Source organism: Mustela nigripes, chromosome 7, assembly GCF_022355385.1.
Source record: "Mustela nigripes isolate SB6536 chromosome 7, MUSNIG.SB6536, whole genome shotgun sequence".
Lineage (NCBI taxonomy): Eukaryota > Metazoa > Chordata > Mammalia > Carnivora > Mustelidae > Mustela > Mustela nigripes.
In genome coordinates, this window is record NC_081563.1 from 46248963 (window position 1) to 46321051 (window position 72089).

General features: G+C 34.4%; 1 pseudogene; it reads right to left on the minus strand.

Moving 5' to 3' along the window:
* Positions 1–39043: 39043 nt before the first annotated feature.
* LOC132022953 (U2 spliceosomal RNA) lies at positions 39044–39171 on the minus strand (annotated as a pseudogene).
* Positions 39172–72089: the final 32918 nt, after the last annotated feature.

A 72089-nucleotide genomic window follows, 5' to 3' on the forward strand; every position in this document is an offset into this window, starting at 1 on the left:
ATTCCAAAACTGCTAGAACTTGTACAGGAATTCAGTAAAGTGTCAGGATATAAAATCAATGCACAGAAATCATTTGCATTTCTATAAACCAACAGCAAGACAGAAGAAAGAGAAATTAAGGAGTCAATTCCATTTACAATTGCACCCAAGACCATAAGATACCTAGGAATAAACCTAACCAAAGAGGTAAAGAATCTGTACTCTGAAAACTATAAAGTGCACATGAAAGAAATTGAGGAAGACACAAAGAAATGGAAAAAAGTTCCATGCTCATGCACTGGAAGAAAAAAATACTGTGAAAATGTCTATTCTACCTAAAGCAATCCACACATTTAATGCAATCCTTATCAAAATATCATCCATTTTTTTCAAAGAAATGGAACAAATAATCCTAAAATTTATATGGAACTAGAAAAGGCCCTGAATAGCCAGAGGAATGTTGAAAAACAGAGCCAAAGTTGGTGGTATCAAAATTCCAGACTTCAAGCTCTATTACAAAGCTGTCATCGTTAAGACAGCATGGTACTGGCACAAAAACAGACACATAGATCAATGGAACAGAATAGAGAGCCCAGAAATGGACCCCCAACTCTATGGTCAACTAATCTTCGACAAAGCAGGAAAGACTGTCCAGTGGAAAAAAGTCAGTCTGTTCAACAAATGGTGTTGGGAAAATTGGACAGCCACATCCAGAAAAATGAAACTTGACCAATTCCTTATGCCACACACAAAAACAGACTCAAAATGGATGAAAGACCTCAATGGGAGACAGAAATCCATCAAAATCCTTGAGGAGAACACAGGCAGCAACCTCTTCGACCTCAGCCGCAGCAACATCTTCCTAGGAACAACGCCAAAGGCAAGGGAAGCAAGGGCAAATGAACTATTGGGATTTCCTCAAGATCAAAAGCTTTTGCACAGCAAGGGAAACAGTCAAAAGACAACTGACAGAATGGGAGAAGATATCTGCAAATGACATATCAGATAAAGGGCTAGCATCCAAAATCTATAAAGCACTTAGCAAACTCAACACCCAAAGAACAAATAATCCAATCAAGAAATGGATAGTGGACATGAACAGACATTTCTACAAAGAAGACATCCAGATGGCCAACAGACACATGAAAAAATGCTCCACATCACTCGCCATCAGGGAAATACAAATCAAAACCACAATGAGATACCACTTCACACCAGTCAGAACAGCTAAAATTAACAAGGCAGGAAACAAGGGATGTTAGCAAGGATGCAAAAAAAGGGGAACCCTCCTATACTGTTGGTGGGAATGCAAGCTGGTGCACTCTGGAAAACAGCATGGAGTTTCCTCAAAACGTTGAAAATAGAGCTACCCTACAACCCAGTGATCACACTACTGGGTATTTACCCTAAAGATACAAATGTAGTGATCCAAAGGGGCACGTGCACCTGAATATTTATAGGGGCAATGTTCACAATAGCCAAACTATGGAAAGAACCTCAATGTGCATCAACAGATGAATGGATAAAGAAAAAAAGGGTGTACACACACACACACACACACACACACACACACACACACAGGAATACTACACAGCCATCCAAAACCCCGAAATCTTGCCTATTAGCAATGACGTAGGTGGAACTATAGGGTATTATGCTGAGTGAAATAAGCCAATCAGAGAAAGATAATTATCATATGATCTCCCTGATGTGAGGAAATTGAGAGGCAGTATGGGGGGTTTGGGTGGGTAGGGAAGGAAAAAATGATACAAGATGGGATTGGGATGGGGACAAACCACAAGAGACTCTTAATCTCATGGAACAAACTGAGGGTTGCCCTGGGGGAGGAGGGATGGAGAGGTTGGTTGGGTTATGGACATTGGGGAGGGTATGTGACATGGTGAGTGCTGTGAAATCTGTAAGCCTGACAATTCACAGACCTGTATCCCTGGGGCTAATAATACATTATATGTTAAAAAAAAAAAAAAAAAAAAAAAGACGGGGCATCTGGGTGGCTCAGTGGGTTAAGCCTCTGCCTTCAGCTCAGGTCATGATCCCAGGGTCCTGGGATCGAGTCCTGCATCGGGCTCCCTGCTCAGCAGTGAGCCTGCTTCCCCCTCTCTCTCTGCTTGCCTCTCTGCCTACTTGTGATCTATCAAATAAATAAATAAAACCAGAAAGAAAGAAAGAAAGAAAGAAAGAAAGAAAGAAAGAAAGAAAGAAAGAAAGAAAGAAACATACATAAGGGTGACCAGTTCTTGCCGAACTACTCAGAAAGCAGATCTAGTTTACAGAGCTTCTGGACTGAAGAAAGAGACATGCAAACTGCTATTTCATTTTGCATAAAAATTGAAGACAGGAGTTCTACTACAACGATCATATCTGCTAATGTATCAGTATCCTACAGTTCTCATGAGTCACCCTTCTGTTTCCATGTGTACATCTGACAGAACAGACTTATGAATAAAATGTGAAGTCCTAAAAAAATGTGTATTTAATGTTTCTAGATGCTTGAAGTATCTGATGTATGTTAAAAGATGTAGCAAAATACACATTTTGTAAATATCCTTTTTAAAAAATTCAAATGAAATACAATTGACCCATGGGATGCCTGGGTGGCTCAGTCAGTTAAGTGTCTGACTTCAGCTCAGGTCATGATCTCACAATCCTGAGATCAAGCCCTGTGTGGGGTTCCAGCTCAGAGGAGAGTCTGCTTGTCCTTTCCCTTTTCCTCTGCACCTCCCCCTGTGTGTACTCTCTCTGTCTCTCTAAAAAAAAACAAACAAACAAAACAACAACAACAAAAAAAAAACCTTAAAAAATAAGAAATACAATTTACCTTTGAACAATACCAGTATTGGGGCACCAACCTCTCCTTCAGTCAGAAATCCACGTATAACTTTTGACCCTCCCAAAAAATTAATTATTAATAGCCTATTGTTGATAAGAAGTTTAATGATTAAAAGTTAACACATATTTTGTGTTATATGTATTATATACTGTATCCCAATAATAATGTAAGCTTTAAAAGAAATGTTATTATGCAAATCATAATAAGGAAGAAGAAAAAATTTACAGTACTGTACTATATTTATTTAAAAAATTGTATGTAAGCAGACCTGTGCAGTGCAAAACCATGTTGTTCAAGAGCCAACTGTATTATCTTTTGGATATGGGTTTACTCCATAAAGACATAATATGAATGGATGTGATAGATTATTAACCTCAGCTTCTGCATTCTATTGGGCTGGCCAAGCCTCTTGGAATGTTCTCTTTCCAGCTACTGCTGTAGCAGTCAACCTCTGAAGCCTTGCCAGGGGAGGGGAGAGAAGCTGGCATTAACCCGCAAGCTCGTGGCTTATGAATCTTTGCCCTGGCCCTAGTGAGTCCAGGGGTTTAATTTTATTCCTCACTTTTCCTTTTTGTAGAAATTAGTTTCCTCCCTGCATTTGCTGTGTGAATGCTATGGTCATTTCTCCAATTGTCAGAAACAAAATTGAGCCCTGGCTCACATTAGCCATCCTGGGAAATATAGAATTTGTTACCCTTTCAACAGCAGCAACTCTAAAATGTCTAAATAGTAAAGGCTGAGGAACACCAATGAGAATTGATATTGGTGGATAGATAGATAATCTCCTTTGCTGCTGCAATTCCAGAGTTAGACAAAACAAAACAAAGAAAAATTTTACATTTTTTTGTGGTAGGTTTGGTAGGGTTGAGAAAGTTTAAAGAGGCAAAAGCCATGCCTCAACATTGTAGAGCTTCCCAGACAGCCTTCAAGAAGATATAGAAAGTAGGAAATTTACATGTATCATCCAAAGAAGAACTTTTCCAGAAATATATTATCTAATAATTTCTAGAATTAGGGAGAGGGCATTTCCTCAGGTTACAGTTCAACTTATTAGGGCAGCACAGGGTAGATTTGTTATAATAGATACTTCACGAAGAATTTTTATGAGGGTCAGGGATAATGGAGGGAGGGATTCCTACTAGAAACAAAGCTCTTAGATCTCATCAGTTACAGAGTAGAGGTCTGAGAAGTAAGCCTTGAAAAATATCTCTTGAAAATTTGGAGGGGAGGATATAAAAGTAATGTGCTATTTCCTTGTATACCTTGTACATGTGAATAATAATAACATGGTTGGATGGAGTGTTTTAGTTCACAGTCTTTTTTTTTCCCCTCTTGGAATCTCAGAGCTGTGCCCCAGACTGATGCTTTTGCCTTGCTTTTGCCATTAACCATTTTGCTCAGTTGTTCCATTGTTTTCCTTTTTAAATTTATTCTTGGAACTTGCATGATTTATTTCCCTAATCTTGAAATTAAAATAATTCAGTAAGAAATGTTTCATCGAACATCTATTACTAAGTTTGGCTTGGAAAATTTTTCTTTATTTTCTTTATTTATTTTCTTTAGATAAGGAACTATTTCCCCAATTATTGCTTTAAATATGATGTCTCCTTATCTGTTTGTTTCTGTCTTTGAAATTTGTAATATTCATATATTGAATTTCTTGGCTCTTTCATACTTCAGATTCAACTCTTTACCCCCCGAGTTTAATTTTGTTTTCTGTAATAAACTATATGTCATTCATTATCTCAATTTTATTTTTGAATGTTGTGTTTATGTTTTCACATCAGAGAAATCTCCCTGATTTCTGAGTCATCACATTTCATTGCTATAATGACCTTCAGACCTTGTTGAAAAACATCCTTTAAAATAAACAGATGGTTTCCATGTTCTTGTTCCTTTTTTTAAAGTTTCTTTCATAGCTCTGGTACCTTTTAACCCACTGAGCCACCCAGGCACCCCAACTCTGGTATCTTTTGGAATAAATTTGCTTGTAGACCTAAAAGGACATGGGGGGGTCACTGGCTTTTTCCCCCCATTTTCCTATTTGTTTTAAATTAAGTGCTCATTTTATTGTTTCAATATATACAAGCAGAAATTTGAGACAAGGAGGAATTTGCTGTATATTATTTTACCTACAAGATAGAAGACTCTAAAACAATTAGAATTTTATTTGAAGAAAGTATTCTGGTTATTTTATACTTGGTTTTGATAGTTCTTTAGAGAGTACGGTTTATTATGTTTTAAAAAGGGTAGGAATTGAGGAGGCTTTAGAATTATGTCCCTATTTTAAGAAGGATTTCGGAGGTCCCTATTTTAAGGATATTGACTGGAAGGGAGGGAGCATCAAAAAGGATAAAATTATACTGAATTATATCTAGGTACCCTACAGAAAGTAAGGCAGGGGAATAATAGAGAAGTTGTCATCAACTATTTGAAAAGAATAATATATTTATTCGACTGTGCTCCGAATGGCAGAAAGTACAGTGAGAATATCTTACTTAATAAAAGAAAGACATTTACAATACTTAGAACCCTTTGTTACCGGAGTTGTTAAAGCAAGGGTTGTCTTGAATATGGGAGAGGTTGTTTGGTGCTGAGTGGGAGAGTTTTTTGCAAGATCTCATAACAGTCCCTTTCCTTCCAAGCTCCTGTGGTGATTCCACTAAATATCATGTTTAATTCCACCAGACTTTTAAGGTTAGAGAGCATTTGTTCTATTCCATTCAAGTAAACCTTTATAATTAAAGGAGTGTTTGAATTGTGAAATCTGCAAAGTTAAATTTCATTGCATTTAATTCAGTAAAATTAAAATGCCTGGTGACATCCTGGTTAGAACATTAGCCATATTTAGACTGGTAATTAATGTCTAATTGGACACTAGTACTCAATTTAGTAGTAATGAAATAATGGCTAAAAATACCAACTGGTATTTAAAAAGATATGTGATATATATCCTGAAGCAATTTTCTTAAATGCCAATTATAATTTGACATTTAGAGACTGAGCGATGTGATTGCTGATGAAAGTTGTACTGTGATCCTATGGCATATGGCTATGCATTCTTATTTGAGGGATATAAAAATACTTTGCATAATATATAGGTATTCAAAAAACAAATATTTTACTACTGGGAAGAAGGAATTTTAAAACCAAATAAACTGTATAACATAGAAAGAGAGAAATAAATGACTTTTTAAAAATATTGATATCATATGAAGAACTTGAAGATAAATTTACCTTTTCTTGAGGTTGAGCATGTTTAGAAGGCCTTTGTCATACAATGAAAGCAACACATCTGTATAATTTTCTATCTTATTTATACAAAGAATTTGAGTTGTAATTTGATTTCTGGTACTGATTATGAAATAATTATATATTGTCAGTTAAACACACACATATACTTTAGTTGACAATTGAGAAAAATATTTTTGCATAATATTTGATGAAACTAGTCAGAATGTGTTTTAGAAAGATACTTACCATAATATTTCTCAAAGTTGAGTGAAGGCATAATTTATTCATTAGAATTTTCCTGAAAAACAGAACCAATAAAACATATATATTGTTCAAAAGAAAACCACAGGCCCAAAGGGCATCACTTGGACCAGACCAAGTCATCAAAACTGGATTTAATACCTTAACCTAACACAGTTTCAACATCCCTCAGAAATGTAAATCTTAACCAGTCAGTCAGGAATTTTCCCATCAGGACCAATGAGGTAATATGTGGCATACTCCTTGTCCATACCTCAAAGGAAGATGAGGTAATTTGCATAATAAGGACCCCTTTCCTTTCCCCTAAGGAAAGGTGTTCTTGCTTGGAAAAATGCTTTCTTTTCTTTTTCAAAAAAACCTTTTTTTGCCACATCTTCCTTTCTATAAAAACCTTACGTTTTGAATAACACCTCAGAATGCCCCTCCATCTGTAAGACAGGAATGCTGCCTGATTCATGAATTGTTTCATAGAGCCATTTAGGTCTTCAAATTCACTTGGTTGAGTTTTGCTTCTTAACTACATATATGTACACATATGTATATACATATACATATATGCAGAGAGAAAGAGATCAGTTTGTTTTGAAGAATTTCCTCATATAATTGTGGAGGTTGACAAGTCCTCATATCTGTAGGTAAGTCAGCAAGCTGGCATCTCAGGAAAATGGTGGTATTATATCAGTCTGAAGGCCATAGTTTCAAGGCCTAAGAAAAGCCAGCGTTTTAATTTGAGTCACAGACAGGAAAAACCCCATGTACCAGTTTAAAGGCAGTTGAGGAGGAATGCTCTCCTACCCAGAGGAGGGTCAGTCTTTTGCTCAATTCAAACCTTCAAATGACTGACTGGGGAGCATATACTTTGGGGAAGGTATCTGTTTTATTCAGTCCACTGATTTAAATTCATCTAAAGACACCCTCACAGAAACACCAAGACTAATGTTTGACAAAACATGGCCCAATCAAATAAACACATGTAACACACTGTGTTACACAGTAGTATTTTCAGTTAAGGCCAGACATATTCTTGGACAATATTTGAAATAAATTCAATAGGATTCTTTATGTTATTGTTATAAGCACATTGGAAACTTTTGGTAAATTACTACTCTAAGCTATCACAGTCATTTAAAAATCAAAATGAATCAACTAACCAAACAAAAAAAACTATAAAGTCCATGAAGGTGAGCTAACTTCAAATAATGCCCTAGGTAATTTTTTTTTAAGTACAAAATAAATTTGTTAGCCCCCTGTCATCATCATCATTATTTTGAAACAGTTCATTGTATTTAGAAACAAAGTATGGCATTGCTTCTGAGCTAAAAATCTATATTCATATTAAAGCACTTTGGGTCCAGAATATTTCCTGGATTTTAATTAAGAATTATGTTATGTGACCTATCAAGAACTGGGGGCATAAGTTTCTAAAGAGTACTGCATTAGACAAAGATTTTGTGTAACTAGTTCAATAGTAATAAATGATTATTCAGCATACACTTTCAAAAATATTAATTTCAGAAGATGAAACCTTGTGTCTCAAAAGGTAAACACTGTACTTCAAGGTTAATATGACTTTCCTGTTGAATTCATTTCCAGTGGGTGTATCAGGCAATTGCAGAGGAACATGACAGTTGGTATTCAATATAGAGGTAAAAAATAATTCTGTTACCACAACATTTAGCGTTTAAACACATGCTATTTATGTTTTCTATTGTTTCACATGTATTATTTTGAAAATTCAGGCTTCAAAGTGTGGCTTGTACCAAGTACTATGCTCACCATATAATAGGAAATCAATTAATATTGGCCAGTTGATAAGGCTACAGACATGGATCTGTGACATTTCTGTATGCAAGTGAATTTTTTTAATTCCAAAACAGTTATTACAGCAATAAATCACTGGACCAACAGATAGTAACATAAAGTGCTGTGATTTAACCCAAGAGGAAGTAAACTTTGAAGATATCTCTTGTTCCCTAAAGCTGGATATATGTAAAATAAAATCATGGGTGTTCTACCAGAGGAATACTCTTGAAACATTGGATGCTAGAACAGACAACACATTTGAGTCAGAACTGAGCACAAGGAATATAAGCAGATGACATTCAACAGTAAATATTAGAGTGGATTTAGAGTAATTATTAATCAGATTGTTAGTGAAAATCAAAGTTAGGGCTAAAAAAATGTGAATTGGACTATAGGATGTTCTGTCAAGGAACGTGTATTATCTAATTCAGTTAATTCTGGAATCTTGGTGATATGAGACTCCCTTTAAAAGCTGCATTGCAGGGTGCATTTCTACCAATCCTGGAGAAGCTTCCTGATCTTGTCAGGAATTATCCTTGGGTGGGGTGTAGGAGAAGCAGGAGTCTTGCTTCTCTTCTGGAGGTACTGTCTCCCTCTGATTTCAATCTTCCTTTTCATTATGTCAGGAAAGAACACTGCATTACACCATCAATAAGAGAGGAGGATGTGCATGGACATTTTATTCCCCTCTCAGCTGACAGAATGGGAAAAAGTGGTACCTACATGTGAAGTAAAATGGAGTTTTGATAGCTCCAGTAAATTTGATTAAGGTTACATGATAAATTGGACTGTTAAGGCTCACAAGTTGATGATTTGGGTTTTTACTTAAAGTGTATTTTTCTCATTTATATTTAAAGGTTGTATAATGTAAAGGAAAGTGCCTCAAAGTAGAAATTCAGGGACTTAAGCTCTACAACTTGATCTTCTACTACTTGCAATTTAGACTCATTCTACATACATTTCTGCCATAGACTGAATGTTTGAGTCCCTTCTCTCCCTAAATTCATATGTTGAAATAATTATTCCCAATATTAGGGTATTAGGAGGTGGGGCCTTTGAGAAGTGATTAGGTCATAGGGAACCCTCATGAATGGGATTAGCAGGTTTTTAAAATATATATATATATATATATATTTTTTTTTTTTTTTTTTTAAGATTTTATTTATATATGTGACAGACAGAGATCGCAAGTAGGCAGAGAAGCAGGCTCCTTGCTGAGCAGAGAGCCCGATGCGGAGCTCGATCCCAGGACCCTGGGATCATGACCTGAGCCGAAGGCAGAGGCTTTAACCCACTGAGCCACCCTGGTGCCCCAGAGATAAGCAGTTTTATAAGAGACACCAGAAAAGTCTCTTACCTCTTGTGCCACATAAAGATTCAGTAAGAAGATACTGCCATCTATGAACCAGGAAGTGGGGTTTCATTAGCTACTGACTCTGCCAGTGTCTTGATCCTGGACTTCCCAGCCTCCATAACTGTGAGAAATGAATGTTTGCTATTCAAGCTACCTAGTCTATAGTATTTTTTATTACTGCAGTCTAAACAGATACTCAGTTTCCTTATTTATAAATAAAGACAATAACATCTCTAGAAGCTATGTTCCAAAACTTAAAGACGATAATAATTTCTTAGGAGTTACAATCTCTGGAGTAAAACCGATGGGGAAAGGGAAGTGAGGCAGGTTAGCAGGGAAAGTAAATGCAGTGTGATGCATTCCTGAGCTAGCCACAACTTCATGAGAAGACATGGACATTTGTGAGATCAAGCGGGTCATCTTCAAACATGTCTTGTATTACCTGGATCACTGTGGAGAAGGAAAAGGGAAATACACTTATCTGGTAGGCCTCCTTACGTCTTGTCTCTGATTAGTCAAAAATTGCCTTAAAGCCATTGATTCCACTATGCACTCAAGCGGAGTTACTGACTTTCCTCATGTACCTGCTTGCAAAACTAGATCGTATGAGTCACAGTGCAATCTTTTATATGAGACTTTCAGTGAAGGGAGAAGCTACATCCACCATTCCAGATGGCCAGCACCTGCATCCTTGTATAAATGTGTCTCTTGTAGCAGTGAGCACTATGAATACTGTCAGAGCCCAACCCTCTGCTGAAGAAAGCTACAAGAGCAGGGGATATTAAGCAAAAGGGCTTGTCATAGTGGCAGCCAGCACTCTCTGTTGAGCAAGAGGCCAAGGTCCCAAGAGATAAGTTAAGTCCAAGTAAATTGGGCTTGTATTTAGAACTGTAACATAAACTTTAAGAAAAAAATGGCCTAAACTCTCTAAAAATTGTCAATATTTATTCTTTTGAGTAAAGTCTAGGAGATTACACTCTTTCTATGGCACCAGCTGGCATTATGAAATCTGTAGTTCTTGGGAAACAAAGTGTTCCTTACCTCTTTTATATTACTCTGGAAGTTTAAGAAGTCTACATGGTTCTGGTAGAACTTATACATTAGCAAATTTGTTTAAAATTGTCCTAATTTTCTCAGTCACGAAAAAGAAAGTAATGAGGATTCTGGCAGCATCATGTGACATCCATTGACAATGTTTCAAACCATTTAATTTGCCATTTGTGGACTGCACAAGATGCATTTGCTTCATTTATTAAAGATCAGGTCTTGTCCTGAATTGAGAGTTCTTTAACATTTCCAAGATAGGCTGGAAAAATTGTTCAGAATACCTATAGGGCATTAAGTAAGATAGACTCTCATGATACATACTATCTTTTCATCTGGGTTAGAGAATTGAAGTTCCCAAAACTGACCTGAGACTTATCAATTATCTAAATGATTTACTCACCTGACAAAAATACATAAATCTGCAACTTTTGGGGTAATAGAAAAAGTGGATTTTTCTTCGAATAATTTTTAACTGATAATAGGGATGCTACTGAGAAAATAGGACTAAGGAAGCATTCTCAGGGAAGAAGGGGCAGAGAAAAGAGGATCACACCCTGATCATATTTGTTAGTAAAGTGAGAATTCATATTTCTCTCCCTCTCTCCTTGCCTCCGCTTCCTTCTCTTCATCAACTATAGTTCATATCCTGTGAATGCAGAACATCTACGTTGAAGGATAAGGGACTGTGGAAATCAGGGAGGCTAGAAAACTCAGCTTCAAATCAAAGATATCTCTGAGTGATGCCATCTAGTCATAATGGAATGAGACTAATACATATTTCTGGGGGTAAAATGATAGAAAGTAAATTGTACATTTTTCTTTGAATAGTTTTTCATTTCCTTTTTATTCCATTAGTTAACAATGCTAGTTAAAAACCCTTTGAAAAGAGCATCTTCCCCAGGGTAAAAGTAACAAAAGGACGTTTGTGGCATTATGAGCCTGGGAGCTGAAAACACTCCAGGAATAGGACTCAAAACTGGAAATAAATTAGAGTGAACTCCTCAAAATTTTTCAACTGCAATCAAATGACTGAGAATTTTTCCCTTTGTAAGTACAGGTCAAAGCTTATCAGATAAAGAGTATACTTCCTGAGAACCGGGAATGCTGCTGTGCATACCCTAATGTTTGTGAATCAGTACTTACACAGTTTATTTGAGAAACTAGTGTCTTTCTTTTATAAGTAAACTGTTTACTTGGGACAATACCTTAAATTTGTTTGAAGAGTTATTTGTGAGTCAAATATGTTTGAATATATGTGTATTGTTAAAACTGATCATATAGTAGGTAGTGTAATGGAGACATTTAAAATACTGATGATAATTTTCCTTAGTATACTGTAATTATTTAAAGCTAATTTGAAATTGTTAAACTATTTGAGGACTTTTTTTGTTTGTTTTCTCTTGGTTTATTTATTTGTTTAAATAGTAGAGGATGATGATTTTGCGCATTAGAGCACCAAAGAAAAGAACTATGGGCATTATATTAACACCAGTTTTATAAATTGAGTTTTATGTTATAGTACCAGTTTTGCACTTTAACTACGCATTTCGCCATTTTATTTACTTTCATATAAGTAGGAAATTCTCTCACAATACCAGCAAGAGGTATGTTATGGACTTAGTTTATCTCTTCAAAAGAGATATGTTGGAATCTTTACTCCCCATACCTCAGTGTGACCTTACTTAAAGATAGACTCTGTACAGAATTAATTAAGTTAAAATGAGGCTATTAGCATGGGTCTTAATCCATTATGACTCGTTTCCTTATAAAAAGGGCTGTTTTGGATACAGATGCACATAGAAGGAAAATGATGTTGTATACAGGGAGGATACCATCTACAAGTCAGAAATTGCCTGAGGCTTCCAGAAAGTAAATGAGAAGCATGGAACAGTTTTACTCTCACAGTCCTCAGAAGGAACCAACCCTGCTGACATTTTGATTCTGAACTCAGCCTTGCAGAACTGTGTGGTAATAAATTTCTATTATTTAAGTCATCTAGTTTGTGGTATTTCTAGTATCTCCAGGAAACTAATACAAGATATTTGTCCAAAGTCATTCTCAAGGTGATATATTCATGGTTCTGGGTACTTCATAGTTCATCTTGTGAAATGACCTACCCAATGTCATTGTTACTGAGCTTAGGGAAATATGATTACTTTGAGAGTTTATTATCACATATGAATGCTCTGCCTTGGGGTAAATATAAACAAAAATATTTACTAACTCTGTGTACAGTTTTCTAGTAGAAAAAGAAATCCAACATATAAGAAATTAGCAAAAGTGATGGGAAGAGAGAAAGGGGAGTACATAAGTGTAAAATTTTCTACAGAAGAATTCTAAGATGACCCACAGTTTTCTGTTCCCTTGTGTACAAATCCTATGTAATCCTCACACCTTGAATATGAAGAAGATTTGTTAACAAAATGTAGTTTACTCCCATGATTACATTGTATTATACAGCAGAAGGAATTTTGCAAATATAATTAAGTTTCTTAATCATTTGAGTGAAAATCCTTAGGGCCAATACCACTTGTAAGCAAGTACCTTTGATCTGGAATTCATAGCAATAACAGGCTCTTTCTTGCACTCTCCTAAAAGTATGTTCTTTGATAGCTATACATTTATATTCAATGATGATGAGTGATACCTGAAGAGGGTCTAGAAAATGATATGTTGTGAATAAGTAGATGCTGTATATGTGTACTGTTTTCAAATTTTACATACTTATTGGAACTTGAGTCATTATTTTACATGCTCTTGTATTGCTGGCAGGCATCACAAGCTCAAAAAAGTTTCTAAGATTTTGTAAGCAAATTATTTTTCATCTTCCTTGGCCTAATCTAGCATTCCTATGAAGACATGGCTAGTAAAGAGTCAGTGGTAGTGGTTACACAGTCTGTATTAGATTTTCAGATAATCCTTGACTCTTCTGAATAATAACTGATGCCTGTCTAGTTTCCTAAAATTAGCTTCCACAGAAATGCCCTTCTTCCCATTTCTGATTCATAATGTCAGCTACTTTTATAAGAGCTGCATTTGGAATATATTCGTCTTGTCATAAAAAGCAAATCTACCATCCATTGCTGAATGTAAGACAGCAAGGAGGTTTGATGGTATTCATAGACCATATCATGCTTCTTTTGAGATGCCTTTGCCATCAGAAAATAATGTGAATAGTTTGAAAAGGTTCACTGGCAAAACTCTAGCCTGTTACTGCAATGTAGTTTATCTCTGCATTCATACTGATTTTCACAAAGAGAGCTGAAGTTTGAAATTTACTTAATACTTAGATTTTGTACTTCCTTAAGAATTATAAATATGTTATTCTTAGAAACACTTCAAATATTAAATGACACATTTTGAAAATGTAAAACTATTATGAATTTCAAGTATGGTTTTTGAAAATAATTCAGAAGAATTATATCTTAAATTTGATTTTTCAGTGTATTGCCTTTTTATAGTGAAAAGAATGGCTACAAAATGATATGAAATAAAATTTCAATCTTTGACTTACCTAAAAGGCAGCTTTCAGTCCATCAAAATAACAGATGGGGGGGAAAAGATCTAGAGATGATGTTTTAAATGTATTTTCAGAAGTACTATAATTATATAAAATCTAATATTTTCTTTATCTTGCTTCTTTTATTTAGCAGATTAATGAATGAAAGAAGCTAATATATAAAGCTTTTAAGTGAAAATAAGATACTGGCCAACTTAAGGGTATGAATATAAAACTTTTTCAGAAAAACATGTAGCTTTTGTGCCCAGTGGGTTATTTTTCCCCAATGAGCACTCTAAGGAATACAAAATTTATATATTATAGAATTGTTTTTGCCCATGATACAGGACTGTGTTACAAAAAACTAACAGTTTGGTTTTATAATAACAGTTTGGTTTTATAATAAAGCTCTAACCTCTCCCATTCTGGGTTTTAATAGCCTACTGTGCAACCATGTGGATACTAGAGAGTACTGTGCTGAGGGAAATAAGTCAATCAGAGAAAGACGAATACCATATGATTTCATTCATGTGTGGAATTTAGGAAAACACAGATGAACAAAGGGAAAGGGAAGGAAAAAGAAAAGAAGATTAAAAAAAGAAAGGAGGCATATTATAAGAGACTCTTAACTCCAGGAAACAAACTGAGGGTTGCTGGAGGAAAGTGGAGATGGGGGGATGTGGTAATTGGGTGATGGGCATTAAGGAGTGTACTTGATGTATTGAGCACTGGGTGTTAATTGCGACTGATGATTCACTAAATTTATACCCCTGAACTAAGAATACACTATACGTTAATTAAATTAAATTAAAAAACACAATATGTCATAAATCAACATGATGATTTAAAGGAGATTGGGAAGAAGTAAAAATTCTTATTATGTTTTAATACATCAAATTGTTTAGGAACTTTAAAATATTTATAATATTACCCCTTTCTTCAGAATTCCTATAAAATTGTCTTTTGTTTGATATAACAAAGTTATGTTTCTAAAAATTCCAAAAGGTAAAGAAATTTATTTTGATTTATAATAAGAACCAGCCGTTGATTCTTATTATAAATCAAAATAAATTTCTTTACCTTTTGGAATTTTTAGAAACATAACTTTGTTATATCAAACAAAAGACAATTTTATAGGAATTCTGAAGAAAGGGGTAATATTATAAATATTTTAAAGTTCCTAAACAATTTGATGTATTAAAACATTGGTAACCACAAACAGCTGGTAGATTTTCATGGTCATCATCAAGAAAAACAAATTCAAAATTGGACTGTGGTGGGAATAAAGAAGCTGTTTACTATGGGCAAACTCTAAATCATTATTTAGAGCTTAGTTCGACTGGCACTTTATCATATTTGTTCTTTGTTGCCATAAGCTTCAGAAATCAGGTGACTTAACATATTTTTTTAAGGGATTACTACTAACATTATAAGCTTTACAGGTTTTAGTTTATTTTTCTTCTGTCTTTTCTGACTCCTAAAGCAGTTAATAAGGATGATCTAAAATGAATGAAAACAGTAAAGCTTAACCCTTCTAAGCTTTGGTTGTCAAGGCGATGTTTATTATTACTAGAAAATGTTGTGGTGTTATTACAGTCCATTTTAATTTAGACCATAATTATAAAGGAGGGGACTTTTCTTTTAAATATCTCTTTCATTAATCCATTTGACTCTATCTTAGCCATTACCAATATAATATGAGATACTCTCCATTTATCTAATGAAATAGCTGCCTAAATGGTTTCCCTCCATCTATACAAATTATCTACACACTCTATGGACCATTAATCCTTACAGAAAATTATTTCTGAGCAGTGCCCCAATATATGCCTTTTGGTTATTTAAAAAGTACAAAAATCGATATTTAAAAGAATGAGACTACCTAAATAGTAGCTCTATTATCTTTGGTTCTTTTTTTTTTTTTTTTCTTTCCTTCTAATATATCAGCTTACATACCTTACTTGGTAGACCACTGCTACAGACTAGATTCTGCTGTTAGCACAGTACTTTATTTTAAAAGTAATCATTATGTTTACTTCACTAAAATCTTTCTGTACAATCCTACTTCTCTTAGAATAAAAGGCTTACATGCTTACTCTGGCTAAATAAGCCCTGAATTTTTTGATTGGGTTCAAACTCCTTAACATTGTCTTCTATCACTCTACATCTCTCAGTGCATTCTACCAGGGACTTCTTCTATCCATTTCTTGGCCTTTCATGCTCTCATCTACCACAAGGTCCTCATTCAGGCAGCACAGGGAATCACATCCATTTGCAGACTGAAGAACGGATTGAGAAGAGGCTTCAGTGAAGACCAGGAGACTATTTAGGAGATGTTATCATAACGCCGGAGAGAGATGGCATTGGTCTGACCTGCAGCAGTTGAGGGGAATGAAGGTAAATTTGGGAAATATTTATATTTATATTTGGAGGTGTCAGAATCTGGTAGTTGACTGAATATGGCTCATATAGTGAATGCTGATTTAAAAGTAATTTTCTAGTTCTAGGCTAGAAAATTGAGATAGGGAAGTTGGGAGGGAAAACAGATTGGAGAGGAAAGATCATAGTTAATTTTGGACATGCTGATTTTAAGATTTTTATGGCAACAATCAACTGTGTGTGAAATACAGAGGAGATACTAGCTTAGATATTTGGAATTTTTAAATAATCAGCAAGTGGTAATTGGAACTATACAAACAGATGTGATTGTTTCATTTGAATATTTCAAATGGCAAAGGAAGAAAGGGACATCAACACTTGACAGATAAGAAAATGATGAGCTCACAAATGAAGTTATGGGAAGGTCCAAGAGACGAGAAAAAAAAGTGAAAATCGTGAAAATCCTGAAAAGCACTGTGCATGAAAGCCAAAGGAAGTGCCTTTTATGAAGTCTGGGTGGTAAGGTGAGAACTAAATGTTACTATGAGGTCAGATGACTTTAAAATTGAGAACATACGTATTAGATAATCTAAAAGATCTTTGTTGTGACTAGGGAAAGATCATAGGCAACAGAATTACAGCAAAGCCTCTTGTATCCTGGGTGTGTGTTTATGTATGTATTTTGTATATGTAATTTTTATAAAAATATAACTAAATATATATATCTATAATTAGGTGAAGATTTATTTCTTTAAATCAATGAAAAATAAAAGAAAATAGAAATAGATGTAGAAAAATAAAATAAAAGTGGGGTAAACTTGTGAATAAAAATTTGCAAAATGTTTTTTTTTTAATGACATGGGCTAAAAATTTGGTTCTGTGCTCCCAGAAGACAAAAATAAACAGACAAAAAAATAATATACATCATAAGGTATAAGATACAATAAGATCATTAGTTAAAAACGTAAAAGTGGCTCAGAGGAAACATATATAAATAAATAGCATATACATAAATAATTAATATTTATTATTTTAAATATTGATATACTTATACTTTACATATATATAATATTTAATAAAACTGATTATTTATTTTAATTAACTTATTTATTTTTAGTCCAGAGACTTCTTGTGTTATAGCATAATGACCCATGAAAAAAATTTCCCTTTTCCTAACAACGTTCCTCTCCCTTAAACATAAGCTGAAAAAGCAATTTTATAACAACAGGTCAAATATTTCAGTACAGGTTTGCACCATTTTTAGCCTGACTTTCCCTGAAGGTAAAATTTGAAATAAATAGATAAATGAATGCACCTCCTACATTTGAAACAATTGTTCTTGACACTTTCTGTCTCTCCTGAGATTTTCACAAAAGGTAGGTAGTTGAGATTTCAGATTATGTGCTTTGGCAAGAATCTGGAGTACAAACTGCAAGTTTTCTGACTGGGAGTTGATTTATACAAATTATTGGCAAATAGAGAGGAGAGGCCAGCATATTCCTATACAAATTCAGGAGCCTAACCAGTTGTAAATAACTGACTAGTCTGATTCATTATAGAATTGGATGCAAAGAACATTTGTAGACAAAGTAGTCTTCAGAAATAATTACGGATCACTGACATCCCCAATGTCTACGTCATAGAATTCACCCACAATATTTACTATCTAGAATTTTTCATAGCAGATATTTTCTACTGCTTACCCAAGCATTCCCAAGTCATGCAATTTCCTGCTAAAGTTTTCCAAGTCTTGCAATTTCCTGCTAAAGGTGAGAAGACAAACTTCCTAGAAAGTGTTCATCTAAGTAAGTCTATGATTTGAACTGATTTACAGAATTGCAGTAGCATATTTAAGTCAGTAACTTTTAAGGTAATGTTTGTCAAAATGTTGATATTATTATTGAGGCACTATTTGGGAATCCTTGGTTAGACAGTCGCCCAACTATGTCATTTTTCTGTGTAACAAAATGAAATTATATTGTAAGTTTGGCAAAAATGTGTTTATTCATAGTGACAGGCTGGTATGCATCCAGTTTATCCAAAATAAATTTTGAGTAATCAAGGTAAAAATTAAACACAGGTGGGTTTCACACCACTTAACATTATGATTTAATTTGTCAGGACTATACCTGTAGACATTGACACTCAAGAGATATTAAAGCATAGGTCTTATAAAAGCCCCATTAACCAGCATCGTAAAAATGGTTCATAGACTATAGACATAACCAGTTCTATTGCATGAAGTTGTAAAGAGTAAAATTCAATAAAATTTTCAAAATCTTATATTTTTCCTGACATATGTCTTTAACAGGTGAAAGAGAAAGTAACAGGGCTTAATAATGAAATACCCCTACTGAAAACCTGCTGACTCTCCATGAAAAACATAGGCTTCAGCATTTTAACTTATATTTATCGAACATCCCTATGTTTGAAGCATCTGGAACAGATTCATGACAATGAATCAATCAAAATCTCATATAATTTTATTACTATTTTCAACAAGCAAGTCATTTGGATAAGACACTGCACTCATTGATTCATTGATTCATTAATTCATTAATTTATTTATTCCATAAGTAGCTGAGTTTCTTACTTTGTGCCAGTGACTGGGCTGGGTGAAGTTATAGTATATCTTTATGTACTTTTATAATATACTCTATGTATTTTTAACTGCTACATCTGCAGTTAAAAAAAAAAAAACCCTTCTTTAGCTCTACTGGAGTTGACAGTCTAATAAATTATTTAACTAAAGGATTTTTAGGTAATTTTTTTGGTTATAGGTATTGTGCTTAATGTTTTACATAAATTATTTTGTAATTCTCTTAGTAAGTTCTTGAATGGATTTTATTTTTTGTGCATATTTTCTTGTTCAACATATTGAGGTGAAGAGAGTATGAGTACAGTTCACCCAAATTCACATAGTTAGCAAATGTCAGCACTGGAGCTTAAACCTGAGTAGTAAGACTCTAGAGTGTTCATGTTTTGTCAATGCTGTGTACATGATTTGAGGGCAAACTAAATGGAGCCTGCAAACTCTGAAATATACTCCTGAAACATTTTTGAGGAAAAATGATGTAACAATATATATCTAGAATTTAAGAGAGATGATTTAAGTTTGTACCTCTGGATCTGAGAATTTTTTGCACTGCAACTTTAAGGAAGTTGTTTAATCTTTTTGAGTTTTAACCCCATCTCCTATTAAAATTCGATAGTTAAATGTCCAAAGCTGAGCTTTTGTAGCTGTGCAGAGAAATAATATATGTGACACTGGGTTCTGAATAAATGCTAATTCAATTCTAATTCAATATCTTTAGACAAACTGGTTCTAATTATTTTTAATTATTTATTCTAATTCTAATTATTATTCTCATTATTTTCTCCTTGTAAAAAATCTATACTGGAATGGGATCTGCAGAAGATTAGCATCTAAATTAAAGCAAACCAAAACAAACAAAAACACTAAAGGAGGAAACTGAAAGCTATCTAAGACAAACTTCTAACTTCTTATTTTGCTTAAGGATGGACCTGTAAATGATGACTAAATAATCCAGGCCATTCTCTTAACAGAGGTCTACAAAAATTTTAATTGAATTACTCTCCAGTCCAACTTGAAGTAATTTCAATATCTGGAGTTTTCTCCTGGGATATATTTCTATGCTTTTTTGATATTTGGAGTGGATTTCTCATTAGGATGATGTAATACCAGTCTTCTATGAAGTTCAGAGATCTATAACATAGCTCAAAGCATTTTTCACCCTGCAGGACCAAATTAAAGATGAAAGGGGTTGAAGGGAGAAATGCTCATTGAAATATAAATATTTCATCTTTATTAATTCTTAAAGCAGGTAAGATAAATTTTAAAAAAGGTGAATTATATTATATAAATTCTTGGTATTTCTGCTGTGAATATTTTCCTACATCTGGTGATTTCCAATGTTAAGAAAAAAAAAAAAGACTATGCCAAAATTGTGTCATTTATGTTCTGACTCCTAACTGAGATAAATCAGTTTGGTATATCTTTTCAATTAGTTTAATGCAGTTATGATAATCTCAGATTGGAAAGCTTTTGTAAGGAAGTATCTTTGAACAATTATATTTGCAGAAACATACTAAAAATGTTTACAGAAAACAATAAAACACCAATATACATTCCCAGTGTTATATTCCCTTATCTTCCTACAATTGCTCACTTTCTCATTTTATTATTAAAATTCTATCAAAGACATAAAAATAAACACAACAAAAATGCAAAAGCTCATAACACTAAACTATAAAACTGATAATCAACATAATTTGAGAAGTTGGAATGATGCTCTAATCAACATACCTGGTTTAAAAAGAGAGGGGAAAAAAAAAAAACTAATTTATGTTTTCTATCAGAAGATGCCCAGAAATCTCTTGAAAACTCTCACCATCCTGAAACAATACTATAAATTCCATTTTTCATTTGCAGATTCAGAAACCTGTGTTCTACACCTCTAGAAAATGGAGTAGCTATTCATTTATGAGCCAAGTGGAAGATTCGTACCCCTTCTTCCTCCTGCTGCCATCTGTTCATAGATACTCAATTCTCAGAAAACAAGTTAGCAGGGCACAGGGATCAAGTAAAGGCTGAATTTAAAGTTTTCCTTTTGGGTTGTGGCTTCTACAAATAGTAGCCTTTGTTACAAGATAGAGGAAAATTCTGTAACATTTTATGTGCAGAACTGTAGCTTTCCAGGTATTGTAAATAAGTTTGGAGCAGTCTTTTCAAATTTTTGATGATCCCATTATTAAAAAGTGACTACATTTTGATATAGGCATATTTATTTATGAATCATATAGGTATGATTTTATTGTAATATATTATTTACATTATGAAATGTGAAAACTGTGAGTTCAAGATATAAATAAAACTTTAAAAATCTGTTTTATTTTCTAATGGTATATAACACGTCAATAATGTTAATGAGAGAAATTTGATTAAATTTATTTTGAAATTTAAAAATACTGATTAGATGTTTTGTGATCCACTGTCCCCAATACCTGGTTCTGAGCTAAGTTAATTTCTCTATGTGGTTTACCATCTGTCAACTGAAAATGATAGTCCATGAAGGACATAGATCAAAATGAAAATAATATTTCAGCCATGCTACATGATAATCTAGGTTACTTATTTTTCTCTCTTTTTAACTATTGTGCAAAGATTTATGTAAAAATCTGTTTGGAAAATTTCTATTATAATGTCAAGAAATTTTTCTCACAAAACATATTGCATTCTAATTTTTTAAGAGGCTTAAAAATGAGGGTAAAACTTCACTAGAAGGACCTTCACTGGATAATTATGAATAGATGACAATCTTTTATGTGTTAAATGTCTCTATATAACTTTTTGTAGTTGATACAGTTGCTTAGTTTTTGGTAACAATCATTTAAAATGGAAAGATTGTCAAGCATTTGCAAACTCTGCATAGAATGAGTTTCCTTTTAAAAGTAACTTTCTTATTTCTGATAAAAATGTCACTAAAATGTAGATTAGGTGAGTGTTTTTATTTGCAAATATATCTTCTAGGAATTAAAGGAACATTGGAGGGAAAAAAAATGAGAGCATGTCACAAGGACACAGAAGCCAACCTGAAGGATGTGAACGAGCCTAATGGTTCAAAGCTGGAACAAGTTGAGTAACAGAATAAATAATGATAGCATTAGGTTATAGCTCATAGAATAAATAAATATCGATAGGTTCATATGGATCTAAATATATAGTTGAAAAAAATAAATAAATGAGAGAGAAGAAACAGACGGCAGCTCCTCATCTTACATAAGAATTCCAAGTAATAGTAAAAGAGGAATGTGTAAAATCCAAAATTATCATTGTGGGTACAACACAGTGATAATTGTTGCATGCAAGACCCACTGATGGATGCCAAAATCAGTAGGCTAAAATGGGAGGAGAAAAGGATATCTGCAGTTTCAAGGTAAGTAATATTTTTCAAAGGGAAAATTGTTAACAATATAAGCAGAATAACTTGGTAGATACCCCCTTAGCTAGTTGGTCAAAGTAAACAACACAGTAATAAGACAGACTGACATTGTGCTCCTGATATGCTATACTAAAAAAGACATAACATCACTTGTCTTGTATTCTTTTTTTTTTTTTAAGATTTTATTTATTTATTTGACAGAGAGAGATCACAAGTAGGCAGAGAGGCAGGCAGAGAGTGAGAGAGGGAAGCAGGCTCCCCACTGAGCAGAGAGCCCGATGTGGGACTCGATCCCAGGACCCTGAGATCATGACCTGAGCCGAAGGCAGCGGCTTAACCCACTGAGCCACCCAGGTGCCCCACTTGTCTTGTATTCTTGACAAAAGTTCATAATATCATTCCAACCACAAGGAAACATCAGGCTAATCTAAACTGACAAATATTCATCAAAAGTGCTGGGGTCAAGAAAAGTAAGGAAAGACTGAAAAACTGTCACAAACTGGAGGAAACTAAAGCAACAAGGAAATTAAGTACAATATGAGATCCTGGATTGGATGCTGGAACAGAAAAAGTAATTTAGGGGAAAAACGGTAAAATTCAAATAAAGTTTGTAGTTTAGTTAAGACTACTGTTCTAATGTTTAATTCATTGTTTGACCATTTTGCTATGGTTATATATCCTAAATGTATACACGAATATGGCTAAAAGGAATAAGAATATCAGGTAACTAGTAACTATATAAAGCAGTAACTAAATACAAACCATGTGTAGATGTCTATCAAAAGTGACCATGACCAAAGAGCCCTCAAATTATACCAAGGTTGATCCCAGTCTCCATTACCCCATTTTACTTGCCAGTGAATTCTCTGCCATGTAAGCAACTTTTTTGGTTAAAAGGCTTAACAACCACTCTTACTTATTAAAGATTTAAATGCATCTATTCTGGAACCCAAAGGCTAATCCCAAATTTCTTTATCCATCTTTTTTTTAATCTTAAAGAGTTCTGGTCCTCAAGAAGCAATAACCATCTTAGAGACCTCAGATAAGATCAATTACACTCCCAAACATTCTTATTCTTATATATATGCTTCAAGTGCTATGCAAAACCTTTCAGTTAGCAGTGGGAAGAAGCCCCAAGAATATCTTGATTTTGCAAAATGATAGAATCTTCACATCACAGAAGCTTGAGGCTATAGTTTAAATCTCTTATTTGAGAGTGAAAGTCCCTGGAATAGTTATGTGACACACCTGAGACGATATGGGTGATCAATAGCAGATTTCCTCTAATGACTGAGTCACTTGATTTTCTTGGCACCACTAACCCTTCAGCTCTAAACAGCAAATAAATTCCCTTTTGATTCCACTGCTATATTTACTATTCTCTTCCTTCTTTTTTTCTCCTCAGTATCTCACATGGTTTTCCTCAGGACAGCAATTCCTACAGTGTGGTACTCACTTCAGGAGGCCTGAAAGGTCAAAACTCCTTTCTTAATAATACTCAGATGCCTTTTTCATTCATTCTTTTATGAGTGTCCAGGGAGATATCCAGAGGCTGCACCGTGTAAGATACTGAAACACAGAAAATGCAGAAGCAGATATGAAAATTTAGAGAATCCAGAAACCTGACAATAAAGATTTCCAAAAAATGTAAAAAAAAAAAAAAGTCACCATTTTCATGGTTATTCTTTATATCTCACACTAAAATAGTTTGTTTTCATTAGAATATAATGATTTATAGTGCTATTTTAGAATTAATTTTTACATAAATATTTTTAAAGTGCCTCAGTTTTAATTTCTACTGTGGTAAATATTGATACATATAACTGATATAAACAAAAGTTTCTTGCAGTCCTCAATAAATTTAAGAGTAAGTGCCAGATAAAAAGCTTCAGAATCATGTCTCTTATGTAGTTATTTCCCATCACCCCAGAAAACAAAACAAAACAAAAAAACCCCAAAAAACCCAAAAAACCAAAAACACATGGAAATATGTCCTAATATAGAAGAAACATGGCAACTAATTAAAAAGCACTTATTAATATGAATTTTAATATTGTCTCACCCACTACATTAAGGTGTGTGAATTTTGTATTATATCTTATACTATATCCTTGGCAGTAGCCTCTATTTTGTTACTTTGGGCAAGTGGCTTAACATCTAGATCTTAAACATCCTATTCTGCAAACTAGGGAAAACCCTGCCAATTACAAAGAATTTTAATAAATATTAAATAAAATAATGAATGCAAAGTTTCTTATACATGCCTGAGATTTAATAAATGCTCAACCTGAAAATTTGGATGACTATGGTGGTCAGAGAGGAAATTGTAGTAGTAGGTAGTAGTAGGGCTTTTAATGGAGATGTAGTAGTTGTAGTGCCAGTTCCTGTGTTGATGTAACATACATGAAGTGCAGAGATCTGAAACGTTCAGCTCAAAAACTTGTTACTATGTATTTAACCTCCTAGTCATCACCCAGTTAAGGTACATTTTTGTTGGGGCACCTGGGTGGCTCAGTCGGTTGAACATTTTACTCTCAGTTTCCTCTCAGGTCATGATCTCATTCATGGGATTGAGCCCTGCATAGTGCTCTGTGCTCAGTGCTTGAAGACCCTCTCCCCTGTCCCTCTCCCCGCATACATGCTTTTTCTCTCTCTCTCAAATAGGTAAACAAATCTTTAAAAAAATCTTTAAAAAACTCTTTAAATTTTTTTTATTGTTGTGTTGGCTTTATACTGTATATGTTTTAAAAAACTGCAACATTTTGCAATAGTATCAGAGTCCAGAAATAATGGTGTTGTAAAATGAATTATAGTGCTCAGTTTGGTAAATTAATGCAAACAAAATGATAAAAATACATAATATGTGGTAATATTAAACAAGTATTTAATTAGGTATCATTTGTACAACTAAGCATCCTTCAGTTCCATTGGATCTTGATTTAAAAGTTAGCTTCATATTAAAAGTCAGATCAACCTTGGAAAAATTTTAATTCTTACTCTAATATTTTATATACCCTTCCCTTAATGTTTTTCTCTTCTACACTTAAAACTAATCTAATGTTGCTCTCTCTTTCTTAAATAAATAAAATATTTCAAAAATTAATGATGTTCTGTATGGTGACTAACATAACGCAATAAAAAAGTGAATTCAATAAATTTGTAGGATACAAAATTAGCATAGAGAACGAAATGCTTAGAAATAAATTTAACCAAGGAGGTGAAAGACTTGTACTCTGAAAACTATGAGACCTGATGAAAGAAATTGAAGATGACACAAACAAATGGAAAGATAAACCATGCTAATGGATTGCAGCAATTAATATTGTTAAATATATATATATATCACATATATAAATATATGTATTTTTTATGGTTGAAATATATATATATATATATATATATATATATATATATATATATATAAAAGAATGAGAACTTGCCATTTACAACAACATGGATGGACCTAGAGAGTATTACACTAAGTGAAATAAGTCAGAGAAAGACAAATACCATATGATTTCACTCATATGTGGAATCTAACAAACAAAACAAATGAACAAACAAAACACTGGAAATGGATTCATAAATACAGAGAGTGAACTGGTGGTGGTTGAGTGGGGAGGGGCAGGAGGGATGGGCAAAATAGATGAAAGGGATTAGGAGGTAAAAACTTTCAGTTATAAAGTAAATAAGTCACAGAGATGAAAAGTATAATATAGGGAATATAGTCAACAACAACAATAAAAAAATAATGTATTATGTAATTGACTTACCTGTCTTGCTTATTGTGTATCTTCCCCATTAGAATGCCAGTTAAGTGAAGAGAGTGGTTTATTAATGCTTTTATGCTTAGTTCTTAGAAGATATTATGACATAGTAATTGCCCATTTGAAATCTGTTAATTAAGTGTTGAAAGCATGGTAGGTTTTAAAAATATGGATAATTTAAATGGAAAATTATGACCACATTATAATTATCAGTATTAAAATATGAATGCTGATGAAAATAAAGGTAATAATAGAAGAGTTGTTTGCCAGTTTTCTTTCTTGTTTTATTTTGGTTTGTTCTGGCTTTTCTAATGTTATTTATTCAGTAAATTAAAATCAGAGGAAAGCAGTAAAGAAAATATGAGCGTGAAGGAACACAATATTATTTATCCTAGTTGCTGTATGACCTTAGAATGACCGGTCACAAAAAGCCAATTTGATAATAATCCATAATGATTTGTCAGAGTCCAACGATATGGTAATATCTTAATCTCTCCTTGCTTCAAGTGTCAATATTTCACTGACCTTTAGGAAATATATATTTTTCATCTGTAAGTAAATACTAATAATAAGAACTTCTCAATTTATGCCCAGTAGAGATGGAATTGTTGAATTCTCTTATAAGCTATGTGAAAACACAAAATGTGCTAAGTCAAGAATTTCCATAAATGAATACAGACAACAAACAAATTAGTAAAATAGAACTGCTCTAAGATGATGAGTGATGACTCAGATGAGGCTTTGATATACAACAGGAATCTATTCAACAGTAGGGAATAAAGAAAATCATGGTGAGCAAAAATGCACGAGATTTATCTCAAGGAATAGATCCTATTGTACAACTCTACCCACTCATTTTCAGGTAAGAATGCAGACCACAGTCATGTTATCCTACAGTCTCCTCCCCCACCCCCAGGAGTCAGAAATCTATATTTTAATGTAAAATCTTTTAAATTTCTAAATTTTAACTTTGAACATTTAATTTAAATGTAAAGTCATGTGTGGTTAACTCTTTGTGGAGGGCAGAAAACATCCTAAGGCTGAAATGTGGTCACAGCCACTAAGTTTCAACTTCTGCTTCCATTCATCAGTCTTGACTCACAAACCCACGTATATACTAAATGTCCATTCTCGCGTCCTCAAAACACAGACCGCACCATTCTCTACAGCTGTATTAAGTTACTGTACAATATATTCACAGACTTAAATTACTTCAAAAAAGATTTTTAATTATTTGCTTTTAATTGTTCTTCATTTAGAAAAAGGTCCTAAAATGTTAATTTTCACTGCCTCCATTGTCTCTGTCAAACAGTGAGTGATATATTTGCTTTTGAAAGAAACCCTTTATTTTTTTTTTTAATGAAGGAAACTACTATCCTAATTTGTTGTTTCTGATGTCCAAGTTTTGTCACATCTTTAAAATCAGTGTACATTTAGGACTTTTTATCAATTTAATCAAACGTTCTTTGTCTGAATTTATGGGGTATCAAGAAAAAAATGAATTACGAATCTTATGCATATACTTAATTTTACTTGAAAACACCCATTGCCATCAGTCAGTCTATCTGATTCTTTCTCTTTTAATAACAGAGCCAATTTCCCAGCATCTTAATCATTTTCACTGCTTCTTCCTGGATAGTCTCCAAATTATCTGCATCCTTGAATTTGTAGAGCTTATGAAAAAGCATAATCTATAGAGATAATTAAGGCAGGAATTAAGTACTGCTAAGTTCTCTTTTGACAGTGATTGTGAAAGTCTGTATTTCATAAAATTGATGTAAAATGCAGTAATTTTTCACTACCCCACAGCTGCCCTCTACCTTTAGAGTTACTATCTCTCTAAAATAATTGGATAATTTAGAACAGCAGGAGGTCAGGATGCAGTAGTGCTAATGAGATGAACATGGTAAGGAAAGAATGGAGGCGTGAGTGGAGCGAACTCTATTTCTAGCAATAAGCGAACTTTCATGAGATAGAGGGAATCCACTCCGGTCACATGCCGATGCTTTTTATTCTCCCTTCAACATCTTTTAGGTGGGATTACTCAAACATTTATTAGGCGCCCTCAATGATGAAACATTTTTGCCTTTCAAAGAGCTCCACCTGGTTTTAGTTAATTGGAAGTATCAGAAAACTGTTCCTTAATTTGTGCTCTAATCTTTCTTCTTCTTTTTTTTGCAAACATACAGAATTTTTAGTTTAGAAATCGGTTTTTTTTAATTAATTTTTTATTTTTTATAAACATATATTTTTATCCCCAGGGGTACAGGTCTGTGAATCACTAATCTTTCTTCTTACCAGTAGCAAGGAGTCCAGGGCTTAACTCTAGCACCCAACATTCTTTACCAACAAGTGTGGTTGCACTGTATGAAAATACCACACTTTCTTAGACATCTTTTCTATCCCATGATAAACGTGCTCAAAATTAAATAGTTCATATAATCTCGGGCAGAGTTCTTACATGCTTGAGTTCATGGAATTATTAAGAAATCCCAGGATTTCTGGCTTAATCTCACAACAGTGTAGTGTCAGTGTGCCCGCAAGAAATCAGAAAACTTCTTGGGAAGTCACAGGATAGCATCTGAAGACAATTCACTGACATACTGTGTGCATTTATTAATAAGAGTATTTTTCACCTATCATCCTTATCATAAATAGTTGGATGGTTAAGGAAAACAAAATTAATAAAAGTGGTGTTAATTTTTTAGGGGGTGAATTGTTTATAATTCATACAACATATTCATACAACAAACAATATAATTGTTTGACTTCCTGTCAAAATCATTTGATAAATCAGGAGGAATTTAAAAAGCATATAGTTCAAAGCATTTTATTTAATGCTTAAATTTGTTTCTATATTATATGCTATAGGAACAAAGGCATAGGAATCAAAGTGTTTTAATGTTGTACATGTTTTTCAGACTACATATTAACATATTTTATTAGCTTTTTAAAAAATGTGTTTATCAATTAACTTATTTCTGAATGAATCAGTAGAAATAATCCAGCCCAAATGTAACTCACTTTTCTACTTTATACATATTCGAACTAGGTTTGTGGTATGGAATTTCAGGAGAAGAGAAGGAAGTTTCTATTATTTCTAGGATAGACAAAATATATATATTTTTTTAAAAAAACAACTTAAGGGACGCCTGGGTGGCTCATTGAATTAAAGCCTCTGCCTTCAGCTAGGGTCATGATCCCAGGGTGCTGGGATCAAGCCCCACATCAGGCTCTCTGCTCAGCAGGGAGCCTGCTTCTTCCTCTCTCTCTCTCTCTGCCTGCCTCTCTGCCTACTTGTGATCTCTGTCTGTCAAATAAATAAATAAAATCTTAAAAAACAAAGCAACTCAAATAGTACAAAAATTGGTATTTTGTCTCTGGAGCTAATATTGTGTCATGCTTGGGGACTAGGCTTCAGGGCATTGTAGAAATATGGAAGCGATATTTCCATTTTACCATATGTAACACTTGAGCTACCATAAAAATTATTTATTTATTTATCCAAAAAAATTGGACTACATTTCTCTGTGACTGTTGTAGAGCAGTATCTTTTCTTAGAGGTATCTTTTTGGATGACTTTATCATTTTGTCAATATGTATTTTTCTATTTAAGTAAATGGACATTTTTTCTATGTTATTTGTACAATTAAAAGCAAATAAAAACTTTAATTCAATCACTAAAATAACAAAATATGTTTAACATATTTTAGCATATAATAAAACATAATTTAACATAAAATAAAATAACAAAATATGTTCCTAATATTGGGGAAAAAAAGAAAAATGAACTTACCTAGAGTGTAGATTTGCCTCTCCTAGTTTATGTAGGACACAAAAGTTATCCCTGTATTGCTTCAACTTGATAGGTTTACAGTTACATGAATAAACTACTGGAAGTACCAGGAAGCCAGGGAACAAGTCTAGAAGCTAATCTGGTTGTTCCTTTCATAGCCCAGAGCTCTAAGGCAGTCAGTGATACAATCACAGACATTAGACCAACAAGCAAGGAGGCAGAGAAAAATAAGCTGCCACAAATGCCTCACAACTTTATTATTGCAATTGATCACATTTATGAAGACGTCATAAAGTTTCAAACAGTTATAATACAAAAAAAAAGTTATAACAATGCAAAGTGGTCTATCATCACCTCTTGATGACAACTTTATTACTGCTGGGGACCAATATTGTACAGGGGAATCTAGTAGCCATAAGTTATTTTGAAGTGAAGCAGCACAGCAGGCTAGAGTATTACTGTACAAAATTTATTTTTTATGAGACACAATAATTATATCAAACAGTTACCCAACTGTCTGGGAACTACAGGATCTATTAAGATACCACAACAGAGACATCTCCTTTATGTTCATTGGGAATGGCAATAAGCATTACTACCTGGGTAGAGGACAGGCTCTTGCAACTCATCCTTGAATTGCCTGTAAGTTATTGTCGCAGGTGACTGGCAAAGATGAAGTTTAATAACATATGTTCTCATGAAGCTCAAAAGAGCACGAAACTTAGGGCCCCTAGCCACAGAAGGGATTTGGGGGCATTCACTATTATCTAATGATGAGTCAGGAAGAAAAGAATTTACTATGACCTGTGGACTATTACCTTTTTATTCTTGATCACTTATAGTTTTATTATTATTATTATTAAAGAGGATAACAAGCAAAAGAAATAACAATACAGTTAATTTACTGAGGAATTTTCTTACAAATAAATCTGATATATTAGTCTTCAGATTAATGGGATGACTGAAATGCCAAGTTGTGTTTCAAATATGTTCTCTCCCCTTCAGATCTATTTCTAGGACTCATTTTAGGAATTACTAAATTTCTGAAATTGTACTAAATTTAATTTGAATCATTTTAGTATTCTACAGTCTTCTCTTAACCTTGGAGCCATTTATATTTCTTATTATTCATTCAAAAATATTAAGTGTTTACTATGTGCCAAACATTGCTCTGGACAAAATGAGAACCAAATTAGTATTTCCAAGAAAATGTGGCCAGAGGTTGATTTCATTTATACACTTATAAAATATTTTGTTAGAATTACCCATTTGAATCTTCTGATTATAGATAGCCAAGACTTAAAGAAAGCAAGGTAGAGGACTCTGCATACCTGTCATGGAAGCTGTTCATGTAACCCTGAGCATGTTAATAATAGAACTGCTTGCCAAAGGTAAATAGCCTACCTTCAGTGGTCTCTGAGGCTATTTCTGAGGGACCTCTTTCCTCCATTTTATTGGGAATCTGTCTCATTCTTTATTGTTATCCCACAAACAACTTTCCATGTTTGTAACTTGACTGATACCCCCACATATTCGGTTCCTACTACATTTGGTTCCTACCACGTTTTACTCCTACTACGTTTGGTAGACTGTCGTTTTGATTCTCAGTCTGGCTTGACTCTAGCTTTCTGCAGTGTATCTGATATGATCATCTTGCTGCCTGGGGGTTTTATAGTGTTGTGAGTGAAGGCTCAGGTGTGAGGACCTGAAATCTCCCCTATAATTGAGGTAGTATCATGTATTAAAAAGTTAGTGGTTGTTAACTTCAGTTGTAAATTCAAAAGTAAAATATAAATATACTCTTAAGTTATGGTGTTCAAACAAAAGAGAAATGCATAGATTAATAAGTCAAAGTCCCCGTTCATACTGATTCAAAGTCCACATCCTTTCCCATTGTTTTCTCATATAGTTTTTGTTCCTTATACTATAAGGGCATTTGATCTTAATCTTCATTTTTATTTACTGAATCTTCTCATCTATCTGGAGATTTTTATTTGCTTGTAAGTTATACAAAATGTTGTGACAGATAGCTTCCATTTTTTTCTCCTTGTTCACTTTATAAACCCTTTCGACTCTTTCTTATGCTTCAAGAAGTTGATCTCTATGGTCCAATCAAAATGTTCATTTACTCTCTGTTTTCTGTGTGAATTAGGACAAAGGAATCCATTACCAATGACCTCCACCCCTGTAGGGCACCCTCTCCTATGGCTACTTTCTCAAGAGTTCTGGTAAAATGCTTTCTCCTCTTGCCCTGCACGGCCAATAATTAGTAAAGTTTTTTAATGGTGCTAACCTCCAAGGCACTTTATTATCCTGGGTTGCTTACCTTTTATCTGTTCACATTTTTGTAATTTTTTTTTTAACCAATCTGTCCTCAATTATGTCATAGCTGGAACGCTAACTAATGATTTGTTTATATTTTCTCGGTAGGACCTGATATTGATTGATTGGATCTTTGTTCACATATTTCTTATGCACAGATTCTTTATCTGTAAATCAAAGAAAATAAAAGTACTAAGCTAGGGTTCGAAGTTAAATGTAAAGTACTTATCATACTGCCCAGAGCATGGTAAAATATCAATAATGTAACTATTTTGATGGCAGTTTCCTCTTGCTGTCTACTTCTTCTTCTTAAGATTTCATTTACTTACTTGTCAGAGAGAGAACACAAGCAGGGCGAGCAGCAGGCAGAGCAGTCAGAGGGAGAAGCAGGCGCCCCACTGGGAAGGGAGCCTGATGTGGGACTCCATCCTAGGACTCTGGGATCATGACCTGAGCTGAAGGCAGATGCTTAATAGACTAAGGCGCCCAGGCATCCTCATTGCTGCCTACTTCTTGACATGGTCCTCAACATCAGGGATTTTGTTGTTTTGTTTTTATTAAGCCTTTGGGGATCTATTCCCCTTAAACTCTAAATGTAAAGCTAACCTGCCATTTCACAGTACAGTATTCATCTCTCAATATCTGATTAAAATTCTGAATGTTATTGGCATAAGAATTGCATCTTACCTGGAATTCTAATGTTTGTGTGTGTATACACTCCATTATTTTAGTCTTTTATTATCAAAAATAAAAGGAGTGCATTGCAACATTAATTTTTACATTTAACGTTTTATTAATACTGTAGCTAAGATACTTTTTTCCTTGCTTTTAAACATTTCTCATTAAGGAAGCTATTGAATTTGCATATATATTTTGCAATTTTCCACCTTATCACAATTATTTAACATTACATATAATTTTTAGTGATTCCCTTAGTGTTTCTGTTTCTCTTTCATAGAAACCAAATATTTTTTTTCCATTCTTTATAGTATGACAGACTCTTTCCTAACATTTTCTTCTGTATTCTTCAGTATATTGTTTTGTAATAAATACACTAGGAACCCAAAATAATAAATTCAGTTTTTAGTATTTATTTTTCTGTAAGCATAACTCTAGCCATAAAGCAGAGATGGACAATTTCTATGGTCCAGTTTCTGATCAGATTAATGACTTGAGGTTAAAATGATGTGCTCTGTCTCTACATCTAGTCAAGTCCTGGTTGACCTTAGCAAACATTCATCTGGTACATCTTTGCTGAGTGCTATCTTGTTTGCCTTTCCCTACCTGACTTTCCTAGATTCTAAACAAACAAGGCACATTGGAATAGATGTTTCTTAGGCTGTATTATGAACAGGGATATTTTCCTGCTTTTCCAATTCTATTTGTAACCCCAAATTTGTAACCCCTTACAAATTTCTTTCCTCATGGAGTTTAACCACGAATCTTATGAATGGAGTCCCTCAGTTGCAGAGAATTTAAGCATTGTGTCCAAAATTACACATCTAGCTAGTGATAAAGCTGGGAATAAAATCCAGTATAATGCACAGGAAAAAATATTGGCTTTAGAAATATGAAACTTATGTGTACATTCTTGCTCTACCATTTTTTGATCCATAGCTCAAATGATCTAGTAGTCTTCTTTGTAGCTCAGCTTTTGGAATTGAAAAATTAAAAAAAAAGCAAAATATGCTTACCGTAAAAGATTTTGGTGTGAGTCAACTGAAACAACATACGGCACCTGCACAAATGTCAATCTACTGATCCCCAGAACATGCTTCTCTGCCTCTTCATACTGTTTTTTCTTTTTCTGTATATATAAACTTTAAGTACTACCAGTCATAAGAGAATAATAGCTTAATATTAAGACTAATTCAATCATTATTATTTGATATGTCACCTATTTTAATATGTGTCTTATGGAGTAATCAATCAGACAAACTGATTGTTTGACACATTTATATATTTTTATTTTGAGAAAAAGTTTTCAGTAAAACAATTCTCAGATTATTAGAAACATCTCACTTCCTTCACTTTCTCATTGAAAAAAGTTTTTTATTACATTTTATTTGAATTACTTAATCTTATTGTAGTCTGAAATATATAATCTCAAAAACCGTATCTGAAAAAATATACATATTCATTATTGATTTTACCAAACTAGAAGTGATTTAAAAAATTTAAATGGCTTATAGTTGGAAAGAATATAGATTAGGTATATAAATTTTGTTCAACTTTCATTTGAATTTGACAATATAAAATTAAGTGAGCATTTTCAACTGCACCTTTCTTTAAAATGCCTCAGGGAAATATGTTGATAAATATTAATTAAAATGTAAGATAAAAGTTACTAGGCGTAATTATATTCTTTAGAGTATCCCGAGTCTTATTATGGGCAAAAATTAGAAGGAAGTTTAACTTTGCAATGTTTTTTGAGGGACTGCCATTTTTAATCAATGTGACATATCTGGGAGTGACACCCTGGAGTGACACCCTGAAGCCTACAGTTCTTTATTTACATTTATTCATTCTATACACTGATTGCACACAAATGGGCTCTTCTTTTCATTCTTCATCTTTTTTATAGAGATGAAAGTGACAACTTATTAGGTAAAAATAAGGTCTGAATAATAAAGCAAATTTATAGCTCTATTCAAGGTGTGAAGCAGGAATATAAAGTGGGGTCTCTTGTTCAAATAATTCCCTTCTTTTGCCCACTTTTAACACTGTGGGAGGACATTTTTATTTTATTTATTTAGTTTCTGAGGTCAGAAATCATTCTCAGATTTTGAGTAAACAATATATTATTTAAATTTGCAAGCATTTTCCCTGACACAAAAGCCTGGGGTATGTATAGTCAGGATGTAAGATATTGGTTAATTCCATTATTTCGGAGTCAGTTGCACTGAATCTCTGGAAACCAGCCATCAGTTCAAGGCCTGCTTGTTCAAGTTAGAGGAAAACATAAGATCCCCCAAATTTTCAAAAACTTGTATCACTCAGGCTTCTTGATATTTTAAAATAGAAGTGATTTACATGAAAATAAATATTTACAAAACCCTGATCAGGAGGATCTAGACTGGGCTTCTAGGGAAATAATCTCAGAGCAATTAACAACAACTGGTTTATTAAAGGATCTACATCACAGAAAGTGGGCTAAGAACTTTAAGAACACGTTGTTTGTTACAGTCATTGATACTGTTCTCACCACCAAAGTGACTAAAAATTGCTCTTCTACTCCCAGGTGACTGGAATGTGGCTGCAGAAACACCTAGTGCCTCTACAGAGCTTTGCTTTTCAACAACGGTAGCCAGAGCAACCATAAGATGGCCTCTCTTGCACTTCGGACTTCATGCGAAGTGCCTCTATTGTGTAGAAACAACCTCGCATTCAGAGCTGTAGCTCTGAGTCTGGGAAATATTTTGGCTTTTAAGACTCTGAAATACAGGGCAGTACTGTGAAAAGAGATAGTACTAATTCTTCTTATTCAACATGTCTTTATGTTCAACATCGTGTCTTAGTTTCAGAGGTTCCTCAAGAGCTTCAAAGTACACCAGTGAATTTAGTACAACATCAACATCACTGCCCAAAAGTCAGCATTATTTATAAATGGTCTATTCACAATTTTGTTGTGACTGCCACCTTATGGTTTCCTGTGGCTGAGCTCTCTGGTCCAGACACTGGATATTTATGGTTTTCCCATCCAGAGAAGTTAATCTTTGTATCACTTCCTTAAAATGATTCCTAATCATCTTCTGTTCACAAATAGTCTTCTATTTTTCCAGGTAAACTTGCCCTCCTAGAGATCTTTTAATAGACCTAATTCAAGCTTTTATTTTATTTTCAAGTATCTATAGCATAAAGAAGGCACAACTACCATGGAAGGTACAGCTGTACCTTGTAAACTCATAGATTCTGGTCTTAAGAAAAATTAATGCAAATTTCATTTGTAGATTCTTTTATTTTTCCCCTTCTTTTATAGGCTATGATCAGATCTGTGGGTGTAGAACAATTCCAAAAAACACATATTTTTGAAGATTTACTTTTTTCTGAACAAAATGGGGGCAATTATGCTGAATTCTTCCAGGATATTGAGGTAAAAGGTTTCTCTGTTTAGTATTGATACTTGCAATAACCAGTGGTAAATCTACCACAATATGCCCTGGAACGTATAAGCTCTTCTCTGGGCTCCTTTTCACACAAGTCATGGACTTTCAGCTATTTCACAAAATTATCTGCTATTGTTTTGTTGATTGCATTCCTCATCATTTTTCAGGATAGAGAACTACCAAGAAAAATGATCCAGCACAGAATAATTATAATTAAGAAAATGTGAAGAATGTTAAGAAAATGTGAAGAACACTCAGGAGCGTGGATTTTCCCAAGAACACTGACAAATGAAAGACAACAGCAAAAATATTGATATTATAATACATAGAGGTGATTAAATGCTATGATAATAAATATTGGCACATCTTCCCACTATTAGTTGTCTCCCCACATCCCCAATATTAGTTTTAAAGGCAAGGATATTATTCTGGGAGTCAGGATCAACTGAGAAGTTGATTTCAGTCCTAACCCCATCGCCACATCTCATTTCACGGCATCTCCCTTTTTCCAGTCGTGCGCACCAGAAAAACCAGTTATTCTCAGGTTCTTTCTTTCTTTACAACTCACATTGAATCCACTGAGAAACCCTTCCAGCTGTACCTTCAAAACAGATCTAGAATTTGATCGCTTTTGAACATTTTAACCATGGTCTGAGTCACCAAGATTTCTTGCTGGTAGTAGTGCAAGAGCTTGCTAATTGGTCATCCAGCTTCCATCTTCCCCTTTCCTATCTAGAACAGCAGTCAGAGTGATCCTTTTAAAACTTAAGTCAGGTCATTTCACTCCTTTGTTCAATGTTTACTATATTAGTTTGCTGGGCTGCTGTAACAAAGTACCACAAACCAGGTGGCTTAAACAACATATATTATGTTCTCACAGTTCTGGCTAGAAGTCCAAAATTAAAGTGTTAGCAGGGTGGATTACTTTTACAGGGTTTAAGAGAAAAACAGTTCCAGGCATCTCTCCTAGTTTCTGATAATTTGTTGGCAGTACTTGACGTTGTTTGCTTGAGAAGCATCATCCCAGTCTCTGCCTTCATCTTCACCTGGTGTTCTTCTTGTGTGTGTTTCTTGCTCCAAATGTAGCTTTTTATAAATAAGAACAGCAGTCACATTGGATTAGTGCCCACCCTCATCTTAACCAATCACACTTGTAATGATCTTATTTCCAGATAAGGTGGTCACATTCTTCAGGTCTGGGAGTTAGGACTTCCAACAGATGACCTTTGAGGGGACACAATTCAAATCATAACACCTACCAACTCTTTTCTCACACAGTAAGAGCCTACAGGCTTACAGTGGCTTTAGTGTGATCTATTAGGGCCAGAATCCCCACTGTCCCTCTAAACTTACTTTCCAACTTCATCATTTTTCTCTAGCTACCATCTCCTCTGAGGATTGGCTGTTACCTGTACTTTAGTCTTCACTCGGATTACATATGTTGAATGTCCTGGCTCCCTTTGTATTTTTCCTTAACTGTCAGTCTGGCAACGAACCTACCCTGACCACCTAAACTAAAGATGAAACTTACCCTCCCTTTCCATAAATTCCTAATACCCTTTACCCTATTTATCCAAGTATTACCAAATTCTAACATACTCTATTTATTATAATTTACTTTTAAAAAGTTTATTGCTTTTCATTCCCACAAAAATGTAAAATTTTTTATCATTAATCCACTTTAAATATTGACTGCAATGCCTGGCATAAAAAAAAAAATGGCTCAAAATAAATGAATTTAATGTTGTATCAATGGTCCTTTCTAAAGTTAGCAGTATCACATGAGAACCTGATATAGATTGACATACTATAGGACTACTCATTGTTTCATTGTTTCAACTGTATGTGGACAGAGAGGTCTCCTGGTATTAAATCTGGGTTTGGCGTACAGATATCATTTGGGATTTTTTCCTATTTATATGGGTAGAAAGAGTTTTAAAGGCAGTATATGGGAATGCATCTTATTAACTGAGGGCATCTTTAAATGTAGAAAAAGAAATGTACATGCTAAGCAATAAAAAGTAGAATTTCATAGGAAATTCATACAAAGAGGATTGGCTCACTCTTTTATGGAAATGGGACTCAATTCACATGAGCTCCCAATCATTAACAATTGATATGGAGTCACTTGATAAGTCTGAACAGATGGAAAAAGTGAACAAGAATTGTGGAATGAGTAACATGGATGGTAGAGTTATGCACAGAAAAATCGTAACTCCCGTTGATGCAGTATCTGGAAATGTCCTATTTCTTTTTCTTCCCATGTTCTGTGTCATTGAACTGTTTCATGAGATATTCAAGTATTTTTAGTAAATTGGCCTCTCCTTTCTTTTTTTATTTAAGTTAATGACATGAATTTTAAGTTAAAATTTAATTTTATGTTAAAGATTTCAAAGAAACAGAAAATAATATAACAAAAGCCCATGTTGCTCCTTACACTCCACTATTCCATCTTGGATTCCCCTTTGTTCTTATAGGCATACATATGTATATATAAAATCTATAAATATAACTTATATATAGAATCTAGAATTTAAAGTTGATTGTTTTTCCAAAGTATTCTCATGATTTGTTTTACAATATTCTGGTCTCTATTTTTTGGAAGTCTGTGATCAGTCTAATACTTGTTTTTAGATAAAATTTCTTGACTTTCTTATCATTGCTGAGATTTTTCAGTCTCATTAGGATTCTAGATATTCATTATATAATATCTCAGAATAGATATTAGAATTTGAGAGTTTGTTTGTAATCAGTTCTACTGATAAGAACAGACACTACACTTGATCTTAGCTGAAAGGCCAAGAAGTCATTCTAGAAAATTCCCAGCAATTACATCTTTCAAGTTTGCTTATGTCATTTTTTTCACATTTTCTCATTTTCTGTATTTCCTTTCCACTTCTTTTTCTTTTTCGGTGCCTACATTTTTGTTTTCCAAAAGCATTATCTGTTTATTTTTCAAAATTTCCCATTGTTTCTTCCTCAGCATGTAGTTTTGTTTTGTTTTGTTTTGTTTTTCCCCAAAGGGTATCAGTCACCTTTGGAAGTTCTTTAATAGGTTTTCACATTTATCTGTTATGCTCTTTCTGACTGCTGCTTTACCATTTGAGGATCTTAGAACTTTGATCCTGCAGTCTTTTGTGCATGACTCTTGATCATAGCAGATTATTTCCCCATATCTTTCATGATTTTGTGTTGTGAGCACATGTTTTGGGGGGTGGTTAAGAGACAAGCACCTGCTCACAACTGAGTTCCTGAAATGGATCCCCTAAGAGATTAATGGTTGCTTCCTAAAAAGCACTCTGGTAATATTACCTACTTTTAACTAATCATTGTGTTAATTTACCATGTTTAGGATTCTAGATCTCCATGGGTACCATGAAATCATTCCTAAAACTGATGGTTGCACAAGCTGTGGGATTATATATTTTGGGAGAAATTTTATTTTCCAATGAGACCACATGAAGACAGATAAGCTTCTTTATCTTCACCCTGTGATGGAGGATGAATTTTTTTCTATTTCTCCATTTCTCTCTGGGAACAATCAACTTTGTTCAGGCATCGTAATTCCTCATGCTTGTCTGCCTACCCCATACTTGTCACTGTCTACCCTTTTTTATCACTAAGACAAAACTCTCAAGTTACTAAGACATATACTTCCCTTCATACCAATTTGCAAAGCAGCCACAGAATAAGTTTTTATACTTACACATGTGACTTTCAGTCATTTCTTTAAGTATAGTTATTCTTATTTTCATTTTCTTATTAATGTATTATTAAAATAATGTATTACTTGCTCCAGGGGTACAGGTCTGTGAATTGTCAGGCTTACACACTTCACAGCACTCACCATAGCACACACCCTCCCCTCCATACATTATTTTCATTCTGCTTATATTTTCTCTTTCATTCTTAAGATCTTAGCTTTGCTTTCAACATTTGTATTATGTATTTCTCCAGCATTTTTTCATATGGCCTTCGTTCTCCATCATGCTAGTTTTCATCTTGAGAGTACATGGGAAATAACATCAATATCTGGACCTAGCATGGAGTATCTTTAAATTTGCCTCTTCAAATTTTACCTAAGTAAACAATATTTTAGAAAGATAAAACTGTGTAATGAGTGCACTATTCTTTCAATACAGAAAAATAAATTAGTTGAATGCCTTTATTTATTTATTTATTTATTTCACAGACCTGATTCAGTTCAGCGTTACCAACATCTAAAACTGCCTCTTCTCCTTTGGAAAGCTGAAACTACAAAGCTGGAGTGGGCATAATTTATGGCAAAACCAACAAACATCCTTCTGTGCAGGTGAGACTCTAGTTACAGCTTGGCTAACAACAGATGGCATTATTTTAACACAGAGAAATGCTGAGTGAGACACTGATTCTCTCTCAAGAGTAGTGACAGCCTGAGATTCTTGGCTTAAATGAGACCCTGATGATTAGAATTCATAAACCTGGACAGGAGAGAAACTCATCTACTGCCAAGTGCATAAAACACCTTTAATTACAGTCACATTGCTAAAGGTTAAATAAGCCCCATGTTACTAAAAATAAAGGGAAAAATAAATATTTTATTTCTAAAAATCTATTTGGTTTTCACCGTCTTTTGTCTCAATAGTATGAAAATCCTGGGGTAAAAAAATACAGAAATGAATAATAAAGAACGTGTTGAAGTTGAAAAAAAATGAAAGCAGATTTTAAGCACATTTATTTCTTTCGGTTAGTGCTATTGGCTCTACCTCTAAAATGTGCCCAAAATCTGGCTCTGTCTTAATTCTCATTTCCTCTACTGATTTGATCCAAGACATGGCCATTTCTTACCAGTACCATTGCAATAACCTCCCACTGGTCTCCTGGCAAGCCCCATTATATTCTCAACATATAATCTTTTTTCATTTTAATTTTCAAACATACACAAAATAGAAGAATATTAAAAAATCACCATGTTTCCATCACAGCCCTCAATAATAATCAACGTTTTGACAATCTTGTTTCATCTACCCCATCATTCCTTCCTCATTTCCCAGTCCTCCAGCAATTCTTTGAAACTTGAAGTCAGATCAAAGTATTTGTTTTCTAACAACTTTCCAAAGGCTTCCAAACTCAGAGAAAGGGGGAGAAGCCCTGGCCTTTTCAGCAGCTCACATTCCTTACATAACCTTCTATTACCGGCACCATTTCACAACTTTCTTCCTCTTTCAGCTCTGGCCAGGGGGCCCCCTTGCTGTGGCTGGAAAACTGCAGCCTGCTCACATCTTAGAGATCTGCATTTGTTTGTTCACTCTGCTTAAAACTCTTTCTCTTCTCCCACTTCCCTCCCCCTATACAAAGTTTTTGCAAAAGTGTAACTTTTAGGTGAGAAGTTTTCTACGCATTCCATTTAAAATTTTAATCTGCCCTAAACCACCCACCAGCATACCTTATCATCTTATTCCCTCCCCCTGCCTCAATTGCCTGCTTTATTTTTCATCACAGCACTACTTTGTTTACTAATGCAGCTTTTATGTAGATACATATCTAGCTTGGTATATTAGTGGAACTTCATATATACTTTTTGAATATTAACATTGACTATCTGTTGCAGTCTTGAGTGAAGCTAAAATGCTAAGCATGTTTTAATCACTGGCATAACCTGCTATTTTTATATATTTTTAAAAACTGTTTAAACATGCAGCTGTGTTGTAGCCTAGGAGGTAAGTCAAGCCTTCCCTGTGCCTGTCAGCCATGCCACTGACAGCACTAGAAGCCTTGAGAGAAACCAACTTTTTAGGAGTATGGTATTTTGTTCCAATTAATATTGCCAAAATCTATGATGGGAGGAAAATCTGATATAATGGTAAATATTTAAGAATTAGATCTCTGAAGGAGAATAACAGATAAGATTAAAACAAGTTAATTACATAATTTTCGTGTTTTGTTTTTAAAGATTATTTATTTATTTGAGAGGGTGGGAAGAGAGAAAGAGAACACATAAGCAACGGCAGGAGAAGAGAGAGAGGGAGAGAATCCTCAATCAATCTCAATTTTGAGAGAATCCTCTAAACTCCCTCTGAGCATGGAGCCTGACACTGGCTTGATCCCAAGACCTTGAGATTATGACCTGAGCCTAAATCAAGAATCAGATACTTAGCTAACTGAGCCATCCAGGTGCCCAAAAACAAGTTAATTTCAAAAGCATATACATATACTACCACCCTAGCCAGTTTAAGCCACCAATGTGAAGTCCCAGAATATGGATTTGGGAAGAGATGTAGAGCAGTATACCATTTTTGAATGTTTCCAGTATATGTATATGACAGATTCAAGAAACCTCAAAAATCTAGAAGAGGTATCAGTAAGACATGGGCTGTGGGCCAAATTTGGATTGTCATTTATTTTTGTAAAGAAAGTTTTCTTGGACACTGCCACATCCATTCAGTCATGTATTGCCTATGTGAAAACTTTCATGCTACAAAGATAGAATTGAACAGTTGTGATAGAGACTACATAATGCACAAAACCCAAAATATTTGCTATCTGGCCCTTTACTGAAAACATTTGCTCCCACTGGCCTAGACTAAATGTTAAATGTGTTCAAATGACAAAAAGAAAGCCATAATGACTCAAGAATGGTAAATGATAATTAGATGAGAAAAGAGATGAATTCGGAAGGGTAAATGGGAAGGGTAAATGGACACCTTGTAGGCAATGAGTTTCAGTTTCTCTTAGTATAATCAACAGTGACTGAAAGGTTTTTAGCTTGACTATCACCTAATCTGATTTGCATTTTCCTGGCTGTGTGGGAAGGGTACAGTGCAGGGCAAGAGTGACGTTGAGACTCCTTAAGAAGGCTGTTGACCATGTAAGAGTGACTTGGAGTAAAGCTGTTTAAGTAGAATAGGCAAAAAATGATCAGATTCAAGATACATTTGTGTATATTGCAAAAGGTAATTAAAAGTTTGTTTTTTCTTTTTTTTTTTTTTTCAGCTTTTGCCCTATATTAACCTACATTGTAGAAATCAGGCCTTGCCATTGTTTTCCATTCATATAACCCAAACCTCATCTGGCCCTGCTTAAGTACTTGGCAAATTCTTCCCCACAATACCCCTTCTCAGGCTAATTACTGGCAAAACCCAACAATATGAATTATTTGTGTGGAATACAAATATGTAACTGAGGTTACATTTCAGAGGAAAATCCCCAGCCGGCCTTTTGGGCTACTGGATAATAGAGGAGAAGAAAATGCTCTCTTTAGTTTTCATATTACTGTAATTGTAATGCAAATTTTTTGGAGACAACTCTAATTCCTTGAAGGAAAAATCAGAGAGAGAATATGTAACATACACATTTTTCTCTTTCCCCTATAAAGAGTTAGCTTGTTATGTGGCCCATTTCTTAACCCTAACTCCCACTGTCCAACCACAACAACGGAATTCCTTTATACGGACAGTGAACACTTTATTCAGAGAGTTACAAGTGGAGTGAATTTTAGTGGTCCAGGAGGCTCCAGGGCCTCCTCTCCTCTGTATCTTCTCTTGTGGGCTATTGCTGATCAATGATCTACACCATCCACTATGACACGGTATTGATCAAGATCCTAGGTAAGCATGGTTAATTAAGTGTTGGAGAGACCTAGGTTTGATTTCTAGATCTGGTGCTTTCTAGTTGCATAAACTTGTTGCACTGCCATTTCCTTACATCTCACTTCAAGGGTTTGTCATATTCATTAAATAAAATATAAGAGTCATAGAACAAGATAAACAATAGATGTGTTCATATTTGTTTTTTAAGTAAAAGATATGGCAGAATCAGAGATTTCATAAATGCTATATCGAAAGTACAGTCAGGCTAACTATTTTCATAAAAATAAGGAATATAAATTATTTTAAGATAAAAGGGAAAAAGCCAAAATGATTTATTTGGGGAGTGGGAAGAAGTTCAGTTTTCCCTTTAATAATGTCTCCTGGCTATCATCCCCATTGCAGCTCTACTCTACAATTTTCCATTCCATCTGTTTTCAACAAAATCCCACCAAGGGAAATTGCCCATTGCTTTACTCAGCAGTGAAGATACTGGGTTCTTCTAGACCTGCCTGATCTAAGAAGATAACTACTAAGCCACATGTGGCAACTGAGCACTTGAAATATGGCTATAGCAACTGAAAGTCTTAATATTTTTTAAACAGTTTTATTCAAGTTTGATTGGTATACAAAGAATTACATAAAAATATTTATTGTGTACAATAACTGATGAGTTTGGATGTATGCAAGTGGAAAGTTTGTTTTAATTTTATTTAGTTTCAATTATTTTAAAAATAACTTTAAAAACTGATACTCAGTTCAGTAATTGGAAAACTTTAAGCAGAGAACAACTTGGGTATATCGATCTACTCAACAGTAAATTTATGAAATCTAAATGTAGGTCCTTTTTAGAAAGCAATCTTCACTCTTTTTCATTCTTTTTCTTCTTGCTCCACCAATTAGATAATGTCAAATAATCTGTCTTCAAGGTCACTAATTTTTTCTTCTGATCTAAAATAGTCAAACTCATGGAAAAGGAGAGTGGAATGGTGATTTCCAGGTGCTAGGAAGAAACGGGAAGTTGCTGTTCAATGGGTGGAACGTTTCAGTTATGTCAGATGAACAAGTTCAGAGAACTATACAACATTGCATAAGTAACAACAACACTATATTTAAAACTTTATAAAGATGGCAGATCTTATGCTAAGTGCTCTTAATTAAAAAACGAAACAACTGGATGTAGATCAAGTATTTCAGTAAAAATGTAATGTTTAAATTGAGTGTTCTCTAAATGTAAAATACACACCAGATTTGGAAGACTCAGTACAACAATTAATGTAGCAGAGCTTGATGGTAGTCTTTATGTGTTGATTATTTATGGAAATAATCATAGTTTGAATACTTTAATATAAACCAAATATATTAGTTAAAGTAATTGCAACTGTTATTTTTACTTTTTTCCAACGTAGCTATTAGAAAATTTAACATTACATTATGGCTTACATTATATTGCTCTCTCTCTATATATATATTTTCTCCATTTTCCATTTGACAATACTGCTCAACTCTTCCTAAGAGGATAAACAAGGGATTTTATCACCCATGTGCTTTAATGGAATGGATTTTTATGCCTTTTGGAATTGAAATAAGAAAGCTAATCTAGTTCAACCTGGGATTTGAATATTGTCTACATATGTTTTGTCAAATCAAACAATCTTCAAATTTGAGGAAAAGTGGAAATTTTTCCATTAATCCTTTAATTTAATAAAGAAATATACAGCAACACCAAAATATTCACTTTATCTTCATTGGAACAACTTCACCAAGAGGAAAATGACAATCTGTAAAGGCAGCTCATTCTATTTTATATCAATGCTACTTTTTGGAAATGTCTCATTTATAATAAAATATTAAATTTTTAGTGATTTTTCCTTCAACCTGGGAAAAATTAAGAATTGACTTAATTCATTTCTCATGTAACACACTTTATTTTATTTTTTATTTTTTATTTTTTAAAGATTTATTTATTTATTTGACAGACAGAGATCACAAGTAGGCAGAGAGGCAGACAGAGAGAGAGAGGAGGAAGCAGGCTTCCTGCAGAGCAGAGAGCCCGATGTGGGGCTCGATCCCAGGACCCTGGGATCATGACCTGAGCCGAAAGCAGAGGCTTTAACCCACTGAGCCACTCAGGCGCCCCGTAACACACTTTAATATAGCTATCATTCTTCCCTTCTCTAAATCCTGTAACAATATTACAATATTCATTACAAGGAGCAGCCCATTCCATCCTCAAGCATTGTGCCTTCTCCTTAGACAAAGTTGTGCAGGCATTCTGATCTTTTTCCCTTCTAAACCTCATTTTGCAAAGGTCTCATTATCTGGAAAGTCTCATATCTAGGATTTCTATATCACCCCCCCCCCCATTAGTAAATAAGAACCTTCCTAACCATGAACTATGGCTCTTTTCCAAAATGGTTCATTTTTGTAATCACTGCCGTATTTTGCCTCTTAGCTGTACTGGTGATTTTTTTCTGTCTAGTCTTATGGTCTTTAGCATGATCCCTATGATCTTTTTTCTCTATTTTCCATTGATATTCCTCAAAGTATTTTTAACCATGCTTCCATTAGTTTGGTATAACATTTTTCTTATCTTTTTTCCTCCTTAATATATATTCCCTTTCTTTATTTCTTCTTTCTTTCTGACTTTCTTAATATTAATTTTTGGTGTTCTTTAAAATCTTTCAATATTCCATAATCATTATGGAAAACATTAAAATATAACCAAAAAAAGAAAATAACGAAAAAGTATCAATAAATTTGTAATATAGATACAATCATTTTTTTAAAAGATTTTATTTATTTATTTGACAGATAGAGATCACAAGTAGACAGAGAAGGAGGCAGAGAGAGGGGAAGCAGGCTCCCTGCTGGGCAGAGAGAAGAGGAGCAGGCTCCCTGCTGGGCAGAAAGCCTGATGGAATGATGGGCTCAATGCCAGGACCCTGGGATCATGACCTGAGCCAAAGGCAGAGGCTTTAACCCACTGAGCCACCCAGGTGCCCCTTGATACAATCATTTTAATAACTTAGATTAAATTTAGTAAATTTTTTCTCTGTAGATACACTTTCATGTACATTTTAGTAAATTTAAATGAGACTTTGCTATCCCTATAACTTGGTAACAAGTTTTATTTACTAATCAGACAAAGCAAATGACTGTAAAAACTGATAAATGTACACCTACACTATTAGTTACTGATTATAGAACACAATTATTTAATCTATTATTCAAAATTTAGATGGTATTTTTTCTTGTTCATATGTAAGGTTGTGAGAAACACTAATTTTAACATATTTTGTGCACTTTAAAACACCTGACCTTAGGATGACTTCTCAAACATAAAATTGATGAGAGATTTGGGAATTCTTCAGCCTTTTAATATTTACTGTCAAAATGACCTCCAGAGAGATTATACCAATTTCTAATTTAACATGTTAGGTGTTGAGGCATGAAGAGAACATCATATCATTCTTGGGGTATCTGAATGGCTCAGTTGGTTAAATGTCCTACTCTTGGTTTTGGCCAAGTGTAGGACATGGTCATGATCTTGTCATGATCTCAGGGTTGTGACCTAAGTCCCACATTAGGTCCATGATGGAGTCTGCTTGAGATTCTCTCCCTCTCCCTCTTCCTTCACCTCTGCCCCTCCCCTGCTTGCATGCATGATCTCTCTCAAATAAACAAGTGCAATCTTGAAAAAAAGAACGTCATATCATTCTTTTACAGCTTTATAAATCTGATAGACAAATAATAATGCTAGTTTGATATTGTTGGTTATTAATACCATCGAACATTTTTTGTTCAAATATTTTTGGCCACATAAAAGTCTGTGTTAGAATTGTTTTATGACTGCACATTTTTATTAGGTTGTTTTCTAGATAGATTTTATTTATTAAATATTTGATTGTAAATATTTTTATCAGTGGTAATTTGAATCCATATGCCATTTGTTATTTTAACATTTTGTTATTGCTAGATTTTCACAATTTTACTTGGTCAAGTCTTTCTTTCCTTTTGATAAGTTCAAATGTTTATAAAACTTTAATGAGATAATTGGTACACAATCAGGATAGAGAATGAAATTTAATATCTCAGCTAAGAAAAAAATATGGTGTGAAGATCTATACAATGGCCATATTTTATTTATACAATGGCCAAGTAATCAGCCTTTTCTTGATACCTTCACTTTAAACTAGGATATGGAAGGATGTTAAGTGAACATTATAGAAATCTTTTTTTAATACTGTTATCTTCTTGCACGCATTTATTAAAATCAGAGCTATAGCCTAAATTAATGTTTATTTAAAAATATTTTTGTTTATTTCTGTTCCTGTCAAATTAATAATAAACTTTTGGGTAAACTATTATATAATGCTAAAAACTTGTTATTCAGATGAAATCTGCATTAGCCAGGCATGATCATCTATAGGCATTAATGCTTAGAGATTCTTTGAGGTAATCAATATATTTTGCTATAATTACAGAAGCCAAAAATCTTTAGTTATCCATAAATTGTGTTCTTGAAGGACACATACAATAGATAAAATATCAATGAAATATAGAACTTTTAATATCTTCTGTGGATCATAACCTATGTTTGCAATGTAAAAGAAATGACTGTCACTGTAAAAACTTAAGCTTGACCACCTACAACTAAATGGCCCCTGTTTAATGTTTTATAATCTAAAATCCAATTGTAAAAGTTGAAATATATAAAAAAGGCAAAGGTCAATATTCTTGCAAATTGTATCTTAAAACTTGCTGTTAGTCTTGTACATAAGGCAATTATCTTTTACCATTTATTAGATTCTCATAAACATAATAACCTCTTGTTACTTACCCTTTCTGTTATTTAATACTCCTATTTTTATTATTTCATTAAGGTCTTATTTCCTGTCTTTATCATTGGAAAAACCATTGAATGGAAGTGAGAAATAGTGAAATACTCAGATGTAGTGTGAGAACTAAAAGAGTGATTTACAGAATCTACAGTAGAAGAGTTATATTAATAATATTGAATGTCATAGAATCATAATAAAAAGTAAGCACTAGAAAGGCCCCCACTGGATCTAAGACTTCGATTCTTGTCTGAATCCAGAATTGGTCATAGCTTTCACAATGCCATTAGAATAATCTTTTAAACATACAAATTAGATTACATTACACTTCCTTCCTCCAATTGTCTTTCATCTCCTCTAGGACAGTATCCAAATCCTAAGCTTTACAATAAGGGCATCCCTTAATGGTTCATCTCTTCAATCTTATTCATCAGCACTTCCAAGTTATATTTTTTTCCCTTTCTAGTACCAACAGAACTATGTACAACTCTCTAACTATAATATGCATCAATTAATCTCAATATTTTATTTCCCCCACTTTTTTTTCTGTAGAAAGCATATTTATTTTTTTAATTTAATTTCAATTAGCTCACATATAGTACATCATTAGTTTTTTTTTTAAAGATTTTATTTATTTATTTGACAGAGAGACAGTGAGAGAGAACATGAGTGAGAAGGTCAGAGAGAGAAGCAGACTCCCCGTGGAGCTGGGAGCCCGATGCAGGACTCAATCCCAGTACTCCGGGACCATTACCTGAGCCGAAGGCAGTCATCCAACCAACTGAGCTACCCAGGCGTCCCTACATCATTAGTTTTAAATGTAATGTTGCATATAACACCTGTGCTCATCATATCACGTGTCCTCCTTAAGGCCTATCACCCACTTACCCAAACCTCTCAACCACTTTCCTTTCCACAGCCCTCTGTTTCTCAGAATCCAGAGTCTCTCATAGTTTGTCTCCATCACTGATTTCTTTTCATGCAGTTTCCCTTTCTTCCTCTATGGTCCTCTGTGCTATTCCTTATATTCCACATATGAGTGAAGCCTTATGATAATTGTCTTTCTCTGATTGACTTATTTCACTTAGCATAATACCCTCCAGTTCCAACCACATCGATGTAAATGGTAGGCATTCATCCTTTCTGATGGCTTAGTAATGTTCCATTGATAAATGAACCACATCTTCATTATCTATTCATCTATTGAAGGACATCTCAGCTCCTTCCACAGTTAGGCTATTGTAAACATTGCTATGAACACTGGGGTGCATGTTCCCCTTCTTTTCATTACATCTGTATCTTTGGGGTAAATACCCAGTAGTGCAATTGCTGGGTCATAAGGTAGCTCTATTTATAACTTCTTGGGGAACCTCCATACTGTTTTACAGAGTGGCTGTACCAGCTTGCATTTCCACCAACAGTGTAAGAAGGTTCCCCTTTCTCCACATCCTCGCCAACGTTTGTTGTTCCATGTCTTGTTAATTTTAGCTATTCTAACTGGTGTAAGGTTATATCTCATTTGTGGTTTTGTTTTGTATTTCACTGATGACAAGTAATGTGGAGCATTTTTTTCCATTTGTCTGTTGGCCATTTGTATATTTTCTTTGGAGAAATGTCTGTTCATGTCTTCTGCTCATTTCTTGACTGGATTCTTTGTTTTTGGGGTGTTGAGTTTGGTAAGACCTTTATAGATCTCGGACACCAGCCCTGTTATGTCATTTGCAAATATCTCCTCCGATTCCATAGGTTGCCTTTTAATTTTTTCACTGTTTCCTTTGCTGTGCAGAGCTTTTTCATCTTGAAGAAGTCCCAACAGTTCATTTTTGCTTTCATTTCCTTTGTCTTTAGAAGTGTCTTGAAGAAGTTCCTGTGGCTGAGGTTGAAGAAGTTATTGCCTGTGTTCTCCTTTAGGCTTCTGATGGATTCTTTTCTCACATTTAGGTCTTTCATACATTTTGAGTTTATCTTTGTGTATGGTGTAAGAGAATGGTCCAGTTTCATTCTTCTGCACATGGCTGTCCAACTTTCCAGCACTATTTATTGAACAATCTCTATTTTCTTCCAAAGGAAAGCTTCCAGACTCATTCTATGAGACCAACATTACCTTGATCCCCAAACCAGACAAAGACTCCCACTTCTAATCTGCCCTAAAAATTCATCTGTGCATCCATGCTTTAGAGGGTTTTTATCTGTGAAACATTTCCTGATATCCTCGGGCCCTAGAAAAGTTAATTACAGTTTTCTCTCCCTTCCTGTTATCACTTTTACCTTCACCCCTCTAATCCCACTGTATTTATCATTCTTTGGTTAGATTTGTCTCTCATAATAGACTGCAAACTGTTTTAGAGCAGGAATTGTGACATATTAATCTTTGTATCTACAACACTTAACATAGTGCTTGGCATATAGGAAGCATCTAATAAATATTTGTTGATAAATAAGAAATAAATGAATGAATAAATAAATGAGAAAGTAACTGCTCTTAAAGACCTTGGGAAAATAAAATGACTTTTGAAGTAATCCAAGCTATATGAATAGCACACACAATTTGGTCTTCAATGTTCCTTTGCCACAAAATTTGATTTAATGTCAAGTGAGGAAAGTAGCTATGGTGGCTTATTTCATTGACTAAGCATTTTGGGGGCCAAAAGAAAGCAGATGTGACCATTTAGGAGGGTATTTATCTTACAAAGGGCATTAGGACTGTAGAGAAAAGGCTATGAAATCACTCTTTTCAAAGAACTCAGAAGTGAATTGACAAGGGGTTTAGTAAGTGGCAATTTCGTAGCTGGCTGTATTCCTCCAGTTTGTCATTGTCACTGGAGAAGTTGCCAAACCACAGCTCTATCCCAGTATGAAATTAAATAAAATCTGGTTAACTGAAAATATTCAATATTCGCAAATTTGTAGAGACACTTATAGCTATACCCCAAGTTAAAATGCCAGGTTGATTGCATTCCAATCATAAATTAACAAGTGTTATTATTAGTTGTTCCAGTAAAATAGAATTTACATTACCATAGATGTTAGACACTCTCTAAAGATAAGAAAATATTCCTTTCCTTTCTTTTTACTCAAACATGATCATCAACAAAAAATTTAGAGGAGAGTAGTACATGTAAAATTTGAAAATAATATTGTTATTAAAACAAAAAAAATTAATTGTGTGAAGAATTACCATTAATATAGAAATAAAGGGACATGGATTAAGAGTAAAGGGCTTCTGTATCTGTTCTGTCTCCTATCATTTCAAACTGGTATCCTAAATAGTATTCTTAACTAGATTCAATGTAGAACTAAATTGTATTAAATGACAAATCCTTGGTTTTTTAATTGTCCTCTTTTTCTCTTGGCTAAAAGCTTCTGTGGTAGAGATAAAACCCCAGCAAACTGCATTTTTTTCCTTCTCATCAGTAAGTTCAGGTAAACGGATGTTGCATTTTCTTGGGACTCCTTTTTGCTTCTTTGCCAGGAAAGGTAAGGAATAACAATTCTGCCTATCTACATGAAAAATTGCAATGTGGGAAGATAAGTTATGGAAATATTAATGTTTATGTATTTTTTCTTACAGGTCTCTTCCTTTCCTATCAAGAAGATAGATGGACCCTTTTGGAATCCTTGCCTGTAGGACTGGGTGGGTCTGACAAGGCTCAGGCATTATGCTTACGGAGGGAAGGAAATAGACAGAAATAGAAATTTAATAGTTGGGTATTTCAGAGACCAGGTGGGAATTAAGATGTTCAAATTCTGTGAGCAAAGAAGCCTCTATCCAGGCCCAGATTGCTGGTGAGGAGGCACAACCTTGAAAATTCAAGGAAATCCCTCCAAGGTAGGATCATAATTTTGTCCTCAAGCTTATCATGAAAGTGACACAACTCTTTAAGCAAGGAAGATCTCTTTGATAATGCCATCTTAGAAAAGGAAGATATTAGTAGCTATTGTGGTGGGAGGGACATATATGTAACTTCAGGAAGGATGAAGTAACTCCTTAAAAGTTACTGAGTGTAGACAACCTACCATTCTAATAGAATGAAGGGTATTCTCACATCGGTGCTGATGAAGATGGAAGGGTGCTAAGGAAATGTTAATTCAGGGCATTCTCCTTCTCCTATACCACACCTTTTTTTTTTTTTTTCCTGTTTTCCAAAACTTTGTATCTGTTCTGTGATTTTATTCTCTCCCAGATTCCTGGGTACAAAGTATTTCTTTCCAACCTAGTACCCTGTGTCAGATGATATGGCTTTGTAAATAATATAGAAATATGTCAGGATGATGCCTGAGGAATGGCACCCAGGCATCCTGTAGCAGAACTGTCCTTAGGAGGCATATTGACTTCTCACCTAGCCCAGGATTTTGGAATATCACTGGGCAGAATTTCCATGCTCTCCAAGGACTAATCTATATCTATAACTATGTCTATATCTATATCCATCTATACCTATATCTGTATCTATATCTATCTATGTATAAATGCACTTAGTAGATTAAAAAAAACACAAATATGCTCATATAATTGTGCCTGTGAGTTGCCATACATACATTGAGAAACCATAATACATGTAAATTAATAAATGACAATCATGCTGATATTTATATTATTAGTGTTATGATTTGTTCATTTAAACTATTTTTAGCAATTCCTGACACAATGGAGTTGTATAAGAAAAGATTTCAGGGCAGAATTTTAGGGCAAAAGTGTAGCATCTCAATCAAGAACTATATAGATTTTGATAAGACCAAATTATTTATCTAGGTCATTTTTATCTGGCTGTGTCCATCTGGATGACCAAAACCTCAGAATGAAAGCAGTCAGACAGGAATTTTTTTGTTTGTACATTAGTATTCTAAATGTCTCAAGCAGCTTTCTATTTTATAGAGTGACAAAATTATATACTGAGCATAATAAGGTTTCTATTTGGTAAACTTAATTCTATTCCACATGTATTTGTACATAACTTACTATGCTCTAGGTGCTAAACTCAGTGCTGGGGTTTCAGTGGTTAAAGTCACAGATCTTTCTGACATGAAGCTGCAAGTTTAACAAGAACTATAAATGTAACTATCATCATAAATTTAATCATAATTACAAATATATGGCAATTATAACTGTGACTGTAATTATGACTATAAATATACCTATAATTATAGCATTTACTATTTAAAATTATTTATAACCACTAATAAAGGATCTGCAGAAAATTTTGTGTCTGTTATCACACCAGGAATTAGAGATAACCCTTAATAATTGGATAAGGGGATGTTCTAGTTAGGGAGTATTCTGTTTGGAAAAGGTATATTTGTTTTACATACCCTTACATACCCTTCCTCACCTTGTCCCATGTGTCTGTACTGCCTCTTGCTTTGGAGCACTCATTGCTAAACACTGGTGACTTTTAAACTCTGCTTGTTTAACTCCACTAACAATTCCAGGAGCTACTGTGTGATGATCTCAGATAAAAATATTTTATTTTTAGGGTCTCTGTAGTAAAAGCAATGTTTTTTCATTGGAATCCATGTTAACTACTTCCTGTGTCTGAGAAGGATATGATGAACCCCTTTGCATGAGAAGAACTACCTCTTGTTTAAAGTCAGGACTGAAAACTAGGTGTTTCCTTTAGTAACAGTAAAATATCTCCCATGTGGCACTGATAGTATCCACTTGGATGGTAGTTTTAATAAAATTTAGTCTCTATTCTAAATATTACTGAAGGTCACATATGACTTGCCTTTGTTTTAGGCCTCATAAACACAATTTGATGTGCTCATGACCTCTGATAAAGAGAGCAGACTTCAGGAAAATTGAAACATTAGTTTATATGGGTTGAAAGTCAAAGCTTGATTATCACAGTCTGCATTTTAAAAGATTGGTTTGCTTCCAAGATAAAAACACCAAATAAGAGGAGAGACAGTTATATGTGACAACTGAAAGTCCAGGCTTGAGTAATTGAAGTTCGAATTAGAGAAAAAAACATAATTGTAATAATGACTTACAGTTTACAAGATGCTTTTACATAACACCCTCTTTAATGTAAAGAGCAAGAGAGTATACAAAAAGTGGCAAAAGAAAGCATATATAGATTGGAAGGGAGAGACTGCATTGGATAGAGGTGGTCAACGAAGGACAAACAATGTTCAAGTAAATTTAAGGGGAAGAACATATCAAGTAAAAAAGAACTGTGCACAAACCTATGGCAGGAAATCCAAACTCTGTATAGTAGAATGCATAGTACAGTTTACATAGGGTTTTATAGAGGGTATAAATAATCAAATTCTGCTGTTAAAAGAGATAACCAGTAAAAAATAAGCCAGAAATATTTACTTCAGATTATTTATAACCCATGAATGCCTGACTAAAGAATTTGGTTGTTACTCTCTTGGTTAATGGTTTTTAAACTTTTATTTTGTTATTCTTGCACTTTTTTTTTGTAGTTTTAAAGCTTCTTTTTGAAAGAATGCTTATGTAGAACTACATACCATGAGAGAAGAAGAGAGGCAGGAAGAACTTGGGAGAGAGAGAAAGAGAGAGAGGCTGGTTAAAGCAGCATAGAGGATAGAGTCCTGCCTTCTTAGCCACTACTGAAATGGCCCTAAGTCATACTGATGTAACTTTAGGACTCCACAGAACATAGTTTGAAAATCACTACTCTAGGTAATTAAAAGTTATTGATAATTTTTGTGTGGGTGTGAAAAAATCACTGTAATTAATGAAATGAAAACGGATTTTTCTAAGACCACTAAAGAAAGGAGAAATTCCCAGTAGACTTCAAAGCTTCCTTTCCCACAGGCTAATTGCACCTACTGTGGGCCAACCACCAGGGAGCACATCTTTCTCAACAACTGCTCTTTACAACCATAGAAATGGCACACACTAACTCTGCCAACTTGACAGCTACTTTTACTGAGGATGAGAGTATAATGCAAGAGAAATAAATACAAAGAATATTTTTAAATCTACATTGCTTTGTCTTACTTCAGGTTGTGACTTATTACAAGGACCTCTTCCTTCCTGGCTCCCAGTCTTCCTTCATACAATGGGTTCAATTTTACCATCCCCACAAAAGGGTGCCCATCTGGATATCTGTCTCCCTCAAAACACCAAGAATTCCAAGAGACAGTGATAGTTCCAGAGAATCAGGAAGTATCCTGCCCTACTGTGTGCTGTTTACCTTCTCAGTTTCCATTTCCTTCTCTGATAACTGAGTATTTAGAATTAATTTCACAAATGCCGGAAGCTTCATCATTTAAAATCAGCTGTTAATAGCTTCAACTTACAGGTCCTCTCAGACAAACCATTATCTCAGTATGATTCATTTCCAAAATTCATTCACCACACAAAATACACATAAAATATAAAACGTGGGGTTTTAAGGGTGTCTGGATGCTTTGATCAGTTGAATGGCCAGCTCTTGGTTTTGGTTCAGATTATGATTTGGGTTGTGGGACTGAACCTCACGTCAGGCTCTGTGCTCATCAGGGAGTCTGCTGGAGGACTGTCTCTCTTCCTTCTTCCCCCACCCCCCTGCCTCTCTTTCCCAAATAAATAAATCTTTTTAAAAAGTACCTTTTTATTAAGTAGAGGTAACCGAAGACAAGGAAATATTACTCCAGGAAAGCATCAAGAGTCCAGAGAAATAAGAGCGTTAACTAATGTTATTGTAGCAGAAGTGGGAGGAAAAGTATGGACAGAGTTCTATATCCAAAGAAGAATGGGCGGATTTAGTGGCTGAGGAGACATGAGTTAGTGACGGTGATAAAAGCAAACAAATGCTCAGAGACTGTCAACCCTGAAGGCTAGAAGAAAGGGATGTCAACTTTACAAATGAGAAATTCAGGACAGTGAAAAAGTTTATATGAAAGTGATTTTAGGTTTAAATATGTTGATGACTTTGAGGCATTGGTGAGAAGTCCAGACAGAAATGTCTTTCAAAAAATGAAAAAAATGGGATTAGATTTCTTAAAATAAAGCTGAGTTTAAGATTAGTTCCCTGAGGACTTCATTTCAGAAAAGGCATTGAATGACCTCTATCTGGATCCTCTAAATAAGACCCCCATGACTCATAGTTTCAATCCATTTATATTGTCTAATACATAATTTTTCATACCTACTTTCCTTACTAAAACATTCAAATTATAGCTCTGAACATAGAAAGAATGAGTTTTAATTTAGTGCTTGGAGAGAACAAGGTGCATTGACCATTGAAGTCTATCTAAAAGGAGCTATAAGAACTGAGCAATTGCATGCTTTGGAGATACTAGAGAAAATTGATTTTTTACTTGCTAACATGAAGTGCGCATTTTTGCTGAAAACACCCACAGCCTTAGTAGCAGAATGGTAGCAAATGCTTTATTCAGATTCCCAGCATTTTAACATCCATCAAACACAGACAGCAAATTTTCAGGACTTTCCCAGGTCCTTGGCAATTCACTTCCCCATTTTAACTGAATGTTTCTACTTCTCTCTCATTTGTGGGTTCAGGACCCTTGACTCTTTAATAATAGATCTTGGAAATGATAGGGGTCTCTGACCTAGAAGGTTTTTATATTGACATCCAGCTCCATTCATAACCTGATACTTGTGATTTTTAAAAAATTTTTTAAAAAGATTTTATTTATTTATTTGACAGAGATCACAAGTAGGCAGAGAGGCAGGCAGAGAGAGAGGGGAGAGCAGGCTCCCTGCTTAGCAGAGAGCCTGATTGTGCAGGCTCCATCCCAGGACCCTGGGATCATGACCTGAGCTGAAGGCAGAGGCTTTAACCCCCTGAGCCACCCAGGCACCCCGATACTTGTGATTTTTAGGTGGATTCTGACCTGTACTTTCATGAAAATCTGAACGCAGTAACCAGTCATTTATTTCTTGCTTCCTTATTGAATTACTGATTTCTGTAATAGACTTTGAGATATTAGATTTTTATAATAGTAACACCTTATGTTACATTTTTCACAAATTTGGAAAAATGAAATTAAATTAGAGAATTTTTTGTTTGTTTTTGTTTTAGGTTTTTTGTTTTGTTTTGTTTTTGGCACCCGTATGTACATTCTAAACTCTTTATAGAGACCTGAATAGGTTTTAGGTTCACTCTTGGAAATACCTTGGGTCTACTCTGAAGAAGTACTTCTTAAATTTCTGTGGTGAGGGATCAGTTTTTACTTACTTTCCAATATATCACAGGTGGATACTTTTACAAAATACCTTGTACAACAAAGCAAGACTACTAATCACATATTTGAATGACATGACAAGGTCAAGTTGCTATATATATGTTTAAAAATTGTTCTCAATTTCTAATTCTTCATTGTAACCAGTAACAAACTTTAAATTTAAGAAAAAAACATTATTTAGTTATTTGTTTGTTTTTATGGACTATACCAGTCCGTGGGCCAACATTTGAGTCACACTGCATTTAGAATATATGCAAATATATTAAAGTCCTGTTAATCTTAGGAGAGACTTAAAGGATAAAAATAACAAATTACATCCAAGACTACTCAAATCTATAAAGATTAACCATATTATTAAATGTCATTGTTTAGCTATTCCTCTCTGCAATTTTTTTTAAATAAAACTTTTTACTTTTTATAAACATATATTTTTATCCCCAGGGGTACAGGTCTGTGAATCACCAGGTTTACACACTTCACAGCACTCACCAAAGCATATACCCTCCCCAATGTCCATAATCCCACCCCCTTCTCCCAAACCCCCTCCCCCCAGCAACCCTCAGTTTGTTTTGTGAGATTAAGAGTCACTTATGGTTTGTCTCCCTCCCAATCCCATCTTAATCCCAAATATCTTTGAAAAAAAATTTAAAAAGTAACAATACTATTGGCTGAATGCTTACTATACATCAGGGACCAAGTTAAGCATTTAGAGATATTATTGCATTTAATTTTCACATCAACCTTATGAGATAAGTAATTTATAGATGAAAACTTGAGATATAGTGAGTTTAATTATCTTTTCAAAGTCATACAACTTTACCACTACAGGGTAAAACCAGCCAAAGTATTTGCATCCCCCAGAATAAAAATTAATTAGATTATTACCTTGTCTATTCTCCTCATTATACCATGGCTTTCTACATAGTCATTATGGGCAATAAGATGTAATTGACTCTACAACCCAACCAGATGCACAGAACTGCTGAAAATGCAAGGGTCACTTGTGCACATATTAGTCATGAATGATCATGGAGCAAGGAAAAATAAGATCAATCTCACTTAGATTTATATAATTTCCCTTAGGTCAACAGAAACAGATTATGAAATATTTTATAGTAGTCCTGAATTTTGACCATGTATCCTTATCTCCCCAAAATGTGTTGAATATGATTTATCCTTTAAAAGTTGATAAAAAGTGATACCTTTAATTTTGTGTACTTCCCCTTACAGGAAATATTCAATATAGTGTGAGTGAGACTCTATTTTTTTGTCCTGCTTCACACATCCCTAATTATAAGATAAAACTCTGCAGTAGTTTGGACCCCTATAGCACATAACAAAGTTTTGTAGAGAAGTTGAATCACTATGTTATATACTTGAAACTAGTGTAATATTGTGTGTCAACTATACTTAAATAAAAACAATAATGATAAAAAAGAAATAACAAAGTTTTAGCAGTGTAATGGAAATGATGAAAACATTTCACTTGTTAAATTCTGTCAGGGAACACTGGGGAGATATTCATAACTAATTAAAAATGTGCATATTTTTTAAGGTCAGTATTATTCTGTCTGTATTCTCATAGACTCACGAAATCACATTTTAAACTTGGTGACACTAGTTGCCTAGTCTCCTGAAGACACTTCACAAAAACAAAGCATTTAAAAGTAGGTAGTATATTCAGGTAACTCTACAAATTACTTTGGTATTTGTTTAGGGTTTCACAGGGCAATTTTAAACAAGTTTCATCCAGCCAACCATGTGTATTTCGAATATTTTACAGGTAGATGGCCTCCTGTATTTATAATAGTTGCTGGCAGAATTGCAGCTCACAATGGTGGGTGGTAGGCGCTGGGCTGACATATGTAATCAATCTGTGAGGCTGGTTCAAGGATAAAGCATATGATGAGGACATGCAGTCAGCTGTTGGCAGTCATGGAAAAAAAGATGTTGCCTTTTGTATTTTATCACTTCCTTTTGGTGTATGGGTGAATTGGAAGGTGATGATGAATACTCAGAGGCCTCTAACTGTCATCTAAATCCAGCTGCCAGGACATGGTGTAAGGATGGAGGCAGATGTGTTGATGCGTGCAATTGCATGTACATTTATTGTTATGCTCATTAATAGGGACTCCTCCCTTTCCTCTGTCTTAGTGCCAAATTTCTCCTCATTCTTCGCTCTGTGCCAAGTTCAATATAGTTGGCATCCTTTCTGGTGTGGGACATCATTACATTTAGATTGTCAACTACATCTCACAAAAATGTAAATGATCTTCTTTTAAAAGTCTTCAAAGTAATATGTGTACATACACACATGCACATATAATACAATCTGATACACAACTTGGAAACTCATATAACACAATCTGATACACAACTTGTGATCCTCTTGTGATCATTTAAAAATACCTCCATAGATACTTTGATACTCCTCTCTTCAAAAAGTGAAGCATAATTCCCCTGCCCCTAAATGCAGGTCATATTTAGTGACTCACTCTTAACAAATAGAATGTAGCAGAAAAGAGAATATGTGATGTCCAAGACAAAGACAAAAAAAAATAATCATGTTTTTCTCTTAAGTCTCATTTTTGGATTACCTATGAGCTGCCATATCAGATAGACACTCAAGCAGCTCTATTGAGAAACACTTAAGCAACAGTCCTATGGTAAGATACTGAGCAAGGAACCAAGGCCTCAAGTTAAGAGCCCTGTGAGTTATCCTCTTGGAAGCAAATTCTCTAGCACTTGTCCACCCTTCAGATGCTAGCAGCCATGCCAACTCTGAGAGAACTTGAATTGGAATTATCTAGTTAGGCTCCTCTTATATATATATATATATTTTAATTATTGATGGATATTGACACACAATATTACATTAGTTTCAAGTGTACTACACAGTGATTTAACAAGTCTATACTTTATGCAATGCTCACCAGAGTGCAGCTACCATCTTCACCTTACAACACTATTACAATACCATTAGCCATATTCCCTATACTGTGCCTTTCATCCCTCGACTTGTTCATTCCTTAACCAGAAGCCTGAAACTCCCACTTCCCTTGACCCATCCCTCTTGGAATTTTGACCCTCAGAAAATGTTTGAGAAAAGAAACATTTGTTTTAAGCTGAGGTCATGAATTCTGAGGTAATGTGTCTTACAACAATAGGTAATAGGTATACCCATGCTTCCTCATGTAATTTGGTTGGCAATCTATGTCTATGTTATCCAGGGGGAGCTATGCCTTTACAATGCTTTTGACAAAACAACAAGGAGGGATACAGAGTAATTGCAAGTGCCTCCTGACAGTAAAACTTGTCCAGGCACATGTCATAGGTTCTGCCTACAGTGGCAATTTATCTTTGCAAATAATTCTACATTTTGTGAAATTCAATGCCTAAGTGTAAATACTATGTGTCATTTGTTAGTTTAGCCACTGTGTCTTGAACACCTAATATATGCCGGTATATACTCTAGATACAGTTAATCTGAAGATACAACTACAGATATAATTGAATCCCTTGTCAAGCAAAATTATTTAGATAAGAGATATGTAAATCTAGCCACAATATTTCTATTGGAAATGCAAAATACACTTACTAGAAAATATACAGTAGCTCCTTATACATAAATCAAAAACTGAATCACTCTTTCTGTTTGCCTGTCTGATTCTGTCTGTCTTTCTCTCTGTGTGCCTGTGCATGTGTACAGAATCATTTGTGTTCAGGAATCATTTACTCAATTTGTCATTTCCTGTTTCCTGTGTATAAAATACTGGAATGGCTTCAGTGTAGAAGCAAGAATGATAAAGCAAAATGAGCAAGACACTAGAGGTCATATACCTCAGCTATTCACTAATTCTGCCCTTGAAGAGTTGTATGTCTTTGGGAGAGTCACAATATTTTGGAAAACCTTTACACACTTATGCTGGGGTGTCCCTCTCTCTTATTCCCTCAAATTGTTCTTGCTGAGTAGGGGAGGACACCATTACTCATAATTCCCACTAGTGTTCTGATTCAAGGGCTTTTTGTTTGTTTAACAATAAGGTGCAGTTTTTCATAAATCTATGTTTTAAAGTACTTTTCTTACTTGTATCTTGTGGCCATATTGTCTCCATCTTTTCTATTTTTATTGACCTGTGCAGTTACTTGCACTTCCTTCTCTACTAGTACTAAGAGTCATTTAGGGTGGAAAAGTTAACTGATATGTCTGTCTTCTATGCACATATGTAGAAGACATATGCCATCTTCTATGACCTCACAAATACTATAGAGAAAATACCAATGTTAGTCATAAATTGGATTTCTGATTTTTAGTTTTCCATCTTTAGAATGGGGTCATGTCCCCAGGAGTCAATCAACCACTACAAAATTAAATATCCATTGTAAATTGTCCTTATTCCCAATAATTGTGCTGTGATATTATGGTATGATCTATCTATGGATTTGTGAAATTATGTCTTTATCTATGAAATGTGAGTAGTGCTACTAGAGTCCATCATTTTAATAAACGTGTTCCTAAAAATTTCTTTTAAATTTGCATATCATGTTTACTACTTACCCACATTTATACATATTTTTGTATAACTGCCATAACACCTTGCAGTATTTTCTCATATGATTTTACACCATATTTCTTCAAAGTCCATGTAGTTTTAACTATACTTTTAATAGGTAAGTAACATTTCTGTGCTTCCCATGAAGTAAACGACATCTCTCAATCTAGCAATGCATTCTCAAGAATAAAAAATCAAGGGTTAAAATGAAATGAGGCATAGCAGGTTGCAAAGAAGGAAATACAAAGTTTATAAGCATAAAAACAAAAAATGACTGTCATATGCTTTCTCTATAGGAAAAAATAAGAGTCTCAAAAGAAAACTTCAATGCAGATAATTATATGCATGGTAGTTAAGAGAGGGAATAACAGAGGCCAGGTTAAAGTTATTGTTCTATTCTATTGGGCAAGAAGAGACTGAGGGAGTAGTTAGTGTACAATGGGTAGGAATGAACAAGTTTGTAAACTACTGCAGAATGCCTCACATGCTCGCCTCTGACAAGAAGTGACAAATACTCATTGCTGAGTTACTTTTTAACTGTGGAGAAATCATTCATTTGTTTGACATTGCTCTCCCACAAAGGGGGACTTCTGTTGTTTCACCTTTGCAATTTAAAAATTAATAGTGAAATTAAATTCTATTACTTATTGTGGCTGTGTGCCAACTTAAACTGCCATTAATCACAAAGGCAGAGAATACAAAGGAGTGATTTCAATGCTGCATCTTTTAGGGACTGAAAAGAAATAGGAAATCAAATGCACAACTGGAAATAATAGAACTAGACAATGGCAGGAACAGAAGAACAACGTATTTTGAGACCTTTTATGTTAAAACTTTTAATAAATTACCCTGTAATTCAGAGCATACGTATTGAATTCCTAATATGTTATTTTGGATAACAAAGACAAAACTTGATTATGTAATGTTGTGTTACTTCTACAACTAGCCGTATTGTTGGCAAATTTTTTTTTAAAACTTAATAAGGAAAATGTTCCAATTGTACCTATTACCAAGAAGTTAGGTTTTTATCTAGAGTTTTAATTTTATGTTGTATCTGACTTGGTCACATTGAAGTGGAGAAATGCTTGGCTTAGAAGAGCCCTGGATTCTTAAAGACCTGGGGTCTCCAACTTGCTCTCTATGTGTTATGTGTACTCCCTGTGGCACTTTAAAAATATATCCACAGATTCTTTTGTACTTCTTCTATCAAGAAAGATTTATATCCCCTCCCTTGAAAATAGGCAAGGCTTTGTGATGGTTTTGAGCAACAGAGAAAGGCAAAGCAGTTTCTTTGTTGTTTTGCTTGCCTACTCACTCTTGAAAGGTTTAGCTGCCTTGTATGCAACTTGACTGCACTGTCATGCTGACACATGGAGAAGCTGAAATCTTTGCCATAAGAGACAACACTGAAGAATCACAGGTAGAGAGACTCTAAGACTTCATGATGAGAAAGAGGCACCTGGACAGCCCTGCTAGGCTGGTATACTATAGTTCTAGACCTAGCCATGCTTTAGCTTTAATTGGATGAGAGATCCAAGTTGTAATTGTTCAGCTGAGCTCTCTGAATTTCTGAATCACAGAATTCAACAGAGAGAATAAAGTGTCTATTGTTGTCTTAAGCCACTAAGTTTTGGGGTGACTTGTTATGTAGTACTCTTTGGACCTCAGTAAAACAAAGATGCTTCCTGTACCACAGGGAGGATGAGAGGCATAGATATTTTCGTATCATCAGACAGAGGGGAGGCACTCAGTAAATCAGAGCAATTATACTACCAAAATTTTATACTATATAAGAGCTTGATAAGTAGAGGAACACTTTCTGTCAAAATTCCATCTTTCTGGAGTAACAGGCATGAAATTCTCTGTAATTGAGTTGTTCAAATTGAATTTGATTTGCTTTAATCATATTCAGTCTGTCTCAACCATATATAAATGCCCGGATTGGGAAAGAAGTCCATTGTCAGTCATTCTGGGCTTTCTTCCCATCTTGAATAGTCCCAGAACCATAAAGAGAGCACCTGTTCTAGAAGGAGTTCCATTCTTGATCAGGAAAGGCCCTGAATATCATTGTCTTGCTTCTAGATACTATCTCTCTTCCTGTGCCTCCCCACCTCTAACAGAGGTACCCAAGACAGAATTTTGCAAGGTCCAATTAAGTGGTCTTTCCCATTTTCTAAGGGTCCTCCTTTCCCAGTGATTGCACTTAAGTAGGAATCTTTGTGGAAACTCCAATTTTGGTTCCCTTCTCCACAGTGTCAGCTAATTTACTTTTCATACTTGAAGCACTTAATATTCACGCTATACTTTGCTCCCACAGTATCCTCTGAGGAAGATCAGATGGGAGGACTATGGTTAACTATGGTTAGGCCTTGGAATACAGAACAATGAAAGAGCCCTCCCTCCCTTTTTAGTCTTTATTTTTTGTTTATTTACTTTCTTAATTTAATTTTATTTTTCAGTGTTCCAAAATTCATTGTTTATGCACCACACCCAGTGCTCCATGTAATACATGCCCTCCATAATATCCACCACCAGGCTCACTTTCCTACCCCCTCAAAACCCACAGTTTGTTTTTCAGAGTCCACAGTCTATCATGGTTATTCTCTCTCTCCGATTTCCCCCAACTCACTTCTCCTCTCCATGTCCCAACATCTTCCGTGTTACTCCTTATGCTCCACAAGGAAGTGAAACCATATGATAATTGACTCTCTCTGCTGACTTATTTCACTCAACATAATCTCTTCCAGTCCCATCCATGTTGAAACAAAAGTTGGGTATCATCCCTTCTTTCTTTTTTTTTTTTTTTTTTTTAAGATTTTATTTATTTATTTGACAGACAGAGATCACAAGTAGACAGAGAGGCAGGCAGAGAGAGAGGGGGTAAGCAGGCTCCTCGCTGAGCAGAGTGCCCGACATGGGGCCCAATCCCAGGAGCCCGAGATCATGACCTGAGCCGAAGGCAGAGGCTTAACCCACTGAGCCACCCAGGTGTCCCGGTATTCATCCCTTCTGACAGAGGCATAATACTCCATTGTACATATGTATGGTATCTTCTCTATCCATTCATCCATTGAAGGGCATCTTGGTTCTTTCCACAGTTTGGCAACTGTGGCCATTACTGCTATGTATTTATTTATTTATTTTTGAGAGAGAGGCATAGGGAGAGGGAGAGAGAATCTTTTTTTTTTTTCTTTTTTAAAGATTTTATTTATTTATTTGACAGAGAGAGAGAGATCACAAGTAGGCAGAGAAACAGGCAGAGAGAGAGGGGAAGTGGGCTCCCTGCTGAGCAGACAGCCCGACGTGGGACTTTATCCCAGAACCCTGAGATCATGACCTGAGCCAAAGGCAGAGGCTTAACCCACTGAGCCATCTAGGTGCCCGAGAGAGAGAATCTTAAGCATGCTCCTGAAGTGGAGCAGGGAGCCTGAAGCAGGATTCAATCTCAGGGGTTCCTGACCCTGAGAACATAACCTGAGTTGAAACCAAGAGTCAGATGTTTAAATTACTGAGCCACCCACGTGCCCATACTAGTTTTTATATCTTAAAACAATTATAAAGCCTGGACTATTCTACAGAATTTTTTTTTGTATATTTTGTTGAAAAAGGCAAAAATAAAATGATTGGAATTCTTTGATTTTGATCAAATTACCTAACATTTAATAATAGCTACTATTCTTTAGTCAATATGCAAACATGTGCTTATATGCCTAAGTACACTTTATGTATATATGTATGTATATAAGATGTATAGATATGTATGGATACAAGTTTAGTATGCTGTATATTATGGACACTACTAATTACAATGAGTGACCTCAAAAAATTGTAACTTTTCCAGTGGATTTAGGCCCATAGAAAATACTGTCATGTTTTATTAATTGGTTGTTCAGTTCCTGGGTCATATTAATTTGGATTTCAACCTTGTGTTATTACAACAATTTTACTACTAAACAGTTATTAACAATGGCTTAAAAAACCTTCCAAAGATTTGATTTATGAATTCATCATTAAGGAATAATTCTATGTCATTAACAACACAAGGCAAAGTTTATCATTTCCCAAAAAAATATAAAAATGTAAGATCCAGTTATGATTTGTTGATTGCTAGACAATTTATTCCGTTTTCTTTGTTAGCCTCAAGGGAAAGACATGGAAACAATTGCTATTTACTGTTCTTATTCAGATTGATATATGTTTACTTAGTGTGGTTCCATGTAAAAAGAAGAGATAATAAAATGAACTATTCTGTTCTCAGAGTCCCTTTGGAAATCAAGCATTCACAGAAAATATCATTCCTATACTTAAGAAAAAGATGTCTTATTTTCCTCAAGTTCCACGTTATGCACAAAACACTTGCTTAGAGTTATAGAATTTATGGGAATCTTCATTGCCTTAAAATTCTGCCCTGACAATAACTGCTTGGAATAACTTTGTCTGCTACAAAGTTGAATGCTACACATAGCCATTCTCAGTTATATGCACTTCTTCATATTTACCATGATTATGAAGCATTGGTTTCTAGTTAGGATAAAAGAAGAAAAAGGTAATGAGATGTGGTCACCCAAACTTATTTTGCTAACACATTATGTTTAAGCATAATATCGGGTTGAGCCTTTCTTCTCACACTGATAAGTTCTTTAGTCCCATAGAATCCTATGAGTTCTCGCATCCTTTGATTTTCTGATTTTTAAAATAATGTCTGTGATTTCTTTTTGTTTGTTTCCCTGGAAAATACCCATATTTTTCACTCATATAAATAAAAACCTAGGAGTAATGGCAGCTCTTCTGTGGAATCATGAAATCATGGAGATGGTGTAGTATAGGTGTTAACATAAATCCATATAATTTATCTGGTTTATTCATAATTTTTTCCTGATTCTCATGATCAGCTACAGTAGGTTATATTTTTAAAAATTCTACTTGATTAACATTGTGTTATGATACCAGGTCTTCATTTTCTTTATTTCTTTCACTTTTTTGTTTTAAAAATAATTTCTGCTTTTACCTATTAATTTTTTCCTCCTTATCTTAACCCAGTTTGTTTGTAATTTTCTACCCTTTCTAAAAATATTTATTGAGTATTCATTGAGTAACAATGGAAATATTTAAAACTATGAATTCCATTTTGTATAAACTTTTTAAATTGTCTATGAACCAGATAAACACACACTCACAGGCTGTATCACAGATGAATACATATTGATGCAGATACATTTTTTCAATATATGTTCAGTGATAAGTAGCTTATAGAATTAAATTTCAGTTGTACTATTTGTATAGCTGGGTCATAGTTACATGCTTTTAAACTTTTAGTTTTTAATTTTCTGTATCTAGTCTGAATTAATCTTGTACTAAGAAATATAATGGCATTCCCTATGGGATTTTAGTTCTATAAGGAAATAAGCTACATTTCTTTTTCAACATCATGTCCTCTATGGCTAACTCCATGCCACCCACACAACTGTTCTTCAAATATGTGAAGCATCAAATCGAATTCACATACTTTTAAATACTCAGTACCTAAGGCTATTGATGTTACTGAGAGATAAGACTCTGTCAGGATCTCTGGATGTTATTGATAATGCAAATTTGACAAATTCTTACTCATTTTCCTTACAGACTCATTATTACCATCCTACATGGAGTGGAGAAATCCTGGCCATGTGACCAAAGATGACTCCACACTTTAAGTCCAGGAATAATACACTGACTACATTTCCTAACACATCTCTAAAATCCTCTGGCAACCAAACTCCCCTTGATTGGTCAATTGTGAGAAAATTACTCTGAGATAATATGGGAGTTGAGACTGTTACAGGGGTTGACAGAAATTTTGAAAATTCTGGAAGTCTCTGAGAACTGTGAACAAGCATGGAGCCAAGCAGATGCTGCCATTTCAGACAGGGAAATTGCCACTATTTTGAAATATATAAAATGGGGCTAATATCTTTACCCTCTATCATTATTGGAACCTGCTGCTTCTGAAGTTACTATATTGTATTTTCAACCACAGTTTTATTGCCCTACCTCACACTTGCCAGAACTGCCAGAACTTTCAAAAGCTGAGCTACCACTGATTTCTCGATACATTGGTGAGGCTTTCCAAAGCGTGATTTTGCAGTATGTCTGCAGGCCCTGCCTCTCAACTATTGGTATTTAATATAAAACCCCATCTCTGTCATTGATCAAGTCACTTTCTGTCATTCATTGCATGGACTTCCTGAATTGCTGTTCTTCATCTCTAACAACTGATCCCCTTTTTTGCCCCTAATTGTCTCACCTCAGTTTCACATATCATCATAATACAATAGCCACTTTTTAGTCTGTGCCTACTTGTTAGAATAACAGATTCTTCATACCTTACTATCCCAAACTCCAATATGTGGGTATCAATCCTTCAAGGCCATGATTTTGTTCTTATTCCTGCTTAATGATGTAATTGGATTTTCTCTCCTCATGGTAGTCTTGTAATTTTCATGACTATAAGCCATTTTTTTTTAACCTCTTGGGACATTAACTGATTTATTTTATAATACAGAGCCAAACCCTTTTTGATATCATATTAATATGTCATTTTAGATCATCCCTATGGATGATTAGTATCTTTTACTCCATTTTTCATATTACTCGAAAATTCTAGTGCCATGTTCTGATCCCTCTTATTTATCTTTTGCTTTTTCCTGATAAGCATAACAAGAGACTGGATATACAAATGAACAATAACCAGACAATACATGAAAATAGAAGTCTGCATTACAACTTAACAGCAATCAGCAATCAGGTAGCTAACCTATTATCTGTTTCAGCCCAGTTCAGAAAGCCAAGTAGACTTTGTAGAAATTAGTTCCAAGAGACTAGGACTTAATTAATAACTGATAATCTGTGTAATTTTTTCACCATTTTATAGGACCAACTGAAGAAAGGCAAACAATGCACTTGTAACCTACTGCATAAGACACTCCACCTCTATTTAGTCCACTATAGCATTCCCATGCCAACAGCCTCCAATCAGGGAACACCTAAAGACTTTCCTTTTCAACTATAAAGCTGTCCCACTCTTCTGACTGCCTATGAGTCTCTGCCAAATATAAGTGTGGTGGAGCTTGTTTTTGTGGTATTGCAAGCTTTGAATGATCTGCCTTTGATTGTCCTTATTTGGGTGGTTTTCATTTATTTCTGAAGTTAAAACTATATTGAAACATATTCTGATATAAGAAACAAAGCTTGAAGGCAGTTCTTTTCTGATAGGGCAGGGATGATGCAGTTTGGAGATGCCTTGAAAACCCAGAAATATCCCTTTGACTGTGATTTTCACTGTGGGTTGGAGACATGAGTGAGTTATATGAGGACTGACTGGCATAAAGGCTTCATCACCCACCACCTTCCAATGTACCACAATGTAGCATAATTATGTAGGACAATTTCTTTGAGCCATAAATGCCTCATCTGAAGGAAGGAAGATAAAGAAAACTATCTTATAGGTCAGTTGAGTAAAATAAGTGAAGAGATAAATATAAGTTCCTTAATGTTGGTTTCATTCTAATTTCCACTAAAAGTTGTCTAACATCCACCAACACAGAAAGATTGTGGTGGACTGTCATTCCCTCAGGCTGTTTTTCTGATTGAGGATGAGGTATATATGTTTATCTTTGTACACATTTATTCTTCAGTATATTAATTAATTTATTCATTTAAATCATTTTCTAAGTTGAATGTCTTTATATTCCGGATTCATCCTTAGACACTGGGGCTGGAGAAGAGGACAAGCATGGTTCCTGCCATGTGATATTGGAAAATTTAGAGAGAAAAGTAATACACAAAGTGATATGAACATAAAAAGGAAATTCAAAAAACTGTAAGGCTTTCCAGAACAGGCATCTAGTTCAAAATGGCATACTGAGAACATATGCCCAAGTATGATGAAAGAAACTATATTATTCCTGGAAAGTAAGAAAGCATACTATCTTACAAAGAATGTTAAAAATTGAATAGTTACTGAACAATAAAAAAATAGGATAAAATTAGCAGAAGTATCAAAGCAAAGAAAACAGAAGCCCAAGAGAGCAGATAGTAGTAGCTACTGGGTACCAAGTACAAAGACATTTATATGTATTAGGCCACTAAATCCAAAGTAAGATAGATAATTTTTTTTTCATTCCAGTCTTATAGATGATGAAACTGAATTCCAGAGAGATGATATAACTTGCCTAAAGTCAGGCAGCTAAAAGTGGAGGAGATTGGCTATGACCCTGGGGCATTTGGCTCATAGCCTGTGCCCCTAATCATTGCATTTTACTGGCTCCTAAGGTAAAATTAAAGCAGAGGGCATAAAGAGCAGAGATACTTCTCCAGCTTCTGTTTTGCCAATTGTGTAGGTGCTCATGCTAATCAATAAGTTAAAATTCTGGAAGAGATGTATAACTTTTTTTTCTTTTTCTTTTCTTCTTTTTTTTAGATTAGGAAGAGGCTCAACTGTTCTAACCCATATCCTTTAGTTTTAAGTACACAACATTGAAATAATAATAATAATAATGTTTGTAAACCTTTTAGTACTGTAAATTTATAGTTTTTATTATAATAAATGTCAGTATCACCCAGAAATTAACTATAACAATTATTATTACAGTGTTACTTATAATGTTACAGGTATGAAAAAACTTAGAGGAGGCCATTTAAGGAGGCCATTTACTGCGTCCACAATAGCTGATGAGAAGAGGAGATGCTGCTCTCAAAGGATTAATCATTCTATGATACTTTTAGTGAATAGTCACAATGTTTCTATTAACTAGGTACATTACATTCTACTCCACTGTACCACCTTTGTGTCCTACACAGTGCTGGGAATCCATAACTGTTTTAAAAATGTGAAATGAATAAATGAATTATAATGTATACTTACTTAAACTAAAAATAAGTAGAGACTAGAAACCAGTCTGGTTTCTATTTTGATCTATCTCTTTTTAGTTTCTTGAAATAAAATATGAAAAAAGTACCATTTTTTTTTGTTTTGTTTTGTTTTTGTCACCTTTACCTCACTAAATGACCCAGGCTTTTAAATTATTAGTGAATCTTTTGTACTACTTATTTAAGCTTCTTTCGATTTATTGAAACTTAATAGTAATAACTTTTAAAGCTATTAAGTTCAAAGATTCAAGGCTTTGATATCTATGTATATGTATCAGGTACACATGCACATACACAGATACACAGTCAAACTTGCTCTGTGACATTTTCAGGTGTCATTTTCATATATTAAATATTATTATGCAAGTATAAGAAATCTGTGTTTTTCTATATATATATTTCTATATATACACTTTAGAGAGTCTGAATTTGTTAACAAATATTTTATTTATTTGAGAGAGAGAGTTTGTAAGCATGAGGAATGGGAGAGGGAGAGGGAGAAGCAGCCTAGGCCTGGGATCATGGGGCTAAACCTGGGATCATGACCTGAGCTTGGAGGCAGCCACTTAACTGACTGAGCCACTCAGGCATCTTCTGAATGAAATTTGTGATTGAAAAAGCTTAAAATGAGTCTATTTTTGTGTGTGGTGTAAGGGAATGGTCCAATTTCATTTTTCTGCATGTGGCTGTCCAATTTTCC